Raw genomic sequence first — 72,089 nt, 5'->3', positions numbered from 1 at the left:
GACAACCCTAACCTCGGGTTGACGAAGACCAGGATGAGAATGAGGTGCACCAAGCACCCCTGCCTCGTACTTTGAGAGATTATTTACAACTGGTGGGGGTGAACACGCTCTCATGTATGGTTTTTTCAGAAAATACGGGACACATGAATATAAAGCCAAGGGTGATCCAACTCCTTCCAAACTTTCATGGGCTTGAATCTAAAAATATGTACTTACACTTGAAAGAGTTTGACGAGATTATAGCCACTCTATACTTTTCAAATGTGTCTGATGACACGGTCAAGCTGAAACTCTTTCCTTTTTCTTTGAAAGAGAAAGCTAAGACGTGGTTGCATTCACTACATCTTCGATTTATTAGTAGATGGAATGACATGACAAGGGAGTTCATAAAGAAATTTTTCCCATACCATAAGACGAACCCCCTTAGAAAGTCAATCATAAACTTTGCCCAAAAGGAAGATGAAACATTCTTTCAATGTTGGGAGCGGTTCAAGGATGTTGTCAGTTCATGCCCTCAACACAGTTTTGAAATATAGTGCATCATGAACTTCTTCTATGATGGATTGACATCTCCCATGCGACAATTAGTCAAGACAATGTGTAATGGGGAATTCATGAATAAAAACGTCGATGATGTGTGGGACTACTTTGATAAGCTTGCTGAAAACAGACAATCATAGGACATCTCCCTAAAATCAAGCACCATGTCTATGCCGACTCAATCCAAGGAGAGGGGCAAAATGTATCTCCTGAGAGAGGATGATGATATCAATGCTAAAGTGGCTAATCTCACCAGAAAACTCAAGGCCATGAAATTAAAGAAGGATAAGGCTAAGGAAACTGTTTGTGGTATTTGTGCTTGCAACATGCACACAACCAAAAATTGTCCAACAATACATGCCTTTCAAGAGATACTGAATGAGCAATCCAATGCCATAAATAATTACCAAAGACCTTTCAGTGGGCCCACCTCTAATACATACATTCCCAGCTGGAGAAATCATCTAAACTTTAGTTGGAGAAATGGACAAACTACTACACCTCAGGGATTTCCTAATCAAATTCCACATCAAGAGAAACCTCAGGAGGATCCAGTTTTAAAGCATGTTCAAAATCAAGAGCTTTTCAATCAGGGTATGCTACAAGTCTTTCAAGACCTCACAAAGGCCATACAAGGACTTGAGACTAAAAGTGCGATTGGGAACAAAGGGGGCCTTCCAGTTCAACCTCTTCCCAATCCAAAACCGCAATATGAAGTTAGTGACCCGAGCTCTTCAAATCAAATGGAGCAAGCTAAATCTATCACCACTCTTCGGAGTGGGAAAACCATTGACAAAACTGTTCCGGTTAGGGCTAAAAAGCCTAAGGACCTAAAAGAGGATAACAATGATAGATCTAGCCATGCCCCATAAGAGTTAGAACTGGAACCTTAAGGGAAGCCAATTGCTCCATTTTCCCAACGGTTGGTTGCACCAAAACCTCTCACTAACTCTCAGGATATTCTAGAGGTGCTAAAACAAGTGAAGGTCAATATCCCTCTACTGGATGTGGTTAAACAAATACCTTCATATGCCAAATTTCTGAAAGACTTGTGTACAACTAAAAGACGGCAAAATATTCAAAAGAAAATCTTTTTAACTGAAAAGTGAGTGTCATTCTAAAGCAAGATGTGCCATAGAAATATAAAGATCCCAGTAGCCCAATCATACCTTGTGTAATTGGGAACTACTGAATTAAGCATACACTTCTTGACTTAGGAGCCAGTGTAAATCTGATTCCTTACTTGGTCTACAAATAGCTAGGTTTAGGTGAATTGAAACCCACCCTAACCACATTACAACTTGTTGATCGCTTAGTTCGTGTGCTGAGAGGGGTAATTAAGGATGTGTTGGTCCAGGTTGACAGATTTTACTACCCAATAGATTTTATCATCCTTGATACGCAACCCATTAGTAACATGAGCACTCAAATTCCCGTAATTCTTGGTTGCCCATTCCTTACCACGTCAAATGTAATCATTAATTACAGGAATGGAATCATGAGTATGTCTTTCAGGAATATGACATTGGAGTTGAATATTTTTTTAATACAGGAAAATAGTTAAAGGATGAAGATGATTTCCATGTTATTAACCTGATTGATTCTTTCATGGAAGATAGATCACTTCTGACCTTATCCTCTGACTCTGTAGAGATGTGCTTAGCCCACTCACATGATTTAGATGATAATATGATTAGGGAGATGGCTACCATGCTTGATGATGTGCCGGTACTTGAAGTCAACCGGTGGAGGCCACAATTTCAAAAATTGTCTCAAACTGATGTAGTACCTCTACCGTCTAACCTCAAGACACCGAAGCTTGACCTAAAATCTTTGCCCTCCAATCTAAAATATGTCTATTTAGGTTAAGATGAGACATACCCGGTGGTGATTTTTGCCCACCTTAAGCAAGAACAAGAGAGTATGCTTATATCTACTCTCATTGAGCATAAGGGAGCCCTTGAATGGTCAATTGTAAACCTCAAGGGAATTGACCCTTCTATTTTTACTCACCGCATTTATCTCGAGGATAATGCGAAGACCTCATGACAACCACAACGTAGACTAAATCCAAACATGAAGGAAGTAGTTAAGGCCGAGGTTCTTAAGCTATTAGATGTGGGTATTATATACCCTATATCCGATAACCAATGGGTGAGTCCAACTCAGGTGGTTCCCAAGAAGTCCGGAATTACCATCGTAACCAATGCCAATAATGAACTCATGCCAACTAGAGTTACTACTGGTTGGAGAATGGGCATTGACTACAGGAGGAGTTGAATATCATCATAAAGAAGGACCACTTTCCTTTGCCTTTTATTGATCAAATCTTGGAAAGGCTAGTTGGTCATTCCTATTATTGTTTCCTTGACGAGTATTCGGGCTATAATCAGATTGAGATAGCCCTTAAAGACCAAGAAAAGACCACGTTCATGTATCCCTTTAGCACCTTTGCTTACCAAAGGATGCCATTTAGACTGTGTAATGCCCCCGCCACCTTTCAGCGATGTATGATGAGCATTTTTTCTGACATGGTGGGGTAATATCTAGAGGTCTTCATGGATGACTTCTCAGTTTTTGGTCCATCTTTCAGCAATTGCCTCGAAAATCTTAAAAGTATGCTGAAAAGATGTGAAGAAAAGAATTTGGTACTCAATTGGGAGAAGTGTCATTTCATGGTTCATAAGGAAATTGTTCTTGGACACATCAGCTCATCTAAGGGAATCGAGGTAGATAAAGCGAAAACTGATCTTATCTCTAACTTACCTCCACCCAAGAATATATGAGATGTGTAATCCTTCTTAAGACACACCGATTTTTACAGAAAATTCATAAAGGACTTTAGTCACCTCTCTCGTCCTCTATGTAATCTACTTCAAAAGGATAAACCATATGAGTGGACTAAGCAATGCGACGAAGCTTTTACTAAGCTCAAGGGCATGTTAACCACTTCACGTATCATGCAGCCACCTGACTGGAGCCTTCCTTTTGAACTAATGTGTGACGCGTCTGACTATGCTCTTGGGGCGGTATTAGGCCAGAAAAAAGAAAACAAGCCCTACGTTGTCCATTATGCAAGTAGAACATTAAACCCTGCCCAAGTGAATTACTCTAATACAGAAAAGGAACTCTTAGTCATAGTGTTCGCTTTGGACAAATTAGGTCCTACTTGATCGGATCCATGATCGTCATTTACACAGATCATGTGGCGCTCAAGTATCTTCTTGCTAAGAATGATGCTAAGCCCTGCTTGATTAGATGGATCCTCCTACTCCAAGAATTTGATTTAGAAATAAAAGATAAAAAGGGAATAGAGAACGCAGTGGCTGACTATCTTTCCCACCTTGATCTCTCTGATTCCCTTGAAGCGACACATATAAATGACATGTTCCCTGACGAACAATTGTTCAAAGTCTTCCATTCACCTTAGTTTGCTGATATTGTTAATTATCTTGTCACAGGTTTCACGCCGACACATTAGACTACGCAATATAAGAAAAAATTCTTCACCGACATTCGTAAGTTCTTCTGGGATGATCCATATTTATTTAAATATTGCCCAGACCAAATCTTAAGGAGATGTATGCCAGACAATGAACACCAAAGTGTCATCTCCTTCTGTCACTCTCAAGCCTGTGGTGGTCACTTTTCTATCAAAAAGACCACGGCCAAAATTTTACAGTGTGGCATTTACCAGCCCACTATGTTCAGGGATACTCATGAGTTTTGTAAAGCTTGTGAGCATTGTCAGAAGTTGGGAGCATTATCTCATCGAAATATGATGCCTCTGAACTCCATTCTGATAATTGAAGCATTTGATTGCTAGGACATTGATTTTTTAGGACCATTTCCCCAATCTCATGGAAATTTATACATTTTATTAGCCGTAAACTATGTCACTAGATGGGTCGAGGCAATCCCGTGCCGGAATAATGACCATTAGACGGTCAATAAATTCTTAAAAGGGAACATCCTTTCCCAGTTCGGAATGCCTCAGGCCATCATTAGTGATGGAGATCACATTTTTGCAATAGGCCATTCGCAAACTTAATGAAGAAATATAGCATCTCTCACAAGGTGAGCACTCCATACCACCCACGGACAAGTGGGCAAGTTGAGATTTTCAATAGGGAAATCAAACACATTTTGGAAAAGACGGTTAACCTTGATCGTAAGGATTGGTCAATCCACTTGACCGATGCTTTATGGGCTTACCGTACAGCCTTTAAAACTCTCATTGGAATGTCCCCCTTTAGACTTGTCTATGGGAAAGCTTGTCACTTACCTGTGGAATTGGAACATAGAGCTTATTGGGCTATAAAGAATTTGAACTTTGACTTCGACAACATTGTCTCGCTGTGTAAGCTACAATTGAATGAACTCGAGGAGATCCGAAATGATGCGTATAAAACTCGAGAATTTACAAGGAAAGGATGAAAGTGTTTCATGACCAACATATTCTTCAGAAATCATTCTTGCCTGACCAGAAAGTCATTTTGTATAATTCTTGGTTACATCTTTTTCCGCAAAAGCTCCGATCTCGTTGGACCGGCCCTTTCACTGTTACTAATGTCTATCCTCATGGGGCCGTCGAGATAAAAGATCCAAACAATGACAAAGAATTCAAAGTAAATGGACATCGATTAAAGTTGTTTGTTGAAAAATTCGATTCAGAGGACATATCCATACCTCTGAGTGATCCTGTTTACCAGGATTAATCTCCTAGCCTGATGAAGGTATAGGTAGGCTTATCGCTTTCATAGGACTAGGGTAGTTTGCTTTATACTGTTTTGGGATAGTTTGCATATACTCTGTTGAGTTTTGTTATGTGCTAACCCATTTTTATGCTGAGATCCGTGGAAAAGCTTCACATTTCCTTCCTCCAGGTACTATCTTTCCATCACTCTCCCTCTCTTTTCGTTGCCTCATTTACATTACATGTTTATTTCTTGTACATTGAGGATAATGTAGATTTTTGTGGGGTTATGGATTAGGTAACCTAATCAGTGTTTTTCCTAGTTTTGAGCGAAATTTTTGAAAAATTTTCAATATTTTGAGTTGAACTTTGTTTGGAAGGCAAGAAATTGTATAATTAAGAATGATTGGAGTATGATGAGACGAGAGATTAGATTTTAAATCATTGGAGCTTGATCATTTAAGTAAATTATCACCTAAGGTTCTTGAACAACTAAGAGAATAAGCTTGAATATCATGTTAATCTAAACCACATGACACGTTCAATTTGCTTTCTTGGAGTGTGCTTGAGTTTCTAATAGTTAGTACGTGGATCATTGTTAGATATTGAGAATTTAGTCCGGAGAACTCTGTCTACCTTAAGAGATGAAAAGCCAATTAAAAAATAGGAGATCGACAAAAAAGGTCATAAAGAATTAGAAAAATGGCAGCATCTTTGAGGGGAATGAAAAATGTCTTTGAAAAGGATGTAATGTCTGAAAAGGGGGAATAAATAATGGTGACCATCGATATAAAATCAAAAATTGAAAAAAGAATGAAAAAGGGAATAGGTTTAGAATCAGTGCTAGAGTTTTCAATTAATCTTGAGATTATGAACATGGCAAACTGTCACGCCCCGAAATCCGGCACCTGGGTATATCCGACCCCGATTCTGTACCCGCAGGCATGACTTATGTTTTGTATGTTTACATTTCATATTTCACACATATATTGACAAAATAACCTCATTCATAAAATATAACAATCCAAAAATTGAATAATCAAACATTTATTTAAAGAAAAATGTCCATGTTCCGACTATTCAAGATTATCATCAAACACATGTCATCATAATGTTGTCATACTAAATGTTTATTACACTTATTTAGAAAATGGCAAAGAAATAAAAATAAATAAAAGAAAATCTCTTTAAGCTCCTTCATGTGATCCCGATCCTGAAATTTTAAAATCCCAACAGGATAAGCTGCAAAGCCTAGTGAGTAATCTCAACACAGGTTTCAAAATAATCTCATGTAATATGAATAAAAATGTATAAAAAATACAATACATATTTAAGCAAAACAACAAATGAGGAGATTTAATAAACAAAATGTTTCAATGTATATTTCAAAGAAAAATGGATGAATGAAATTAACATATGTTATACTTTATAATAACATGTGCAGTTTATTCTTTTTAACACCAGGGCCAGTTTACATTGGTTGGCCAACACCCACGCCAATACAACACTTAGCCTGGCAATGGGAACCTCTTGCATGATATGCTCACCCATCCAAAGGGCACTTGGTGAGGGACCCATTAGTACGTTAGCTGGTCAAACTACTACTCTACAGAACCTGGCAGTGGGAACCTTTTGCAATCCTGACATGCTCACCCACTCAAAGGGTACGGTAGAGGTTCCAAAAGGTACCAATTGGGTTTCTAGGACTTTCAACCCAAGGGTCTTGATCGCCCCACCTATTTACGCTTTAGGGATTTTCAACCCAAAGGACTTGATCGCCTCACCTATTTTCTGGTGTTTCATAACTATTTTAATGATGCATGATTTTAATATTACATAAATCAAATATTTCTAAAAACATTTAACGACTCCTATTGATCAATTCATAATACGTGATGTGCACAATTTATTAAATTTAAAACAAAATTGTTAATCAATGTAAATTGCATATACATGATTAAAGTTCTACAAAAATAATAATAATAATAAATAAATAAATAAATAAATAAATAAACATGCAATATAATTTATTTGATTTAAGAATCCAAAATTTATAAACTCAAGATTTTTGCAATAATATCATGTCAATTAAAATAAAGACAACTGAATGACAAAAATTAAAATGACATGTTTAAAACTATAGTAAGCAATTAAAACAAATAATAAAAATTAAACAAACAACAATATATATAAGATGGGCAAGTAAGATCTAATTATTTGAATGAATGAATAATTAAATAATAATAAAAATATATTTTTTTATAAATATCAAGTGAGAGAAAACTCACTTTTCTTTAAAATATATTTTCTTTTCTTCCTCTCTACCTTTTTCTCTCTCCTCCTTTTCTTTCTTCCTTTTTCTCTCTTCTTTCTCTCTCTTTCAAACATAAATAACCAACCAGCAACTCTCTTCTTTTTTTCTCTCTCTCTTCCCTCTCTCTCTTCTCTCTCTCCTCACTCTTCTCACATCACACCACATCCCACTTCTCTTCCTTTGCTCCTTATTTATGAGGATAACATCTCACGTGTGCTATTAATGTCTTTTAAAATTTCAGTTTTCTTTCGTTTTTTTTTAAAAAAAATCTTTGTACATCACATTTTTTTTTCTTTCTTTCTTTTGGTTTACACCACGTGCACAAATCTAAACACTTCACATGCATTTATGCTTCCGTTTTGCAATTCTTTTCATCACATTTTTTTCTTTGCAACGTGGGCTGGTTAAATGCACACATTCACCATGCATCTTATGTGCACCACATGCATGTGCCACATGTATGTGTAAGCTATGATGCATGCATGGCTACTTGTGTGTGCGTGAGAGGTATGTATGTGATGTGTTTGGTGTATGTGTGTAGTTGTGATGTATTCAATGGTGCATAAGTGTATGATGTAGATGGATGGACAGATTAATATATGTATAGATGGATGGATAGATATATACAGATGAGTTATTGTACGATCGATGTCTAGAATCCAAGGTATAGTTGTGGATGGATGGGTAGGATTGTGGGTGGCCATATGACCGATATGATGGATGGTCAGTTCAGATGCAAAGGCAAGTGTTCCAGTGATTTTCAACATATGGACGGTTAGATGGTTGTATCGTTGGGTGGATGGTTAAATATATGGTTGAATTTATTAGTTAATGAATAGTTGGATTAGATATGTCCAAATCAATAGTTGAGATTGAACTAATTGATCTTGTAGATCGACGGTCATATCAGACTAATTGGGTACGTCGATCAATGGTTAAAATTTGACAGTTACGATTTATTTGGGTTATTACACTAACATTGTGGAACAAAAGTAGTCTTCCAACAAGCAACTTGATTGTCACCAAGCACATTAGAAAACTTGATATTTAAATTTCCATTCTGATTTAATTGATAAAGAACCTACTTGATTAATTGCCTAGTTGATTTGGCTCTAAGTTTTCAAGAATCCCACTATCTCACTTAATGTTACTCATTCATACTTGATTGCACAAAAGATTGTTTTTCAAAAAAGGCTTTTTGAACTTGAGAAAGAAGATTATTTTTCGCATATTTTGCTCGAGACTAGCAAAATGCTGGTTGAGGGTTGTGTTGAGGGTCAAATATTGCATATTGGACCCCATTTATTTCCTAGTTTTACATACATAATATGGCTTAATGGTATATTTTACATGTGTTTGTGTTGCAAGGTGAATTTAGGGGCTAGGATTGGAAAGAATGCTAAAAGCTTAGATTTAGTGCTCAAAAGTCACTAAAGCAAAGAAGGGATCCTTGGAGACCAAGATTGAAGATTTCAAGACCCCAAGATCCAAGAAAACTAAGTGGAGAAGGAAGGAAGTCAAAAGAACAAGCGCGAAAATCACAAAGACTGTGTCATCGAGAACTGTTCGATGACATCGAAGCTTCGTTTGATGACATCGAACAATGGTCGATGACATCGAATTTATGGAGAAAAATCGAGTTGGTTGCTAGACATATTGGGTGTTTTTCTCAATTAATCGAAGGAATGTTCGATGACTTGAAGGAAGGTGCTCGATGACATCGAATTTATTGAAGAAATTGAAGCAACTTGCTGGACTGTTTTGGACTCATTTTCGATGACTCAAAGACATGTTCGATGGATCGAAGCTTCTCTCGATGACATCGAAAGATGGCTCGATGACATATAAATTTACGCAGTACAAAAGAAGAAAAGGCGCGACGTCCGGATGCAAACCCCTTCGATGACATCAAAGGGTGTTCGATGTCATCAAAGGCATTATGCACTCTGAGTAAATATGATCTGGTTTTGCGGTTTTTGCGGAACTTTGCCTATAAATAGGGTTTTCTAGGCACTTTTTAGGATATCTAGGGTTTGGAGGAGTAGAACAAAAGGGCGGAGCTGCTTCCCAAGAGTTTTTCTTCTCTCCTCCTTAGTTTTTAATGCTTTCTTCTAGGTTTTTAATTCAATCATGTCTACAGTTGGCTAGATCCCGTAGCTAGGGCTAAGGGGTGAAGCTTGTAACATGATTGGGATGTTTTTCTTGTTTAATTCTTGTTATTATTGAACTCCTTTGATTCTACTTTAATATTTAAGGAATACTTTTAGTGTTTAATAGTTGGTTATGACTGAAATTACAATAGATCTACAATAGCTCGAAGTATTTTCTTTTTCTGTTTGGAGTTTGTGGAAATAGGAAATCTTGTTATTCTCCATTGTCCTTAGGTATGGCTGAGTGATGGAATCTCTTCTATTCTTCACAAATCTCCCATGATAGTTGTTGGATCGATATATCCTGTTGTTACCATTGTCTCCTGGGCATGGTCAGGTGATTGAATCACTTCCAATCTTCACAACGTTCATCCGTTGAGAATTAGGTCAATGGAGATTCAAACCTGATCTTATTGAATATCTTCCAATTTGATAAGATAGGACTCCAATTCCAATTGAGTACCTTGAATCAAATAAGGAAACATCCTAATAGTGCAAGTGGATCCCTAGAATCCTTAGTTTCCCACCTTTGAATTTCATAAGTTTTTCATTAAATTTCTCACAATTACTCTCTATACTTCCAGATTTAGGTTTTCATCTTTTTCTAGTTCTTCTTTTAGTTGCTTTCAGAATACTCACAAGATTAGTCCCTGTGGATTCGACCTTGATCTCACCGAGATTATTACTACATTGCGACCCTACACTTGGGGTTGTGAACATTAACATGTGAAGATTTGTCAATATGGACTTCACTTTCCTTGCCTTCTTCAAATGGGAAGGAGGCATGTTGTATGATTACTAGGGAAGTATATTCTTCCACATCCCCTGGCATTGTGTTTGGTTGAGTGGGTCGTGCATGAAAGCTAGATAGCAATGTGAACACCATGTTACAATGGAACACCACTGGCGACAACAATCCAAACACAATTTCTCCACTCAAACCTTGCCCCTAGTATTTCATATTCAATTTCTTTGATCTACCTAGGGTGTTCTTCAGTCACGGGTTCGACCGAGAAGTCGATAATTGGGGAACTCTTTCGAGCATCTGCAGTCAACAAGAGTTCATTGGCTAGCCATTCCTCTATTGGAAAGCAATCTTCACTAAGGTGGTCCGATAGGTTACCGCAGTTGTCCTCCTCTTTGAAATTTTTTGACTAAGTCGTGTTGTTGAGTGCATCTCAGCTTTTTTGCATCGCGGCTGTATCAAAATTTCGACCACCTGCTCATCAAGCACATGAACTTTCCAAAACGGGCAGGGAAGTCTAGCTTCCGGTTGGGGGATCATATCTTCCCCTCCCATGTCTCTTCTTGCAGCAGCCCTCTGCCTTTGCCACCAGCACTTCTGAGTCTTTATCAAAGTTTCCGGTATTGATGGAAACTTTGGGTGAATAACTCATTTCCATACCCCCTCTTGTGTGGTAGGTGGCTTAACCATCCTTATCAGGGGTGGTCCCCAGCATGAACAGTGATTGGAGGCTAAACGTATCGGCCAGTTGCTACTTCAACAGTCGTTCTAATACTCTTGTTTGTTTTTGGTAAGGTCTCTCGATTGAGACACGATTTTTTGAGCACATCGTCTCAAATTCGATGACCTAAGTGCCTTCCCTTAGTGACAATCGATCGATCACCTTGATGGTGAGGAATCCAAAAATGGCTTTGTGTAGGATAGTTGCGTGTTCTCCGTGGATCGTGTGAGTTGAGATCGACCCTTGGTTTAGCGTGATCCCTCAGATTGGCAGTAACCATATTCACCTCCATATTCGCTGGAAAGGGATCAGTGTCAATCAACATTGCCTCTTTGTCTTTTTCCGGTAACTTCAACAGCCCATGGTCGAGGTGGTCTTGGATAACGTTCTTGAAAACAACACACTTATTAGTGGAGTGGGATCGAGATCCGTGCCATTTGCAATCTTCGATCTTATACAATTCATTGGTCGGAGGTACTTTATGATTAATAGGAACCTTAATGAACATCCCAACTAACATGATATCAAATATTTCTTCGGCTCAAGTGATATCAAAAGTATACACCTTCTGAGCCTTTTGCGTGGTCGGGGCAGTCGATTCCTCTTTGACCAATGCCCAACATACTAATGGCTTCTTAGCCACTACTTCAACAATCGCAATTTCATAGTTAGGGTCATTATAGTACGTCCCTAATAATAATTGGTTCGTCAAGCCCTTTCCAGAAGTAGCTTCTCGTAACAAGAAACTTTTTTAGTCATTGTATAAATCAGTAAATTCCGTCCCTATGAACTTTTTATGGAGATTATATTCCAAACCGTCTTGCACAACTCACACGAATCAGCCTCAGTCATGACTACTTTACAGTGGCTCTTTGCCCGCTTGATTTGCATAAATAACTCTTGCATGTTTCCCCAAGCAATTGTCAGAATCACGCGAGATCGGCCATGGTTATTTTCCTGTTTCTATAGAAGAATTGGGCATAGAAATTTTCTTTCAATTCTTACCAATTATGTTTTGAATCTGGCAGTAAGTTTGAATACCATGTGAAGGCCGCAACAGTCAACGAGTGACTGAATAACTATAACTTATGATAATCATTATTGCTAACTCACCACATTACATACTGAATCGAACAACATGTTCCATAGTCGACTGACCGGACTCGCCAGAAAACAAAGCAAAATCCAATCGATAATTTCTCGACAATAGATGATGTCAATCTACCCACTCTGGGTATGGTTTGTGGTAGATGGGGATAGTGTTGCGGCCTAACACTTGGCCATCAACCTCTTAAACGAGTTACATTATCTGGTCACGATCGATCCATTGAGATTTTACGACTGACAGTTGATCTAGGCCAAATCGATTAAGATTAACTTGAAATCTAGGGCCCTACAGCGGATTGGATCCAAATGGAGGTCCATGATTTCTATTTTCAGGTATGAAATCCCTGTCCTCTCATTCAAGTCGCCTGACTTCATAGGAGGTGGTGCATTCTTGACCTTCAGAGAAGGAATCGGTGGTGGGTTACGTTGTAACGTGGCATAGGTGGCAATAGGACTGCATTACCGACTGAGCTTCCGTTATGTTGTGACGCTGGCAGCATTCGTTCTATTATCACGGCTAATAATCGTTGTATATCTTCAGTCTGGCTGGCCATGTAATGATTGGTGCTTTCGGCCCGAATACAGAATTGCTCCGCTTAGGCCCTTCCATATTCCTTCACCATCCGAATGCCCATTTGAATATCCCGAAGTACAACAGGAACCTCGTCCAGGAGTACGGCTCGAGATGTGGATAGTCTTGCCTGATTTCCGATCAAGTTAAACACCTCTAGGGGCACTGGGACCTATACATCATCACCTGGATGTGGTGCGGTTAGTGTAGAAGGCTTGGCTCCGGAAGCACGTGCACTCCTCTTTTTTGGCAAAAGTGGAACTGGCAATTAATAGACAAGGTCCCATCAGACGTGCTAGGAAATTGTTCAACTATTGTTTTCTCACACAATGTGCAGGCATGCCAGAATTGGATTTATAGCTCCAATTCGAATGGAACAATAATGACCCTGAGCGCCAATATAGACAGACATAGAGTATGACCAAAATCTGGAGAGATCGGTCACCTATTCAGCCACTCACTTAATGTGTAAACAGATCAGGTGATAGTCAGAGGGTGGGGTTCATCCTTTAAAGATAGGTTACTCCTTTGCCTTTTATACGAAAGGACTTTTCAATATAGATTTGAATGAAATGGGAAATAAATCCTTATAGTCGACCGTTGCAAACTGTCGAAGAATGCCTTTCCGATGCAGAACTGAATCCAACGTGTGAGCGTAGATTCAAGATTACAGCTAAAAGTTACCAGCTACTTCGTTAACACTACATATTACACTACAGAATGTAAATAACATGCAAAAATTAAAGGATTACACTAAGGAATGTAATTTACTTAGCATGGAAAGTAAAGATTACATTATGGAATGTAAAGATACTAGAAATTGAAAGTTAATTGAAAAGATAATTGATTTGGTTTAATTGGTTTTGTATGAGATGAATTATTTTGCTACAATCTTCTACTATTTATAGCGTTAATCCAACCATTCTGGATTCTCCCACATTCCAACGGTTATGGTAACCATTCTTCACGACTTGAGTTTTGAATGCTTCCCATGTTCTGTTCATTTTATTCCTCCTTTAGCCACTTGTTAAGCAAACATGCGAACTCGACCGCTTGCTATTTGTCATATGATCATCTGGACTCGGTCGCCTGTTCACTTGACCACTCTAGCAACACATAATGGCAATTGATACATTGCAGCTCCACTTTCCAAGAGATAACCATACATATCTGCAAGAAATCCCCTGACTGCACCATGCGTATCCGTACAGATCACACGTAAATAACCCTGATTGGTCGAAACAGGGCTCGGCCGGAATGAGTACGACCGGTATGTGTTATATCCACACTATCTATCCATTTTTCCTGCTCATTTTAGGTCATGAACTCAAAAAATGAGGCAAATCGAAAGTTCAAGTGGATTACATCACATAAATTAGTGGGTATTGAAAGCTTACCATTGAAAATTGGGCCCTCAAAAGTCTTCACTCAAGCTAATATTTGTGTTTTCTGTTCATCCAAGTCTATTTGACCTTATGAATAGATTTGATAGCAATAAACATCACAATGAACCCTAGGAAGGTTTCAATGGTGGGCATCATTATCCCCTAAAGTTTTTATGGTGTGGTGCACTTGAGCATTGGGTGTGCCTCATTTTTTTGCTCTCCTCGAGTTTTTATGGTATGATGCACTTGAGCTTTGGGTGTGCCTCTTTTTTCTTTTCTTTTTCTCATGTCCTAAAATGATTTGGCAAAATAGATGGACCATGGGATATTACAATAACATTATGATGGGTTAAAGAACTTTGCCATGTTGACGCGGTTTCTACCCTAGCTCGTTGGTTCTTTGAAAGATTGCACAAATAGTTAGAAAAAGGATGAAGTTATCATTCAGAAAAAATAAATAAATAAATAAAAATAAAAATAAAAACCCTTAAAATCACTTAAGTTAAAGGAGGGAAACTTTTTTGTTTTTTAATGAATATTTAAATTAAGTGCCCAAAATTTTTAATTTGTCAAACACGCTGAATCAAAGAAAAACACTGAAAATAGCCAATTTCAATGATAAGTGGTGAAAATAAGTTTTACCAAACAGCCTAGAATCTCCTCTTGTAAAGTCTAGCTCATTTAAATAAGAGCATTTTTTTTAATCTACTTTTCAATGCCAACCGTAAGTGTTCAACCTGCCTTCCTCACCTATTAGTCGTGTAACTGTAGATACTCCACTCAAGGCCAACAAGTTAATTAAAGCACTCAATCAACTCAATTCAACTCATTCAATTTAGTCAACGTGGTCAACCTAGTCAACTCAATCCAACTCAGTCCAACCTGATCAATTCAACCCAAATTTAGGCCCAAGTCCAAGCCTAGTTCAAGCCCACACCAAGGCCCATTAGCACCTAAGACCACAATATTGCAAGATCGAGAGGAACAAAGCCATTCTAGAGGCCCGCCTGCGAAAGATGGGGAAGATCCACGTGACAATCTTTCAACTTATGCAAGAGAGGTTAGGTGGGGTGGTGACATCAACTGAACTCCTTGGCAAACGCACTAGAAAGGGAAAAGACCTCGTTACTCTTCCCTTTAGCTGAAATTACAATCTTTACCATCGATCCAACCATTGGATTGTGTTAACAACCAATCCAAGCCCTTAGAGTTTTTTCACCCCTAGACTTCCCAACAATTATCAACCTAAAAAGTTATAAACCCATCTCATCCCTCCACCAAGGAGAAGTGAGAGTTGAAGGAGAGGAATCCAACCCATGTAAACCTAGCCAAGCCCAGCCTTTAGTCACCTAAGTAACCGGAAACACCAATCCAAGCCACTCGATCCAATCCTTGTGATAAGTCATTCACCCTTTTGCCCTACTTTAATCTGCTTCATTTAATCTCACATTAACATCATGCAACATTCACTTCTTCCTCTACCCCCTTGTTTACTTTGCCCATCATCATCGCATGTTGCATGTATTCCATCTGAGCACCCAGTCAATTCGAGTATATTCTCTGCAACTTACCGAAAGATTGGATCTTACCAATCAAAAACTCGAATTGACTAGTTCGACCACTTCCTGGGATCCTTACTCTTGCTTGGGTGGAAGACTCTCTGGAGTTTCAACACCCGGTGAAGGGTTCGAGTATCCATCGGTGGTGAAAACCCACTACAGCATGAGTGTGTGGGGGTGTGTGTGCGTGGGTTTAAAAAATAATAATAATAATAAAAAGCCACTTCCTCAAGTGGGTGAGTTCGAGTAGATTTATCGGACACGGACCATAGCTTGTTGCAGGCATCGCATTACCACAACGGATCACACACACATCTGCATCATTTAGTGTGCAAGCACTAGTCTGATCCTTAATGGTTTGTTTAGTCTTGTGAAGTAGAAACGATACGGTTGTATGGGCAAAGAGAATGCCTAACACCCTCCTCTTTGTAACCGTAGTCCCTAACTTAGAACTTCCAGTCATAAATCAATGAGTCATTATAGGCAAGGAAATCCAATGATTCATTCTCTTAAGGTTTCTACATGGTTTAACTGACTGTGGAAATCTAACCGGCTAGTGGCGACTCCAATCAAACGTAATACCCCCACACCTCAAACACACCAATGAAAGTCTTTGAAAAAGGCACCCGTGAACATGATCTGCCTGCAATCCAACCTCCATTATAGCCACATGAGACCTCTAAAAGAGTACATGTATAAAGGCACTATTTATTTTATTCATTCTGAAGAAAATTTTTAAGAGTGACCGAGTAGTAATAGAGAAAATAGAACTTATGTTGGAACTCTAATTTATCCAGCAGCATCAGCAACGACGTGAGTGAGAAAGAGTTCGAAAGAGGATTCCTCACTTCTTTTCTCATTTGAAATCATGAAAGAGACTTTCATCACGCACAGCACCTAAGTGATAAAAGAAAGAAGCAATCTTTTTCTTTTTTTATTACAATCCCCATGTATATATATGACCGAATCCATTCAATTTCTAAAAAGGATTACTAACACCAACCAAAGATTTTACCCACCCAGTAGTAAAAGCCTGCAAATAAAGCAATAATCGATCTCATAGAAGGTACATGATGAAAATGTGCAATGGCATAATAAGTATCATGTATAGCAACATCTAGCCTAGAATGAACCAGGACTTCCAGTTAATCCTCTTATGGTGAATAAAAAAGTTAGATCCTGCAGCAAATAACATGGCCGTTTTGTATTGTATCGAACCTCCCCACATGGTAGTGGTCCAACTAAAGGTTTTGATTCCTGTAAAGATAGCAACGAGCATGCAAATACAAGTGATCACTAACTATATATGAACCTGATCATACGTTTATTCCTACAAAGGAGGATTTTCAATGCGAGATATAAAAATCTCTCTATGGTATCTATTCTAACCACTATGGTTCGAGTCTTTGGCAAGTCTATTGGTAGAGATTAATTGTTTATTACCAGATGTGTTCGCATTTCCTCTTCTTCTTTTTTTCATTCTATTTATTGACATGGGAATGGATGACTAAAAAGATTAGAATTACAATTAATTCTTTGTGACCAATACACCAGGTAGATTGAACCTCAGTCAAACTTGGATCAGCATAGAATAATAGAGGTAGAATAAAAATAGAAATGCTCATCTATGTCTAAGATAGGTTGTACGAGATCACACAAGATAGTAAACGAAATACTGATATTAGGAATAATTCGTATTTAGAAATAATTGTATTACTAACAAAAATTCAATGTGTATTCTTCAATAATCTTATTTTTACATTATTCAACCATTTCATTTTACCAAGTTCAATGTTAGCTAGATTCATCAGTGAGAAGATGTTATTTGTAACAAGCAATTTTGTTGGTTGGTTAATTGGTCACATTTTCTTCATGGAATGAGTAAAGACATGTTTTTTTTTTTTTTTTTTTTCCTAGATTTAGTAGAATCATTCTATTTCATCTTTACTATGACGTGTAGCTATGAGAATGTGGGACCCTTGAGTATAGCTCCCGCAAGGGTTGACCATAAAGAGGATACGATGGACCATCAGTGAAAGCTTGAGTCAATAGGATGGTAGAGTAATGATCTATAAGGGCGACGATTCTGTCGGAGGATCCCCCCTGACACACCTTGAAGTGGAGGTGTAGCTGCTGCTAGGACCCTTCTTTTTTTTCTTTTTTACTTTTCTTTTTTCTTTTTTCTTTTTTTTATCTTTTTAAATGGAAGAAATGGTTTTTCACTTGTCAATACCGAATGACGTCTTCACAAGGAAGGATTTAGTAGAATCATTCTATTAGATCTGTACTACGACATGAAGCTATGAGAATGTGGGACCCTTGGGTATGGCTCCCACAAGGGTTGACCATAAAGAGGATACGATGGACCATTAGTGAACGCTTGAGTCAATAGGACAGTAGAGTAATGATCTATAAGGGTGACGATTCTATCGGAGGATCCCCCCTGACACACCTTGAAGTGGAGGTGTAGCTGCTGCTAGGACCCTTCTTTTTTTTCTTTTTTCTTTTTTCTTTTTCTTTTTTTTTTATCTTTTTAAATGGAAGAAATGGTTTTTAGCTTGTCAATACCAAAAGACGTCATCACAAGGATGGATTTAGTAGAATCATTCTATTAGATCTGTACTATGACGTGAAGCTATGAGAATGTGGGACCCTTGGGTATAGCTCCCACAAGGGTTGACCATAAAGAGGATACGATGGACCATCAGTGAACGCTTGAGTCAATAGGACGGTAGAGTAATGATCTATAAGGGTGACGATTCTGTCGGAGGATCCCCCCTGACACACCTTGAAGTGGAGGACCCTTCATCTTTTTTTTATTTATTATCTTTTTTTTTAATCTTTTTAAATGGAAGAAACGGTTTTTAGCTTGTCAATACTGAAAGACGTCTTCACAAGGAACTGGTTTTGAGCTTGTCATAAATACTTGAAATGGCTCAATAGGCAGAGTAGACAATTGGTCACTTAGGCAGTCGAGCTTTTGCCGCTGCATCCATCAAGGAAATTCAGGGCTGTTGGCTCCTCCAATGATGTTTACTCTTCCGCCATCTTCACCTACGATTCCTCTGGTGAGTTCAAGCAACATCATGTTGAGTAGATTGAAGAAAATCATGCATTGGACATAAAGATTGGCTTCTTGGAAATCCTATGACATATTTGAGTCTCTCATCTCACGGATCACTTAATAGCAGTGTAGCCTTTACCCTCCATAACCCTCTACAAGAGGCCATCTATCATTCTATACTCAAACATAGTGCGTAGAAATTCTAGAAAAGGATAAAAATCTTGTGGAGTAGCATAATAGAGTTCTTTCGAATATTCTGAATTGATTTCTCCAAGTTTTGTAATTTACTCCTTAGTGCAATTTTCTAGAGCCCATTCACTCTTGTTTCTCTTGCCTCCTAGAAGATCCTTGGGTGTTTTTAGAACCCAATAGCGCAAGCACATGAAGGCAATGAAGCAACCACAAAAAAAAAAAAAAAAAAAAAAAAAAAAAAAAGGAAGCTGCTTCTCTCAAGCCTGATATTGCATTGCATTCTATTGAATATACAATCAAATGTACACTACGGCAGTATATCGCAGTTACACAGAACATCTAACTAATCATATCCCCATCTCCTACTATACACACAGCTTTCTCCATATATAAATGAAACCCAATGGGTTTGCTTCTCAAAAGTAGATCTCACCTGATTGTGAAGAATTTCCAAACCTCTAAACCCCATCAGGTAAACACTTCCACTTGATCTTCAGCACTCCTTTAGCTGTTTCTCGTCTCAAAGTTCCTGCTTGTCCACACTATAGATGATGATACTTCCCTTCTATCCATCCATCTAGCCGTCCTGCTGCCGGTCATCATCCTTAATGAAAAAGGAGACAAGCTGACCGTTGATACAGATCACCTGCTGCAAACCTGAATGGAACCTGTTTTTGGGTTGGTGATAGTTGGTTCAATGTGGAGAGAAATGAGAGGTCTCTTGTTCCAAAGCTAGGGCTGGGAAGTTCACAGACGATCGATTCAAGTTCTTCCTTGACACAGCATGTTCATGCCAAAAACAGGAATCCACTCGGATACCTCCATACACAACTCTCTTGCAACTCACACAGTCTCTCTTCAAAACACCCATGAACAGCAACTCCAACATCCCACCTCAAAGTTGCAAAGCCAGATCAGGTTGCTGAGAGTCGACCCGGACCCCCGGAGACTGCTGAACTGGAGATCCAGGGGACTGGAAACCAATGTTCAAGTCTGGGGGAAGCATCTCCGTTTTCTGCCTCTGTTGGGAATGTGGAGCAAGGCCCCGCCAAGGAGATTGCACCGGAAACCTCGACGGGTCTGCTGCTGATCTTTGTCGAGGAAAAACTGTCGACCTGCTGTCCTGAAATCGTACTTCCTCACTAACAGCATGCATCGGCTGTTGAAGTGCTTGGGAAGCAAACCTGTTCTTCTCAGAGTGCAACCCCACTGAACCAGGTGCATCCTCACGAGGTTGAGAAACTGCATTAGGAAGTTCCCGAGTTGGGTTGTAAAGAGAAGTAGCTGCAATCTGCAGTTCGGGTACAGTTGTATGGTCGGTTTGTCTAAGCTCCGTGGCCCCAACGGACATCCATGCCCTGGCAGCACTCGCCGCAGCACTGGATTCATCTCTTCTTAATGATGTAAAAGGCAACAAAACCTGCGAACTATCAACCATGGATGGGATTGCAGTTTTTGGCAACTGTCCCGATAACATCCTCATCAGTTTCACAGGATCAGTCAGACCTTGCTCATGATGGCTGCCACGGCCAAAATAGCTTGGAGCTCCTGCCTGATGGTTGGAAACAAAGTTCAAGGGTGCAGTGCCCACCCTATTAACATCAGAAATGCTCGTTACTTTCCCATTAGGCAATGCTCCTCCAGCAGCAAGTCCACCATCCACACTCACAATGGGGATTCCAGACTGAGATGAATGATCATTCACACGTAATGCCATTGCCTCTTGCTGCATAAAGGGTAAAGAGCACATGGTATTCCTGTTCCTTGACACCATCTCCCGCATCCTAGGAGTCATCATGTCTGAACCATGCTCAGACCTTTGTGAGGCTATGTTGATGGGAGTGCTACTCGCTGAGGATGAACAGCTCACTTCGACTGGCTTCGCAGCACTAATGTCGGATTTAGCTCCTAAATCCATGTTTACCGAGTCCCTCTGCAGTGGATGCATGTTATTTGTGACGGGCTTGGTTCCACCAACACCACCAAACCAACCCGGCTTCCCTTCTGAAGTTGCCGCACTGAAGATTCCCTCCTTGGGATAATTCGACGCCTTACTAGAAACTGCCTCCACTGATGAAGTTGAACAAGTTCCGAGACCCAGTTGCACACTCTTTGGACTGATATTTTCTGCAGTCCTCAGCTTCTCTACCGTTTCCCCGTCCCTCCATGACTGAGACCCACGTTGCAGGTTTGTACCATGGGAAAGCTGCCTCTTGATGTGTGTTTTTTCAAGCAAAAGTACAGGCGTCGGAAGTGGTTCATATTCTCCGACCCACCCACGGCCGAATTTGTACCCTGCAGGCAATGCCTGCTCAATTCTCCGGGATGCAACTCTCCAAGCAACGGGCCCAAGTGTGGCAGCAAAACGAGCCAGGCTTCTCGCATAGGAATGATCTGCATGAAGCCCGACCTGATTCAGAAAATTGAAATCAGATGAGCATAAGCCTTAAGAAACAAAGGAAAGAGTCGGTTATCCGTTACATACAGCAACCAGCTGCTTTGTTTCTCTCTCAAACGTTGCAAACACCAACTCCAGTCTGGCCACTGGTTGATCAGGTAAATTGTAAGTTGCACGACGGTTTTCATCCACCACACACTGCTTCCTCCCAAATTTTGATGGGAAACCCTTGGCTGAAACAGGAAACAAACCAGAGCAGCAATCGGTAAGTGATTCAGTGTCACGAAAATTTGAACACAATACCCAGAAATCAAAAACTAAGATCACCTTCTTAATGCAAGGGCATTTTCACACCGGGCTTGCGTAAGGTGGCCTGTGTGAAGCAGGGGCACACTCGGGGTGGGCAGCCTGTGTAAGGAGGGTGGCTCGTGTGAGGTGAGACCCATGTGAAGTGGGGCCCACGAGGGGTTTTCAACTGAGGGTCTGACCTAGGTTATGAGACAAAGGGATTGATTTGCCATGATCTATCAGTTCGAGCTTTTAGAGCAAGTGGTTAGTTGTCTTGCGTCAAAAGTGGTATCAAAGCGGGAGGTCTCATGTTTGAGATTCATCACTGGGGGTGATTAATGCAAGAGCATTTTCACACTTGACTCGAATGGGGTAGCCAGGTAGCCTGTGTGAAGTGGGGGAACACTCAGGGCGGGTGGTTCAGGGTGGGCGGCCCGAGTGAGGTGGGTGGCTCGTGTGAGGCAAGACCCATGTGAAGTGGGGCCCACAAGAGGGGTTCAGCCGAGGGCCTAACTAGGCTATGTCGGTTGAGAGGCATTATGAGAGATGAACGCTAATTAAACGAGACTATTTATAGACTTATGCACAACTGTTGATTGTAGTCAACCTATGTAATAGACTATTAGATAATGCAATAACTTCCATCATGAATTCTATGGTAGGATAGGATTCATATAGCCGTTCCCAATTAGTTGGGATAAGGCTTATATTATGATGATGATTTACACACTTATGCATGAGCTTTCATACGCAGACAGATGTATAAATGATCCAGAGCACTCATCTAGAGCTCACGCATATTGATCATGGCCAAAAAATCAGCATCAGACGATTCAACTGCTCTATTTGAGAAGAAAAAAATACCTCCCATTCTGGCTCTGCTCCAATCGAGCTGTTAGGATGGTCAAAGCCTGATTTTTTAGTCATGGCCCATATATGATGGGGCCAGCCAATTGACTACTATGATCTTTATAAATCTGCGAGAGTCCACATGGGAATTCATGGGCAAAAAACAAGTGCAAGTCATGAGCATTTAGCATTCATCATGACAAGGAAATTAGCCGTAGTATTTAGGGGTTTGCTAATCCCACAAGCATGTACAAATGGACAAGCGAGCCCAACCACAAGATCACCTCCTGTGCCGCAAGCGAGAAGTGTCTACAATCTAGCAATCCATCAAGTGAGTCCCACTGTGTAGATGCCCTTATTGAAATCAAGCTGGTGAACTCATCATGCAGGTGATGTTTTTAGCAAGAAAATGATAGATTGTAAGACAGGACCAAAGTTTTCCTAGCCATCACTTGTTCCATTGACTGTAGAAACCAGGACAATAGAGTGGCAACATCCTTTTGCCAAAGGACCATAGTTCTCCTGTCCATCACCTTTTTCATACTGTAGGCACCAGGACAACAAGGCAGGATTATCTTTTTGGCAAAGGACATCTAGACAGTGAGACCCACCTGTTAGACAGCTAGCTGTTTTCTTTTACACGTGTTCTATGCTGTCACATGAGGTAGCAGGTAGATGAGAACCCAATCACTCCATGCGGTTGCCAACATAAGGGCATCACATGGAATGAAAATGCCCAGTACCAGCTTTGTTTGCATCCATATCATACCAACTATCAGGGCATCATCGTTTGAGAACCTTCTTTTCTCATACCTGAAAATTCCTCTGCCTTGTCATGTTTATTCTCAGCCGAGAAAGAATTGCCATCTACAAAAAGCCCATCAGCATTGCCTGGCTTCTCCAAACCACAAGCTTGTGTTGTCTTCGACCAGGTGGACGTGTCTCCCATGGCAGCAAGAGTGGCACCTGCGGACAAATCAGAGCCAACAGATTCCTGTACAGTCCTGCAAGTGGACTTCTTTACAGTCTTTGGCACAGAGTTGCCACTGGCCTTCTGCTCAGATTTGAGCTCCATCTCAGCACGTGTATGAGCCCGTAGCCTCTCAAATCTCTTTCTTGCTAGCTCTTGGATTGTTCTTGCCTTTTTAAGAGGAAAAAGAAAATGTGATATTCATCATTAAGAGAAGAACAGGAAACTAGGTAAAGAAAATTGATCAGATAAAACTTTTAAGTCTTACCTGTTTAAAGTATATGGTTTCTGGTGCATTGTATCGCATTGCATTTGTGCAAATTAGATAAACATCACTCTGCAATCAAAATGAGTGACTTTAGAAACCAAATACATGATAATACGAACATTCCAAACTGGCATTTGTCATCCTGTTTCTCATTATTAACAAAAAGAATTTTTCCTCTTTCTGGCATTTGATTGTTTATACAGGGAAAAAAAAAAAAAAAAAAAAACAGAGATTACCTTTCAAAAGACATGTAATATAATTATCCTATAGTAGGCTACCTGAATGATACTGATAAGAGGTGGATAAAAACAGTTAACCAGAAAAATATATGTATGTAAGAAAATAAATACATCAGGCCAGCAGAACAGTGCAGATAATGTGCCAACTAAGCTCTTTATAATTTTTACAATCCTAAAAGGTATGCTAACTAAGAAAATGAAATGCCATACAATTAAATTTATATCAGACCACTAGAAATTATAGATAGTAGATAGTACGATGTACTTAATAATTTACAGTAAGACATACAATTATAGATAGCAGATGGTAAGATGTAGATAGAAAATGAAATGCAATACAATTAAATTTATATCAGGCCACTAGAAATAATAGATAGTAGATAGTAAGATGTACTTAATAATTTACAGTAAGCCATAAAATGATGGACAGCAGAGTGAGATGGTCTGGTCACATGCATTGAAGACCAGAGACAGCTCTGCTGAGGAGAACCTTGAAAGTTTGAAACGACATGGATTGAGATGGTGAAAAGGGATAAGGCCTTAGGAACAGTCAGTGCAACATGTTTTTATAAACCCAACCCCAGATAGCTGGGAGAAGGCTATGAAGGTAATTATCTGATTCTCTTTGAGGGAATGTATCCTCAATACTTGGAAGGGCTGTGAAACAGGATTCTTTAAAGCCAATCCCAAAATAGGTGAAGAAGACCTTGCTGATGATTTGATTCTCTTCTCCGATTGTTTGACTGAATATCAGGCCCACCTGACTGAAGATCAGGCCCTTCAAGGGTCCTGATTGAATATTGAGGTCATCTGACCATCCAGATTAAAGATCTGAACCATCAAACCTCCTAGATTGAAGATTTTTGTCACATCAAGATACAGATTGAGCTGATGAATATCAGGAGTCCTATCAATGTTCCTAGTGAATGTTCTGGACAAGATCAATGGTCCAACTGACTTGTGGATCATGCAGAGTCAATTGGAAGGCTTAAAATGCCCATCAGTTGGACTGTGGGCCCCACAAGTCCAAACTGTATCATGGACATACACAAACCGCTATGGTATCTTCTTGAGAAGTATACAAACCATACAGCTTGTATACACCATATGGTTGATGTTATAAGGAATTCTAGTAGGACTTTGACTTCTCCTTAATTTTCCTCACTTGGTTACTTTTTATTACAAGTTTGAGACATTTTAGCATTAGGTTTTACTGGTGGACCAATAGGCTTTTAGCCTTGGCTTCTCTGAAATGAAGTAGAATTTGCAAAAGACCATATAACCGCTCATATGAACTCCTTATATGTACATGATATATCAATTGAATAAGATTATTCTTTTCCTTGTTTCCTGCGCTGGTACATAGAGAGTAATTCTTCTAGAACCCTTTGGTGCCAACTCCTTTGGCTTTTTCCTTGTGGTGTGATTCCACATATTTATCTTTATTTAACTCTTTTCTGCTATTTTAGTATTTTCACAAGGTTTTAGCCTTTTTTAAAAAACAAAATTATCAAGTTCACAGAATTTATAGAGAGGATTGATCCAGTGTTTTAAATATCGACGATATCGGCCGATATATCCCACAATATATCTTGTATCCCATTTGTGCAATATGAAACACACAAGTAGTGCCGATATATCCCACCTATTCGATCCAATGAGCATTTTTAATTTTCGATCCATGTTTTTGTTGTAAATCACATTAAACTAGTGTCAAATGGTTATAAATCTATGATTCTTCATGTTTTCCATGAAAAATTATGGATTTGGTACTTCAATTTTGAGATTTGGGAGAAATGAGTCAAGTTGCGAAAAATTGAGAAAAATAAAATAAAATTTCTCAATTTCTCACAAATCAGTTGCAATCTTTGTATTTTAACACAAAATTAAACATGTGTGTAACCTGATCTAGTGATTCTTCTTTTTCTTTTGAATGTATTGCTTGTGTTTCCATACATGTCTTCTTACGTTTATAAATTATATTAATAGACTTTGAATATACTTCCATCAGTTCAGTTCGAAAGCACATATATTAGAACCCCATATAAAGGAAAGCACATATATTCGATATATTCGACCAATTTCCCAATGTTCCCATGTTTCCCAACAACATCGATACATTACAGGATACAACTGATATATCCCATGAGATAACCAATAGTCAGTGTTGTCATGTGCAATCACACATTCGCATATGCGCACACATGTGCACAAATCGCATATGCAACAGTGGCATATGCGATCACTGCACATATGCAATCGCATATGCCACATGTGCAATGATATGCGATCGCATGTGCGATGTATGCGATCGCATACAGCATACGCGATAGCATATATGCCAACGATCAGAAATCTTACCATTTTCTGACCGTTGGAAATTTTTATTTTATTTTTAAATCTCGATTTTTCTTCTATAAAAAGGGATTCTAAGCACTCCTACATGCACTCAAAGCTCAAACTCTCTCTCTCTCTCTTTATCTCTATTTTGCTCTCTTTACACTCTCTCTTACATAATTCCAAGCCCCAAGCTCCACTCCTCCATCCATATTTCTTTCAAGATTGAAGTTTCAATCAAGGGAAGAGACAAGTAAATCTACAACGATTCAAGAATCAGCATTCAAGAGCAAGACAACCAAGCTCCATCCATTGAACTCTCTTTCTAGTTTCTAATTTTTTCAAGTAATAAAGAATTAAAGATCATAAATTCATAATCATATTCACACAATTCTCTCTCTCTCTCTCTCTCTCTCTCTCTCTCTCTCTCTCTTTCTTGTATCTATCTCTTTCTAGTTTCTCTCTCTTAGACTCTTTTATCTCTCTTTCTAGTTTCTATCTCTCTTTCTAGTTTCTATCTCTCTTTCTAGTTTCTATCTTTCTTTCTATCTCTCTTTCTTATCTCATATTCTCATCATCTCTTAGAGTTTCATAATCATATACATATTCGTATCCAAGTTTTAAGTTGTAAGTTCTAACTTCTAACATTTTTTTTTTAGTTTGTTACTTTGTCTTACAAGTTACGACTTACAAGTTACTTACAAGTTTACAAGTGCAAGTGTACAACAACACAACTTGTTACAACAAGTCTATAATATTCCACTATTCAAGACTCAAGGGTCAAGGGCCAAGGCAAAATTGAAGACAAGATCAAGAAATGAAGAATTTTTTTTTTTTTGTAAATTTGTAATTGTTGTGTTTGTGTGTAAATCTCTCTCCCTTCTCTTTTACTACAAGTGTAACTTGTAGTTGTAAGTGTAACTCACTCTCTCTCTCTCTCTCCTTTTGTTTTCCCTCTTCTCCCTTTCTACTACTAAGTGTGTGTGTGTGTGTGTAACTCTCTCTCTCTCTCTCTTCCCCCCCCCCCCCCTCTTTAGTCTCTCTCACCTCTTTACTCTTTAGTCTCTTGCTTTAGTTTTTAGTTTACTTTTTGTACTAGCAATCAATACACACACACCACCAAGGCACCAACACAATGTTTTCTTCCCAATCCTCCTCTTTGAAACTCAAGTCGAATGACCCGGGTTGTAAGTATGGGCACTATCGTAATGTTTCGGATAAGACTCCCATAGTGGGTGAGTTATGTGGGTATGTGGGTTCCGGTGGCATTGCAAGGCACAAGCAACACCTTTCACATTTACCAGGGTCAAATGCAAAGGCATGCGACAAAATTACTCCAGAAATCCGAAGGGAGATCATGGAGTATATGGAAAAACAGTCAAGAAAGATATGCAATAGTGCCCTACATCAGGAGGAATATTTGGAACAAGATGCATATGAAGATATAAACGTAGTTAATGTAGATGAAGCTAGTCTCACTCCCCCTACTTCAACAAGCCGATCTAGACCACAAGTACAACAAACGACCTCGAAAAGACCTCGAGAGCATGGGCCCATGGATAGATGGTATAGACCACACCCTGAGGATGTGATCGATCAAAGGGGTCGAGGCAAAGGGCCAGCTCAAATAACTTCAGAGAACTGGTATAAACAAAAAGATAGGAAAACCACTATTCAATATATTGCCGAGTGGTTTTACCAAACCCGTTAAATAGAGAAACTTTAAAGTAATAGTTGAGGCTATATGTCAATTTGGACCTGGACTTAAACCTCCTTCATATCATGAAATGAGGAAGACATGTCTAAAAACCGAAGTTGAATATACACAATCTTTTATAACTGAATATAAGGAATCGTGGAAAACATATGGTTGTTCACTAATAGCCGATGAATGAACCAATAAATACGGTCGGTCTCTCATTAACTTTTTGATAAATTGTCCAGTTAGAACAATGTTCTTGAAGTCTGTGGATACATTGGGTCATTCACACATGAGAACATTTGTTTAGCTTACTAGATAATGTAGTTGAAGAAATAGGTGAGGAGTATGTTATACAAGTAATTACCGACAACGCAACCTCGTATGTAATGGTTAGTCGTCTTCTTATGGAGAAGATGCGACGTTTATTTTGGACCCCTTGTGCAGCCCATTGTTTTGATCTTATGTTAGAAGATATAGGTGGGTTATTTATAAATGTGATTGCAAGGGCTAGAAGAATCACGGCCTTTATATACAAACACGCCCTTCTTCTCAGTCGAATGAGAAAACACATTGGGGGTAACTTGTGACGTCCAACAGTCACCCATTTCACTACAGCCTTTTTAACACTGCAAAGATTATATGCAAAAAATCATAACTTAGAAGCTTTGTAGTGTCGGCCGATTTTACAAGTAGGCCTTGGTCAAAGAAGGCTGAAGGGAAACAGGTTCAACAAACAATCCTTTCGCAAAGTTTTTGTAAATACCGTGATTACAAGCCAATTATAGATATTATAGATAGAAGATGGAGCAGCTAAATGTCATCTTCATTATATTCGGCTGCTTACATCATTAACCCAGCCTGTTTATTCACTTATGTTGATCCAGCAGAAGCACTTACTATGCATATGGTTGGATTTATTGATGTGTTGGAAAGAATGATTCCAGATAGAGAAGAACAGGACAAGATCTCAACTTTGTTAGACTTCTATACAAAGAGTGAGGGGATATCGTCATCAGGCATCGGACAATGAAATTACCTAGTAAGTGATAACGTACTATGAATGTCAGTCTTAGTGTCTTACAAATAGTTTTTCTACAAAGTGTATCTAACCTACTTAAACTCCTTTTCTCAACTGACTGGTAGGCTGCCTATGGAGTAGACCCGAACAGGAAATATCCAGCTCTAAAGAAGCTGGCTATGAAGATTCTTGGACTCACGTGTTCTGCCAGTGGTTGCGAGCGCAATTAAAGCACGTTCGAGGCAGTAAGTTTATTTAGTAATTATAAACTTCAATTTTTTAGTATAGGGCATAAGCTAAATCTAATGTCAAATACGCTTTCTTTCATGCAAATTCATACCAAGAAAAGGAATCGCCTGGAGCAAAAAAAGCTCAAGGACTTGGTTTTCGTTCAATACAATCAAAAATTGTGAGAATGATTCCAATCTAGGAACCCTATCTACTTAGATGAGTTGGATGCGGATAACGAGTGACTTGCAGAGACGGAGGACCCGGTATTTGCGGGAGAGGACCTGACATGGGCGCAAGTTGAAGATGCTGCATACGGATCAACACCTGAAGAAGGTACCACTCGAAGGCGAAGGATTGAGGAGAGCCAGAGGGCGAGTAGTAGCCGTCAACCCGTTGAAGAGATTGAGGAGATGGAAGAAGGAGATGGTGATAATGATTAAGCTGAAGATCCACCATTGGATGTTGATGAAGTATTAGTATATACAGATGATGAAGAAACGGAAGAAGAGAAGTGTATGTGGAAGAAGGAAATGACTCGGATGATGATGGTGATGATGGTGGTGGTGGTGATCCGCCACAATGGCATATAAATCAATGTATATAGTATAAGATTGGATGAATAATAAATAAATAACTTCATTTTGTTTACTAAGTGTCTTGATGTTGATTGTTGATTGTTGATTGTTGATGACAAGTAGTAGTGTTGAATGTTGATATTTCATATTTGTTAACAATATTGTAGAATGTAGAATTGTTGATGAATGATGACTCACGTAATATTTAACTCATTATGCAATTGGTTTTATTTTACTTACATTAAATGTATTGCAAAGGCTAAGGGCATATAATAATTTATTCACTTTTTTCTTAATTTCTCCCTATTTTTCTGATTTTTTTTAAATTTTTTGAAAAAATTTATAATTAAAAAAAAATGTGCGACTGCATATGCGATTGTGCGATCGCATATGCGCACAAGCATATGCAATCGCACACGATCGCATATGCGATTTGACAACATTGCCAATAGTCATCCGTGTCCCAAGGATGCGATACATTACGCGATAACAATATTTAAAACATTGGATTGATCTTCAATAGAGGTATGTAGGGTAAGCTCCTCAATTTTATGCCACTTCTTTTAGTAACTCCATCAATTTTGGTATCAAGAGGATTCAAAGAAAATTCTATTATTTGGATTTATTTTCTCTTACTTTACTACTCACCCAAATCCGCCCTCCCATATAATTTTCCCTTACTCCCCCGCAAACCCTAAGACCTAATTGCCCCAATTTCCCTAAAATACCCCATTCATAAACCCTAGCTTTTCAAAATCCCCCAAATTTTATTTATCTTAATTCCCAATTTACCCATATTCCCCAGTTTCTTCAAGGCCCTAAACCCGATAAACTAATCAAAATTTTCCAAATTAGACAACCATACACCTTAAGCCCAAAGTATAGCCTCTAGGTGAACAAAGCATGAAGCAAAGTGCCTATAGATTCACGCACAGTAGCAGGAAAGCATCTGTTTCAAAATGTTTTCAAAGTATAAACAGGTTAAGTAGAGGAAGCAGGAATGAGAGTCTGAAGCACAATTCAAAGCGGCAGCAGCACCTACTTCGAAGGATCAATCAACACTTTCCATCCCTAAATATAATCCGTTGCCTAATACAAATGCTATTTCAATATCCAAACCTTATTCCAGACCCTTCTAACCTAAGACCCAAAATTGGCATCCATTAGCACCCCAAGGTCCCAACCATAGGCTATAAACAGCCTTTAAACCTCATCTCCAGCCCTTAGTTACGCCTTGAATAAACTGAAAATCAGCCCAACGCCACCATGATCCTCTCATTTAACCTTTTGAGCCCTAAACTATCCTCTTTTTTCGCTTTCGTGAACACCTTACAACTTGACTAAATGGTAAATCGATGCTGATCAACTCTTCATTGCTAGAGGAACCTCCTCAAATCCTCTGCGAGCGTCTTGCAATAGCTCTAGGTATTTTAAAGAATGAGAGGTTACCTCGGTAAAAAAGTCAAGATAGCTCTATTTTCCAAGATGCCAACCACTTCTCAAATTTTGCGATGATTGGATCCCAACTTTTTTATGTCCATGGCCTCATCCAAAGGTGTAAGTGATGCATCTGAGCCTTGCATCACAAAAAGGGTCACACATTTATATCAAAGGATCCAAAAGCAGCCCCATTTGATCAAATGCGTGATGAAAATCCTTGGGAATCAATCTGTGTTCTAAAATTGTTATGGCTTGAGTATGTACAGCTGTATGACTGCATATACAGCCATTACAGCCCATATGCACAATAATCTTATTTGGCTAGTAGTATTAGGATTCATTACAACAACCTCCTTCCTACTTTTAAGGAAAAGTCAGATTGTGATTAGGAGAGTTGTTAGTGAGGTGTTAGCACCAATAACAAGCAGTTGAGTGCTGTTTTGTTTCTTATGCATTGAAGCTACAAAAATGGTTTAAGCTGCGGTAAACAGTTGTCCATGATATCCTGAGAAAATAAATTTGTTCTTTTTGTGTTTCCAGCAATAGTAATCATTGCTCTACCGGCATGATGCTTTTGGAAGCCATAGATGCCTTCAGTTTGTCTGGACCAATTCCACATAGTTACCCTCTCCCTATCATCATTATGCTTCAAAAGTCTGGTGCAAAAGGTTTATGTTCATGCAATTAGTTTTGATTCCAATCCTAGTTGCATCAATTTTGGTATCAAAGCAAGTTTTTCACGGGAACTTGAGTTTTCTCCCCCCATCTTTGTTTCCAAATCCAAACCCTAACCCACCTCAACCTCAAATACCATTATCATCCAGTTGTACTATTACATTGTAATACTAAAAACTAAACCTTCATCGAGCCTATATACCTAGACCTCAACCTTCCAGTCCCTTAAATCCAAATACAATCCACCTTACACCTCCTAAACCTTACCTTCTACCATCCATTCACCTCCAAACCCAGCCACAGATCCTCTGCACATAAATCCCCAACCGGAACCCTGATTTCCAACTCTAACCGCTCAAACCTGTTTAACATTAGCTACAACTTCATTAAACCAAAAATATTGGAACCACAGTAACCAAACCCTAGTCTTCAGTCTTCCCAACACCTAAAACCCCAAATGACAGTCCCACTCCCTGTAGAGCATCAACTGCATCCATAAAATATTTTTTGGGATAAATTTATCCTCGGAGGTAATATCTTCATTAGCAGTCTTTTGGGTGTAAAGTCAGGTCCCCGCCTCTACTACATATTTGGGTCTTCCTCTATGTATGGGAAAACCCCCTCTGTTTTTGTGGGATAAGATCTTATAGAAAGAAATTCCTCTCATTGGGTGGCAGGTTGAATTAATTAAGGCCTCCCTTTCTAATCTGCCTATTTATTTTATGTCATTGTTTCATTGTCCCAAGTTGGTCCCACTCAAAATTGATAAACTCCATGGAGAGTTTTTGTGACAAGGAGGTTCTACACCTAGGAAATTTCCACTTCTAAATTGGAAGGAGGTTTGTTCTCCCTTATCTGAGAGTGGAGCGGGAATTAAGATGCTGGATTTGGTCAATGAGGCCATGTCGGGCATATGGGTTTGGAGGTTTGGTCATGAGGAAGACAACCTCTAGAGCTAGGTTATTTCTGCTACATATGGGATGTCTCCTCAAGGGTGGTTTACTAAATCCTTCTCTCTACCGAGCCTCCTTTCCATGGAAAGGAATCACTAATGTAGCCCCAGAAGTTTTCGAAAGAATATCCTTTTCCTTGGGGAATGACTTGAGGATTAGATTTTGATCTGATCTGTGGTGCAACACTCCCCTCTCGGCAAGCTTTCCTTGCCCTTGCTGCTATGTGCCCCTATCTGAATATTTCTGTGGCAGATTGTTTTTCTAGAGAGGCAGAAGGGAAAGTTTGGCTCCCACCATTTAGAAGAAATCTTTTAGATCTTGAAATTTTGGACCTTTTGGTGCTTCTTTCTTGTTTACAGGGTCTTTCACCTTGAACTCGGAATATTTGTTAATCTGGTCTATTGCAAACTTGGGATCCTTCTTGGTGCGATCGTTCTATGGTTCTCTCGCCCGCCCGCCCTCATCCGACAGATGCTGTCATTCAGGAGCAGTTTGGTTTCACAGAGTGCCTCATAAGGTTCCTCCTTTTGTGTGGTTGGTGGGCAAGAATCAGTGCTTTCGGTCAACCTGAGGAAAAGAGGCATGATCCCACCTAATGTATGCTCGCTATGTCTTGAAGACGCGGAGCATGTGGATCACCTCTTCCTTCACTGTTCTTTCTCTTTGGAAGTTTGGTGGAGAGCTCTCAGCTTGGTTAGGGTTTTGTGGACAATGCCTGAATCCATCAACAACCTCCTTTGTTCCTGGTATGCTAATCCAAGGGGAGTTATTGGAAGAAAGTGGTCGTCTCTTCTTATGGCTGTCCTGTGGGCTATGTGGGCAGAGAGAAATAATTGTTGTTTTAGAAATCTGAAGGTCTCTTCTACTGGCGTGTTCAGTAGGGTGCTTATTGTTTTTCAGAGACTGAGCGCCTTAGCTCTTTTCTAGGGTCTTTTGGGGTTTTTTCTAGTCTTGGGGTTGGTTTGTTGTATTTTAGTTTTCCTTTGTAGTTTCTGCTATTTAGTTTTCAGTTTTTCTTTTTACGGATCTACCTAATAAAACATTTCATCTTTCAAAACAAAAACCTATTCATGCATAACGACTAGCCCTCCTTTCGGCTTACAAACCTACCCAAAGCCTTAATTCCCACCAAAAACTTTTCAATTCAACCTAAAACTGCACAGTCTGTTCAAATCCATACCCAAAACCCAGAATTCAGTCCTTTATCACCTCCAAAAACCCAAACGATGTCCCAAGATTAACACCCAGGAGCTTACCCTGTTTGTTTACTAACAGAATTGCGTCCTCCACGGGCTACTCTGGAAACACATGGACTGAACACGCCTGTCTTGAGACATCCATCTTGGACAAGATTCTGCAGTCCTGTATGTTGTTAGTCAAACACCCTGGAATGCTGAATGATCATAGGGCACATGTGGTGCATGTGCACATTGACAACTTGGTGCATGGAGCATACAAGGCGGTTAACGATTGATGATTGGAGTTTGGACATGAGGCAGATGTAGGAAGCTTGATGTATGGTGGCACATGAGGCCATTTACCACGCGGGGTGCTTCAAGGTGTAGAATGGCACATGTGGTGCATGTACACACGCACAAATTGGAACATCTGGCACAAGCAGTTGCATGAAAATGGAGAGTGGCACTTGTAGCGGTGGCACATATGAACCACAACTGAGCAGTCCAGCTACTGGATGTGAAACACCTTTTATTGAAGACATCACCATCCTCACAACAGTTAAAGGAGAAGAAACTACTGTTACTATTTTTCTTGGCATCCATGCCAGTCTTGCCATAAATAAACCAAGGCCCAAAACTTGTAACCATAGCACATATGAATTCGAAATTCCACACCTGCAGCCTTGGACCCAACTACCCCCATAGAAAACCCCAATTTTCATACACTCAATCCATGAATTTTTTACACCCTGCCAACAACCCTCATCTTACCCTAGCCTGAGCCCTCTCCTAGACAACTTGAACTCCACATGCTTGGTAGAGATGACAGTAATATTGGATATAAGCACAAAACTCAGCTGCCGTAATACCTTCAGCAAGGACCAACAGTACCTATGGCCCATCAAAGATTACCCAAATTATTCTAAGGCAAGACAGCCTCCAAGCATAGAGGGTCCAACAAAAAACGTGACAGTTGAAATTGTAAATGGCGCCAGAATACTTTAAATGATTGGTTGCAACGGATTATAAAGCCGTCACATGCAGACCTAGCTTGGCAATAAGAGAATATGACTATCTAGGAGTACAAGCAAAACATATTATAATCTGATGGTTCATTGCAAGTTGCTTAAGAGGCCATGCGACTAGTTGAGGATGAAAATTGAGAGAGAGAGAGAGAGAGAGAGAGAGAGAGAGAGAGAGAGATGGTGGCAGTCAGGCCAAATGACATAGATGAAGCCTACAAGCGTAGGAGAATCATAGGAGGAAGGCAGCTAGACACAGCACTTTTCAAAGCAGGGGAATATTCAGCATCTCGTACAATTTAAGCAGCACCATCCTCCATGCAGCAGTATCCCACATTGAGAAGTACAACATTCCCCTATGATCACAAAGCAAAAATGCCACACAGACTAATGGTCCTAAAGCAACCTGATAAACAAGAGAAGCATCATAGACGACCACAATGTCTCTTGGTATCAATGTGAGCTAAATGTCATTTTGCAGCTGTATGCCAACTTAAAATCTCAACTGCCGTGAAGAAGAGATTGTTGAGGATAAACTGTGAAGAGCTGGCAGGAGAACAAAGTGACCCAGGAGAGGATGGCCTAAAGGGCACAGGAAACTGTCTACCGCTCATGGTGCAACAGATATAAATCACCCCTAACGAGGTGAATTAGTATTGGTAGCTTGTTAGTGTTTTCCACATAAAGGCCTTCGCAAAGGCCGAGAAATCAAGGTGACTACTGACTATGGCAGTAGTTTGAATATCACATCATACAGAACAGTAGACCAGTTGGAGCTGCAAATGGAAATGCACCTACAGCCCTCTAGAGCAAGGTATTCAAAATCGGTTACGTAACGGTATCGGTCATAACCATTACACGTTACGGGGTTGAAACAGCCGTAACGGCCGTTACAGAAAAAACAGGCCATAATGGCCCATAATGGCCCTGTAACGGGACCCACAACAGTCTTGTAACGGTCCTGTAACAGTTTTTTCAAAAAACAAAAAAGGGGCCGTAACGGCTGTTACAGCCCATATCATAACAGTAACAGTGGTGGCCGTTACAACCACTGTTACCGTTATGGAACACCTTGCTCTATAGTTGCTTGTAGGGTTATCAATGGGCAAGGCCCAGGCCATGGAATCTGAAATTTTTGAATAAGGCGGTGCGACAGGCCTGACCTGAATGGTTCAAAATCCAGGCCAAAGCCAAACCCAGGCCTGGCCCATTGACAGCCTTAATTGCTTGGGTTAATAGTGAAACTCTACGAGTTATCCACCTTTGTTTGGTGAGCTATACACTGGAACTGCATTATGTAGAATCAGTATGGTGTGATCTTCCCAATGAGTTGGTTTCCATGTCATATTGGATTATCCATGCCTATATAATCATCATGCAGAGTACTGTGGTAATGCTAACACCTACAGTTTCACACACAGAGTAGGTAATGCTCAAGCCAATGATAGAAGATCCACTACATAAAGAAGAGAAGACCACAACTATCGCTAAAAAAGATGAAAAAGTTCAGGTTAGTGATATGATTATATAGGCCACAAAGAAGTGACCCACGGCAGTTACGCGCCTGAGAGCATGGTACAGTCTTCATTGTACCCAGCCAAATAGAGGGGTTCATCACCAACTGCTGAGGATCAGTTACAAATTTCCAACCTAGAGGGCAAGTTCTCCAAAGCTGGGGAGATTTGATGCATATGAGCCTAGAATCATGAAAGGTGCCACGTGTTTGTATCAAAGCACCCAAAAGTGGTCCCCACTTGATCACATGTGCGACATAAAGCCTTGGAAATCAGTTTGCGGTCTAAAATTACAATGTTTGAGTATACACAGCTGTGCATACAACAACAGTACAATTATGGATACAGCCATGACCCATGCACATGAAGTTTAGAGGTCTAATAGTGTTTGGATTCTTTACAACAGCTGTTTTCCTACTTTTAGGAAAGGTCAAATTATAATGTCTTTGGATGTGATTAGGAGAGTCGTTAGTGAGTAGTGACTTAGCACTAGGCACCAATTAGCATTGTTCAGTGCTATTTTTATGTATTTGTTCGGAGAAAGATCCATTCTCGACCATACGTACAACAATATCGAAATCAAAAGAAAGCAAAAAAAGATGCAAGCCACAACACAGATTTAAGTAGTTCCTTCCTCTTATGTCCACGGATTCACACAATCCACTATGCTCAAAGGCAAAAAACAAAGAAGCAGCTCTCAATACAATGACGGCTCTCTCACTTCAAAATATATATTACCCCAAACGAACTAGAGTTTACATAAAATTCTATGTCAAATTATGAAATTGCCCTCTAAACGAAAGTGTTGGCTAGATGAACAGTACACTTCTGATGATCAAGCTCCATAGATCCTAACAGTATTCATGTCCACAGATCTGGCTTTAAGCCAGGCACATGAATGTAGTACATGATATTTTGATAAAATAATTTCTTTCACACTTCCTACAATAGGGATCATTATTCTGTTGGTCTAACCCTGATGCCTTTAGAAGGATGAGCCTTTGTTTTGTGTGGGAGCTATTCCCCTTAGTTATCTTCTCATTATCATCTTTATGCTTCCAGAATCTGGTACATATTGTTTACGTTTATGCAATTAGCTTTCAATTTCAACCCTTGTTACATCAATGAAACCAAGGGCCTGTTTGGTTTTCCTAGATACAAGTAATCGGCCTGCATTGAAGTAAAGATTGCTATTTTACATATATTTGTAATGATTGGTGATATTTCAGTTGACTATAGTCGGTCATTTGTTTTCTACAATCTTTTGAGTGTACTGTTGACCAAATCACCAGCCTTGTGTTTGGTGTGAAGGTGTATTACAAGCATCACACCGGCTAGGTTGTTATGTTGTCCGCCACCTCAGCCCGGTTCACACAGCCTTGTGTTTGGTGCCCCGCCTTCTGTGCATGTATCATCCATGCGATCATGGTCAATTGTTGTTTTTGGAAACGGATTGGGCTACTCCCCCTGCCACCAGCCAATGGCTAGTGGTCGGTGCTCTGTGGGCCCCCATTATCGGGTGCATTCCACAACCATCACACCGGACACCGCGATGGAATATTCGAGGAACACTGTCGTACTGGACATGGCTCCAATGGATTCCTGGCGGGATAGTGCCAACCCCAATGACCACCAGCATCTGCTCCACCCATTGGGATATTGACAGGAGAACCATTATCCGTGTTACTAGCCATTTGTGAAGTAGAGAACCATACATTAGTGCCCAAAACATCATCGAAGCCATTAACTTGTGGAACGGGTGGAATGGGTGGCGTTAGCAAGTCCGAATCTTCAAAACGACGTGGATTGAAATCCATTAAAGGATCAACAGGGTCCACAGTCGGATGAGATTTTCCAGGTTGACAGCCTCCGCCTTCCATCAGGAATTCCGAGTCAACAATGGCCCCCACCATTTTAGCACCATCACCAACAAAAGAGGCAGTTGGATGAGCAGAAGTCCCAATGGCCCCCACCATGTTAGCACCATCACTAAGAGAAGAGGCGGTTGGATGAGCGGAAGTCCCAATGGCCTCCGCCACGTTAGGACCATCCAAAATGATCCGTAAAAATGGATGAACGGAATAGATGAAAGAAATACATCATTCTGGGGCCCACAGAGCACCGATCACTAGCCACGGGGTTGGTGTCAGGTGGAGTAGCCAATCTGTCTCCGTTGTTTTAATCCACGGCGTTCAACCATGGGCCCCACTTCCCATACGTGTTAGGTTCCATGCCGTGCAACCACTTTATGTGGATGCAAAAAATATCATCATTGAATCTAACATAGCATATAGGAACCTAATTAGTCGAACATTACCTATTTCAACAAAACAATCATAGGGGTCGAAAAAGATACACTAAAATCGTAGTCTAGAAACTTAAAAATTCATTGTCAACCAAGAAAATCGAAGTAGTAACCACTGTCCATCAAGAAAGGCAAACACAAAGTTGTCCAAAACAACCCCAATTAAAGTCCATACAAACACAACTGCTGCTCACTACTTCAGCTTTGATATAAGCTGAATGAGAAGAACTAATACCAAGATTCCAAAGATGAATCTTACCAGTGCCCCACTATCTCCCTCGTATGTGGGGTCTCACTGGGTATGGAGAGGGACGAGCGTTTCTGTACAATGAAATATATACAGTAGGGAGAGGTGTAATATGAGCAGCTACGGTGGACGGTGTCCCCCGGACCACAATAGCATTTTCAGATTGACTTGAGGGCATTAGAGATTTACCCTCAAGTACCTACACTCGGTCAGGATACGCCGTCTGCTTCTACCGCCTTTTCAGTCCAAGTACAGCGCCCTTTTTAAATTCGTTTAAATACCATTAAAAACAAACAGTGGTGAAAAGTCATTATTACCCTTTGCAGGCCGATTACTTGTATCTGGGAAAACCAAACAGGCCCTTAATTCCTTGAATGCAAAGTGGATAGTCCATGTTTTATTTGGGGCCCATTTGGTTTTCCTAGATACAAGTAATCGGCCTGCAAAGGGTAATAATGACTTTTCACCACTGTTTGTTTTTAATGGTATTTAAACAAATTTAAAAAGGGTGTTGCAGTTGAACTGAAAAGGCAGTAGAAGCAGACAGCGTATCCTGACCGAGTGCAGGTACTTGAGGGTAAATCTCTGACGCCCTCAAGTCAATCTGAAAATGCTATTGTGGTCTGGGGGACACCGTCCACCATAGCTGCTCATATTACACCTCTCCCTATTGTATATATTTCATCGTACAGAAACGCTCGTCCCTCTCCATACCCAGTGAGACCCCACAGACGAGGGAGACAGTGGGGCACTGGTAAGATTCATCTTTGGAATCTTAGTATTGGTTCTTCTCATTCAGCTTATATCAAAGCTGAAGTAGTGAGCAGCAGTTGTGTTTGTATGGACCTTAATTGGGGTGGTTTTGGACAACTTCGTGTTTACCTTTCTTGATGGACAGTGGTTACTATTTTGATTTTCTTGGTTAACAATGAATTTTTAAGTATCTTTTTCGACCCCTATGACTGTTTTGTTGAAATAGGTAATGTTCGACTAATCAGGTACCTATATGCTATGTTAGATTCAATGGTGATATTTTTTGCATCCATATAAAGTGGTTGCACGGCATGGAACCTAACACGTATGGGAAGTGGGGCCCACAGTTGAACGCCATGGATAAAAACAACAGAGACGGATTGGCTACTCCACCTGACACCAGCCCCGTGGCTGGTGATCGGTGCTCTGTGGGCCCCAGAATGATGTATTTCTTTCATCTATTCCGTTCATCCATTTTTACGGATCATTTTGGATGGTCCTAACATGGCGGAGGCCATTGGGACTTCCGCTCATCCAACCGTCTCTTCTATTAGTGATGGTGCTAACATGGTGGGGGCCATTGGGACTTCTGCTCATCCAATCGCCTCTTCTATTGGTGATGGTGCTAAAATGGTGGGGGCCATTGTTGACTCGGAATTCCTGATGGAAGGAGGAGGCTGTCAACTAGGAAAATCTCATCCGGCTGTGGACCCTGTTAATCCTTTCATGGATTTCAATCCACGTCGTTCTAAAGATTCGGACTTGCTAACGCCACCCATTCCACCTGTTCCACAAATCAATAGCTTCGATGATGTGTCACGCCCCAAACTCGGTAACCGGACTCACAAGGAACCTGATGGCCGGTTCTGGCCACAACAGCCTCCGTAGTACCCCATTCTCGGCTCCTGAGGCAGGTTCCGATCCTAGAATCCTACAAGGAGGATTTTCATAACAGTATAATCATTTCTGATGCGAGCATACCCAAGATTTCAGCAAGTACATCTGAGAATAACAAAGGCACGCATCGCAAAATCCACTATAAATTTGAACTTTTACAATCATCCATAAGGTCCAAAATGACATACATGAGATAAAAAGGAAAAGAGAGAAAGGTCGGCAACACTGGAGTCCTCAAATGCTCAGCTCTACTCCACGCTCTACTGCTACGACGCCTGCCTAGAATCTCCTGCACGCATCAATCGTGCATAAGCTTATAGAAGCTTAGAGGGTGGTGTAGGTGTGTGATAATGGTGCACAGAAAAGTAGTAGGAAATACACGGAGAGAAGCATGATCAATGAGAATATCACTAGCCTTATCCAGGCTTACCATGAATATGATGCAATGAGTACTGGATGCCATACCAAGGCAATGCATGAAGGGGCTTGCACAGCCAATGCTAATGCGATGCAAGTAATGCCAGTGCTCATATCCAAACCACAAGTCAAGTACATTTCCAATCATAAGGAAATCACCAGGGTCCAAGTCAAGTACATTTCCAATCATAAGGAAATCATCAGGGTCCATTACACTGCTGAATGACTGCCGCTCTACAGACCCCGCACAGTCAAACGAGCGTAAGAGACCTCACTACCTGCCTGTGGACAGCCAATCACTAGCAAGGCCTGACGGTAGCGGACCCATTTACGAGCTGGTCAGACTTAGCCTAGCAATGCCTCCTCACTCCAGGCAGGTAAGGCCACACCCCTATCCAACCGACTACACGACAGTGGGAGTCGCGGCCTAACGGTATAAGACCCTCGTGCGCTCATGTAGTCCACCTGGTCACGGCGTTGGAGCAGATCCTTGGTACCATGGAAGTTTTGAGAATTTCACCCATGAGCATCTTATGCACTCGGTATGCTCAACTAATATTTCCGGTGTCCACACATACGATCATCCACGAATATCCCTATGGAGGCAAGGCCCTGATGAAGCAAGGGCAGATATCCACATGCTATGCAAATGCTGGTTGCATGAATCACACAATCACCCATGCATTAATCCCAAGCATCCATCGTGCTCCAGAGGGGAAAACTCCTCCCCTCGGGGAGATACCAACATGTCCTACACAATGGCACAACCATGGCCAATCATACCTCAACCAAGCATGCATATGATGCGTATGAGAGTAGGCCATGAAGATGATTAGGGGTGTCAATGAGGTGAAAAGGAACTCTCTACCTAACTATGAAGGGTCTAGGTACTTAACCAATTCCTCATAAGGAATAAAACCTCTAGTGGGGGCCCATTTACCTGCGGTAGCCCACAAGACTAAGGAGAACAATGGTATGGGCCTAAATAGATGAAACGGGCCTAGCAAGGGTCTATGGTAGGCCTTTAACCACTCATAGAAGCCCATGGACCTACCTTAGGGCCACTAATATGGACATCCAACCACAATTGGTCCTCAAGAGGTAGCTCATCTCTAATTGGTCACGGATCAAGGCCCAAGGCCCACGCAACATTAGAAATAAGAAATGGGCAACCATAATCATACCACATACACTCATGTTTGGGCTTCAGAAAGGCGGCCCAAGGCCTACCCAAAATATGGGTTCAAGGGAAATACACATAACCCAACCCATATATACCACTATGGGCCCATAGGGGAAAGGTTAGGGCCCAACATAAAGGCCACTAATCTCTTATATTGTGGTAGCCTAGTGGGCAGCCCATTGCTCAAACCACATAGGCAAATGTCATGCTCTTAGTCAAGTAATATTGGGCCTACAACCTGGCCCAAGTATAAAGTTGATTTGGTGGGCAACCAAGGGCCCATCTACATGTGTAATCTGGCCCACTAGCCCAACACAATAGTATGGTAAAAATGGCCCAAGAGTTCAATGGGCCTATCCAGAAAGTTTCAGCCCAATTGAGCCTAAAAAGTTCAACAACTAGCCACATTCATGGACCCAATTGAATCCAATTGTGGTGGGCCTCAAAAGTGCATTTATTAAGCCCAACATTTAAGGGACTAAAGGTGTAAATTATTCCCTCTAAGATCCTCACAATGTGGTGGGATATACAACACATCTAGGTGGGCTCACAAGGCAGGCTGGAGGGCAAGCCAAGCCTGTACGCCCCAGCCTGGGAATCCCTGCCTAGTGGGCCACTCCCGGCTACACCACAGCCAGCTTAAATGTCCATTGGGTCTGAAATTGTGGGGTGACACTTCCATGTGTGGGCCACACCACCACAAAATTTCAAGATTTTTGGATTTTCCTAAGTATTTTAATTAATTTAAACAAAACAGTCTGTCCAGAAAAATCGGACACACCTTTAGTCCCTTAAATGTTGGGCTTAATAAATGCACTTTTGAAGCCCACCACAATTGGTTTCAATTGGGTCCATGAATGTATCTAGTTGTTGAACTTTTTAGGCCCAATTGGGCTGGAACTTTCTGGATAGGCCCATTAAACTCTTGGGCCATTTTTACCATACTATTGTGTTGGGCTAGTGGGCCAGATTACACATGTAGATGGGCCCTTGGTTGGCCACCAAACTAACTTTATACTTGGGCCAGGTTGTAGGCCCAATATTACTTGACTAAGAGCATGACATTTGCCTATGTGGTTTGAGCAATGGGCTGCCCACTAGGCCACCACAATATAAGGGATTAGTGGCCTTTATGTTGGGCCTTAACCTTTCCCCTGTGGGCCCATAGTAGTATATATGGGTTGGGTTATGTGTATTTCCCTTGGACCCATATTTTGGGTAGGCCTTGGGCCGCCTTTCTGAAGCCCAAACATGAGTGTATGTGGTATGATTATGGCTGCCCATTTCTTATTTCTAATGTTGCGTGGGCCTTGGGCCTTGATCCGTGACCAATTAGAGATGAGCTACCTCTTGAGGACCAATTGTGGTTGGATGTCCACATTGGTGGCCCTAAGGTAGGTCCATGGGCTTCTATGAGTGGTTAAAGGCCCACCATAGACCCTTGCTAGGCCCGTTTCATCTATTTAGGCCCATACCATTGTTCTCCTTAGTCTCGTGGGCTACCCCAGGTAAATGGGCCCCCATTAAAGGTTATTTTCCTTATGAGGAATTCGTTAAGTACCTAGACCCTTCATAGTTAGGTAAAGAGTTCATGTTCACCTCATTGGCACCCCTAATCATCTTCATGACCTACTCTCATACGCATCATATGCATGCTTGGTTGAGGTATGATTGGCCATGGTTGTGCCATTGTGTAGGACATGTTGGTATCTCCCCAAGGGGTGGAGTTTTCCCCTCTGGAGCACGATGGATGCTTAGGATTAATGCATGGGTGATTATGTGATTCATGCCTCCAGCATTTGCATAGCATGTGGATATCCGCCCTTGCTTCATCAGGGCCTTGCCTCCACAGGGATATTCGTGAATGGCTGTATGTGTGGACACCGAAAATATTAGTTGAGCATACCGGGTGCATAGGATGCCCATGGGTGAAATTCTCAAAACTTCCATGGTACCAAGGAACTGCTCTAACACCATAACCAGGTGAAATACATGAGCGCACAAGGGACTTATACCGTTAGGCCGTGACTCCCACTGTCGTGTAGTCGGTTGGATAGGGGTGTGGCCTTACTTGCTTGGAGTGAGGAAGCATTGTTAGGCTGAGTCTGACCAGCTCGTAAATGGGTCCGCTACCGTCAGGTCTTGCTGGTGATTGTCTGTCCACAGGCGGGTAGTGAGGTCTCTTACGCTCGTTTGACTGTGCGGGGTCTGTAGAGCAGCAGTCATTCAGCAGTGTAATGGACCCCGGTGATTTCCTTATGATTGGAAATGTACTTGACTTGTGGTTTGGATATGAGCGTGGTTTGGATATAAGCACTGGCATTACTTGCATCGCATTAGCATTGGCTGTACAAGCCCCTTCATGCATTGCCTTGGTATGGTGTCCTGTACTCATTGCATCATATTCATGGTAAGCCTGGGTAAGGCTAGTGATATTCTCATTGATCATGCTTATCTCCTTGTATCTCCTACTACTCTTCTGTGCACCATTATCACACACATACACCACCCTCTAAGCTTCTATAAGCTTATGTATGATTGATGCGTGCAGGAGATTCTAAGTAGGCATTGTAGCAGTAGAGCGTGGGGTAGAGCTGAGCATTTAAGGACTCCAGTGTTGCCGACCTCTTTCTTTTCCTTTTTATCTCATGTATGCCCTTTTGGACTTTATGGATGATTGTAAAAGTTCAAATTTATAGTGGATTTTGCGATGTGTGACTTTGTTATTCTCAGATGTACTTGCTGAAATCTTGGGTATGCTCGCATCAGAAATGATTATACTGTTATGAAAATCATCCTTGTAGGATCCCAGGATTGGAACCTGCCTCAGGAGCCGAGAATGGGGTACTATGGAGGCTGTTGCGGCCAGAATCGGCCATCGGGTTCCTTGTGAGTCCGATTACCGAGTCTGGGGCATAACATGATGTTTTAGGCACTAACGTATGGTTCTCTACTTCACAAATGGCTAGTAACATGGATAATGGTTCTCCTGTCAATTCCCCAATGGGTGGAGCAGATGCTGGTGGTCGTTGGGGTTGGCACTATCCCGCCAGGAATCCATTGGAGCCATGTCTAGTATGACGGTGTTCCTCGAATATTCCATCATGGTGTCCGGTGTGATGGTTGTGGAATGCACCCGATAATGGGGGCCCACAGAACACCGACCACCAGCCATTGGCTGGTGGCGGGGGGAGTAGCCAATCCGTTTTCAAAAACAATGATTGACCATGACCGCATGGATGATACATGCACAAAAGGCGAGGCACCAAACACAAGGCTGTGTGAACCGAGCTGAGTGGTAGACACCATAACAACCCAGCCAGTGTGATGCTTGTAATACACCTTCACACCAAACACAAGGCTGATGATTTGGTCAACAGTACACTTAAAAGATTGTAGAAAACAAATGACTGACTGTAGTCAACCGAAATATCACCAGTCATTACAAATACATGTAAAACAGCAATCATTACTCCAATGCAAGCCGATTACTTGTATCTGGGAAAAACCAAATAGGCCCTAAGTAGCAGTTTTAAGTGACACTCGCCTGGGGACTCATCAAACCTTCCTTGCAGCCCTTAACTCTATTTCAATTCCCAAAAGAGTTCATGTTGCTCTTGTCAATCCATCAGGGACATCAACCATGGAGGAAGAAATGGCTGCTCTGGGTAGCGGGACATACCTAGGAAATGACAACTTTACTGGAAGAAAAACATCCAGTCAAATGCAAATGGGTTTCACTCTCAAATATAATAATGATGGCAATATCACTCATTATATGGCTCAGCTTGTGGCCAAAGGATACACTTGGAAGCATGAGATTTACTACTCGGAGACATTTGCTCCAGTCGCTAAGCTTAATTTGATTTGGGTTCTAATCTTCCTCGCTGCAAATATGCATTGACCACTCCACCAGTTAGAAGTTAACAACACATTCTTGCATAGTGATCTTCTTGAAGCAATCTACATGACTCCTCCCGGCTTTAACTCAACAGCGGGAGAAACACTTGGTCTCTTGACTAAAGCAGGTTGTATGTGGACTCAAGCAATCCTTGCAAGCCTAGTTTGATCGATTTAACGCAACTCTTCTCAAGTTTGCATTCACTTGGTGCAGTGCTGATCATTCTATGTTGGTCAAACATTGTGGAGATGAAAAAAAAAAAACTTAGATTTTCTATGTAGATGATATTATTCTCTCTGGCAACAATGAAATCACCATCGAGGAATTCAAGACTTACCTGCAGAGATGTTTTGACATCTAAGATTAGGGTCCCTTAAAATACTTTTTAAGCATAGAAATCTCCCTATCCAAGTAAGGGATTGTCCTTTCTCAAAGGAAATATGCCCTCGATCTTCTTCATGATATTAGCAATTGGGGTCATAAACCCATTGATACACATCTTAATGCTAATTGCAAGATTTGTCTAGAGGATGGGGAACTACTTCCTGATCCATGAATCTACTAGAAAATTTTGGAAGCCAGTCAATCTCACAATTATTCATCCAACATCATCCATGTGGTAAGTGTTATCAATCAATTTAAGCATGCTCCTCACAGTATTCATCTTGAGGCTGTTGAACAGATATTATGCTATCTCAAAGGATTCTCAGGGTGTCTCCTCTACTCTCATCATAGACGTCTTTGTGTCACACCTTCTCATTGTACACCAGGCTAGCAGCCCTAATAATCGATGTTCCACTTTTGCCCACTGCATATTTGTTTGTAGGAATTTGGTTACTTGGAAGAGCAAAAAACAATGTATGGTTGCTCGATCCAGTCCCGCAGTAGAATACCAGGCTACGGCTCACATGGCATGTGAAGTATTGTGGTTGAAGAAACTTCTGACTTGTGTTTACCTATTACCAAGCCAATGGAAATGTGTTGTGATAATCAAGCAGCTACTCATATCACTATGAACCATGGTGTGCCGTAAAGGCCGTTATGCAAAAGTAACGGTGGTAGCTATAACACGTCACAAGGTAGTAACGGTCATAACAACTGCTATGAAAAAATGACTAGTAATTGTCGTTAACGGCCCGTTACGCTCCCTATTAAGGCCATAATAGCCCCATAATTAGCTGTAGGCATTTTGGACCCGATCCGGTGGATCCAACCTGACTCGGTACCGTTCCGAACAGAACCGAAGGCCTAGATCAGGCCTGATCGAGTCTAGATGGACAGATCTGATCGTCTTTCAGGTCAAGTTCGGATAGTAGTGTATCTGAATAGATCCGAGCCGAAAACCCAAACCAAAATGACCCAGACCGACCAGACCCGACCCGGATCTCCCAACCAACGCCAATGGAATAAGCTTATTAAACAACAAGCTCTCAGTGGCAACATGGAACAAGCAATTTCCATGTATGTGAAGACACTAGAAGCAGGAATCAACGGTGATAATTTCACGTTCCCAATCGTGCTCAAGGCGGTCGCTTGTCTGTCATCCACACATACCGCGGCCAGCCTCCATGACATTGGTCATACCATAAAAACCGGCTTCTCATTTCATGCTTTTGTGCAGACTGCTCTCATCAACATGTGTTCGGCACTTGGGTACGTCGAAAATGCTCGTCTGGTGTTTGAGAAGATGTCACAGAAAGATCTGATTTCTTGGAATTCCATGCTTGATGTGTATGCTTCTCATGGGCAGATGGATGATGCCGTCAAGCTGTTTGATACAATGGCCGTTAGAGATAAGGTTTCTTTCAATATCATGGTCTTTGGGCTTTCGAATATTGGACGAGAAGATTTAGCAGGGCAGATGGTCGATAAAATTCTTGTTAAAGATGTTGTCTCATGGAATTAGATGATTTCTGCCTATGCCAAGGTGGGAAAGATTGATGCAACTCGCAGTTTATTCGAACAGATGCCAGAAAGGAATGTAGTCTCTTGGAATGCAATCATCGCTGGTCATGTACAAAGTCATCGCTACATTGACACCATTGATTTGTTCTATGATATGAAGGCCCACGGAGTAGAGCCTAACCATCTGACTCTGGTGAGTGTCTTATCCGCATGTGCCCACATGGGTTCACTCGAATTTGGAAGACATACACATCCATGCAATGGAAACTAGACTTGCATCAGATCACCATGTAGCGACGACACTAATAGATATCACAAATCATAGCTTGTCGCAACCAGAGGACCAATCCGAACCTTGCCCAATCCGATCCGACTCGGTTTTCCAGACTGAGTCGGACTCGGATCAGTTCAGCCCAGCAGGGGTTCTGGTCGGTCTGAGTCATATGACCCAGACTCGGTCCGAGTACAGGTTGGGCCATGTAGAATCCGGACCGAGTCGAGTTGAACCCAATCCGATCTGACTCGGTCCAATGCCCAGCTCTATCCGTAATGGTCAGTTATGGAGCACATACAATTTTCGGATTATTATCTTTCAATGTTACGAGGCAGATATGGGTATTTCAAGTTTTCTTTTTTTCAATTTTTTTATTTATAAAAAAAAAAAAAAAAAAAGAGTCACAGTAGCGACCATTATGACCCATATCATAAAGTTAACGGCCACCGTTACGAAATACCTTGCTATGAGCCATGCTTTCCATATATGCACTAAACACATTGAGGTTGATTGCCACTTCGTCCTTGAGAAGATAGCAAAGAAAGATATCCTCACTCCTTACATTTGTTTAGCTGAACAATTAGCTGATGTGTTTACGTAAGGGAAAATCTGCTAAACAACCCTATTATTAGGGTTATTTTACTTAAATACCTTATATTTGCATTATTATGCCCTTTTTTCCTAACATTCATTGGGTTTTTATGCAACTGACATTTGACAAGAAGTCAAATGGGAAACATCAAAGGTATCCCTCATTATTGCAGGTATTCAAATAACTTTCACAGGAGACAGGCTTCAATAGGATCCCTGGCATGCAAGCCCAACCCCACAATCCTGCACGTTGTACATGTGACCATATAGAACATGTGTGAGATCTGAGCTTTCCATCAAATGGGATGAACCGTTCACTAAAAATTACACGCCCACAAGTGAGCCACACCAACAAGGAAACAGCATTACTAGAGATTATTGTGGTATTGTTGCCTGTAGGTTCTCCGTTCTCTCACCATGCATGCCTTATAAAGGTACAGTTTGAATTCCAGCCATAGAGAAGTTATATGATTCCCAAGCTACATGCGATGCTTGATACATGGGCACTTAGAAATTGTATACGCTGCATACATTAGCTCAAGCTAAACCCGCTACATTGTGGAACACACTATTGCTAAGTCAGATTCCTAAGATCAGATTGGTTGGATAATCCCAACCTTTGATTCGTGTACACTTGTTTGTGGAAATAGGACCACTGGAAATTTTTCATTTTTAACCATCCAATAGATACCCACCAATCTGACAGTAAGATTATAAAATAAATTTAGTTTAGGGACCATGGTATATCTAAACTGGGACCCATGATTTTGACAGTTTAATTTGAAATTATTTCTCCCATGTATGCAATTTCTAAGTACCTTCCTATCATCCATCACACTCAGCCAGAGTATCACAAGTTCTCCCTGCCATAAATCAGACGATAAATGAAGACTAAGAAGAAACTGAGCCCCATGAGCTTTGTGCCCACCTTTGTGTCTGTGTGACATCAAATCCATCTATCAGTTGCACAAGTTCATGGTAAGGCGTGAACCCAAAAACCTGCTAGATTCAAAATTCAGTGGGTCACACCATAGGAAACAACAGGAATAAAGATGCCCACTACTGAAACCTTTTTTAGGCCAACGGAATCACTGGATTTTTCATAAGATGGTCACCAATCAGCCTGAGGCCAAAAATATATATATATTTGTGGTCGGACAATGGTGGTGAATACATTCAAAACTATTTGCTTGATAATGGCATTGAATCTCAATTCTCAAACCACCTGTCCTTATACTCTACAACAAAGTAGTTGAGGAAAAGAATAGGCATCTTGTCAAAGTGGCACATGCCCTTCTCAAAATGAATATTCCTAAGAAATTATAGGCTGATGTTGTTTTAAGGGTTACCTCCTTGAGCAATCGCATGTCCACACATATCCTCGGCGACAAGACATTCAAGTTTTGCAACCAGAAACCCCTTTTCCCACCCCTCTAGCATTCGAATGCATCTTTTGTTCATTTTCTCGATATCCACACAGAATTTGTGAGACTATTGTTGTTTTTTTCAAAAATTTATTGTCCTCCGAAAATTGAGGGAGGCCGAGATTGGAACCTTGACTTTACCAAAATTCCCACCGAAGAAGCTCCTTTGTTAGAAAAGCCAACATCGGGAGATGAAGTGATATCGGCTAAGTTCGATGTCAAAGCTCCAGGCCATCCCTTTCTTTTAGAAGTTCTGGAATGTCATTAAGAAGGACATTATGGATTTTGTATCCGAATTTTTAGGGCAGAGTTGCCTCTCCTCAGAATTAGGTGCTTCTTTCATCACTCTTATCCCAAAAGTTGAGGGGGCTGAACATCTAACAGACTTTAGACCTATCAGCCTAACTGGGGGGCCATATAAGATTATGGCTAAGGTACTAGCTTCCAAGTTCTGGGAGGTACTATCTAAAGTCATTTTGGAAAACCAAACCGCCTTCGTTGCATGTCGTTAGATCCTGGACAGTGCTTTAGTGGCATATGAATGCATAGACTCTAGATGCGGGGAGAAGAATAGTGGGCTAATGTGTAAGTTGGACTTCAAGAAGGTAAATGACCATGATGATTGGGACTTCCTGGACTACATGCTCAACAGGTTAGGGTGTGATTTGAAGTGGAGGGGGTGGATCAAATCTTGTGTATAATCTCCATCCTTTTTTATTATGGTAAATGGGTCTACTTAAGGATTCTTCAAAGCTTCCCAGAGGATTAGGCAAGGGGAGCCTTTATCACTTTGTTTGTTCGTGGTTATTGATGAGGCCCTTAGCAGGATGCTTTGTAAAGGAGTGAAGGCAGATTGTTTAATGGGTTTAAGGTGTTAGGGGACATGAGTTAGATTTGTCATCTTAAGTATGTTGATGATACAATTCTATTCAGTGAGGCTAGTGATTTGGCGAAGGATAATCTTCGGAAGCTAATAATGTCCTTTGAAGTAATATCTGAGCTAAAGATTAACATCGCCAAGTCGAAAATGCTTGGAATCAACATGGGGGAAGAGGGGCTTCAAATTTCTGCTAGCATCTTTGGTTGCAAGCCTAGTGCCTTTCCTTCTACATACCTAGGTCTTCCACTCTGCATTGGGAAGCCAACTAAACAACTTTGGTATACATATTAAGAGGGTTGACAAGAAAATAAAATAAAATTAGACTATATATATATCCACTCCGCATTGGGAAGCCAACTAAACAACTTTGGTATAGTTATCAAGAGGTTGACAAAAAATATTTTTTTTTAGACTTTGATATGTGTGTGTGTGGGGGGGGGGGGGGGGGGGTGTGATACTATGAGGTTGACCTCATGGGAAATTCCCATGAGGTCGAGCTATCTGAGCCCCACCATGATGTGTGTCAAATATCTACCCCATCAGCCAGATGCACCATTTCATGGTGGGCCATGGGCTTAAAAATCAAGTCAATCCATGACTTGGGTGGGCCACACCACATACAACAGTTGAGAGGGGTTACCCTCCCATCAAAACATTCATAATCATTCGTTCGGCCCACTGAGATTTGGTTCACAAATCCGGCCCATCCATTGTGTGTGTCCCACTTGGATTAGCGGTTGGACCAAGTTTCAGCCGCATCCAAAACTCAGGCGGGCCCCACCAAGTGCTTGTATATGTTTTAGGCATGTATTCACATGGTTTTAGATGATATGGTCCACTTGAGTTCCGTATACGGCTGATTTTTGGGATATCCCAAAACCTAAAGGGCACCCATCAAACGCATGGTGTTGATGTTTGACACACATCACGGTGGGGCCCACATAGCTCGACCTCATGGGAAGTTTTATATGTGTGTGTAACTAAAAAGGCCAAACCCTTTAAAAAAAAAGGGGGGGAAATTTTAGCCCTTTGCACATCGAAAACTGGTGGATGAAATTGATGGATGACCTTTGCAGCAGTCGCCCATTCCATGACCCAAGATTTAGCCCTACTAAAAACTCCTAACACATACCCTTTTTGTTGTTGAAACAATAGTTATTTCTTTCTAATGGATTGAGAGAAAGTTAGCCTCTTAGAAGTGTCGATATCTTCTTTGGGGGGTCGTCTAATGCTAATTAAAGCGGCTTTCTCCAATATACCCATGTATTTTATGTCTCTTTTCAAATGTCCCAAGGCGATGGTAGGCAAGGACAAAAAGTTGAGGCAGGATTTTCTTTGAAGAGGATTAGTGAAGGGAAGAAGTTCCAACTTCTCAGTTGGGAAGATGTCTGCAAGCCCTTTTAGGAGGGGGGTGTCAGCATAAAACCTTTGGGAGATATGAATATTGCTTTACTTGGTAAATGGATTTGGAGATTTGGGGTTAAGAGGGGTAAGCTTTGGAGGGAAGTATGGATCCCATGATGACGGGTGGTTTGTCAAATGATCTTCTCTCTGCAGAGCCTCCGCCATTTGGAAAACGGTGGCGTCCGTTGAATCTATTTCCGTCAAGGTGTCGCATTTTCGATGGCTAATGGACATCGTATCCGATCTTGGGTGGATGTTTGGTGTGGAAACCAAGCAGTTAAAGACCAATTTCCTAGCATCGCTCATTTAGCTCTTAACACTTTTATTGTGTATCACTCCATTTCCCCATTGTATAGTGCATTCCTTTCTTTTTTAATACTGCCTCTGTCTCAATCCCTCAGAGTGCTTGTCAGGCTCTCATGCTTCCTAAATCATGAGTGCTCTAAAATAAAATAATAATAAATAATAAAAAAACATGGAATCTTATTCCATTGCCTCCTAATAAGAAGCGGTTGGATGTAAATTGGTTTTCACCATCAAGCATAAACCCAATGGCGAAGTCGAGCACTATAATGCTCATCTTGTAGAGAAAGGTTAGACTCTTAAGTATCTACTTTTATGAGACATTGGCTTATGTCACTAAGTTGACTTCCATACATGTCGTACTTCCCTTGCTCGCAAATTTATCGTGGCCTCTCCACCAACTAGATATCAAAAATCCCTTTTTTCCATTGGGATTTGCATGAAGTGTACATGTCTCCTCCAAGGTAATCCAAAATGGTCACATAATAGCCATAATGCATTAGGAGGTCATAACGGCTCTTACGGAAAACAAATGGCATGTAATGGCCCCATTTTACTGCCCTTATCATAATGATAATGATAATGGCAGTTACATCCATCGTGACCATTATGGAATACCTTAGTCTCCTCCCCCTCCTAGCTGTGAATGCAAAATTGTGTACAAACTCCGAAGGAAATATATGGTCTTAAGCAATCACCACCAAGGTGTTCTGTATCCATTATGATACGCACGTAAAGGCCGATATGTATAGGTAACAACCATGACCATTACGCGATATAGGGGTGAGACAAGGCAATTGGTTTTTTAGGACCGTATCAACAGTTACGGTGGCTGTAAAGGCCGTGACGAGGCATAAAATTGCAACTTTTTTCCTATTTAAGTTAATTTCTCCCCATTTTTTTGTTTTTACTTTTCTCATTCCAAAAACTCTCCTAGGTCATTTTACAATAGATTTCAACCACTCTTATTATAGTTTTTAATATTAAAACCGTATATAGAAGTGATTTGAGTGAATAGAAGCTCAGAGGGCCATTTTTTAAAAAAAAATTAAAAAGTAGTATTTATCCATTTTTCTGATTTATAGTTCTAGTGCTTGATTGTGATGTATAAACATTAGAGACATATAATCATGTTCACAAATTCACTAGACGGCCCGATACAACACTCTCACCAAAGAGTGAAGCGTTACACTACTATAAACATGTTCAAAACAAAAAATGAATATATATTTGGAATACTTACATTATTCTAAATTTTCTAGATATTTTTTCAAAACATTTCAGGCAAAAGGAAATTTTCAGCCGTTACGAGGGTCGTAACAGTCATTATACTCCCGTATCGTCCGTTACGGTCGATACCCAAATCGGTAATGGTGGTGGTCATTACAGCCACCGTTACCGATATAGAATACCTTGATCACCACAGTTATACTTCAAATGCTTTTGTCATATGCAAGTAGAGTTGGGCATCGGACCGAGTCGGATCGGATTGGGTCCAACTAAAATCGGTCTGAAATCTACGTGGCCTAACCCGAACTCGATCCTATCCGGGACCGAGTTCAGGTCATTTGACTCGAACCAATCCGAATCATTGCTGGCCTGATCCGATCCGAGTTCGACTAGGTCAGGAAAACCGAGTCGGATCAGATTGGGCACGGTTCGAAGATCGGTCCAAATGTAAAATCCAGATCGCGAAAACATACACTTAGCAGTCTTCTCATGAGTCCATCAGTGTCCTGTATTTTGCATTCTTGTATTCTGGAGAAGATCCCTCAATCAAATCCAATCGAAGTGTCTCCCTCGCTGTTCCATTCGACTCCATGAATTGCCATTCTTGAACGAGGAACGGCGACAAGAAGAACTCCACTAAGCAATTATAATCCTAGCCCGTGAATTAAAAACAGAGAACTAAAATAAGAATAACTACAAACACCATTCCGGACTTCGGTTCTCTTTACTGGAATTGGAATTCTCTACTATGGAAGTCAGGTTGTTGGCGAAGAAGTAAGAGTAGATTGAAGAGAATTGGGATTTGTAAGAAGTCGAATTTGAAGTTGAATTTGTGAAAATGCGACTGACCTAAGGCGGCAAAGAACCATCGTTGGGATTGAAGATGAGGAAGATGCTGCAGGCGATGAATGCGAACATGAAGCCGTATGCGAATACCATTGTTCTTCGTCCTCAGAGAATGGAAAGAAGGCTCTTCAGCTCTGTTAGGTACTTAGCTGTATCAGCCATTGTAGTAGAATTGTTGATAGAGAGAGAGAATGGCAAAGAGAAAGAAAGAGAGAGAGAGAGAGTGGCCCTACTCGGATCAGGTCGAGTCGGATCGGATCGAATCCATTCAGATCGGGTTTCAAATCGGATCGGTTCGGATTGACCCCGATCCGAACTCGTTCCAATAAACTGTCAGATCTGAATGGCCCTACTCGATCCGAACCGATCCAGGCCGTCGGTTCGGTTAGGATCGGGTCGGATTGGGTCGGATCCACCGGATCGGGTCAAACATACCCAGCTCTATATGCAAGTAAAATTTGGCCATTCTCAAAGTAGTGTTGATCTAATGCTATTCTTCAAGGGTTTTGTGTCTTTCTATTGTCATTGTCTATGGAAATGATATTATCGTCGTGGGAGATGATGTTGAAGCTATACAATCGTTAAAGTCTCTTATTGCACAAAGTTTAACATTTAAGACCATTGGCCCTCTTCGTTGCTTTTTGGAAATTGCAGTTGCCCGGCAATGGAGTAAGATCGTGATCTCCCAACAAAAGTAATATTGACCTTCTTCAAGACAGGGGTCTTCTTGGTGAGATGGGCTTGTGGATACTCTTGTTCAAGGTATTTCATTACGGCCATCACTATTACCATTACAATATGAGCCATAACGGTCATTACAGACCCCATAATGGTTGTTATGGCACTTAATAAAACTATCTTGGACCCATATCAGCCCCATTATGGGTCATTCTTTTCCGTAACAACCATTACGACCTCATAATGCATAAAAGTTACCACCATTACCATTACATAACAACCATTATGGCACACCTTGCTCCTGTTGAGCCATGGTTCTTAATGCCAATAACGGTCGTCGTATCGGCCCTACATAAAAATGATACGATATAGTGTCGTGTATTGGAATCGGGGCTATATCGGCCCGTATTGGTCAAAAAAATTTTGAAGGAAAAAAAATATGAAAAAATATCAGAAAAATAAGAAAAAAAAGAGATGTTCACAAATCTATCATTTTTTATTTTTTATTTTTTTGTATTTTGACCATGTATTCAATGGTGTATCAAACCATTCTTTAGTAAGAATGTTGTCCTGGCGAGTTGACCTACTTTAAGTTCTGGTGTTGATTTTTTGTAATATAAAATGTTGATATATGTCATAAATTGATATCATATATTGCTAATAGTCTAATATGATTATACATGAATTACATTTCAACTTTCAACATATTTTTAAAAAAGAAACAATTAAAAAAAAAAGAGAGAGAGAAAAATCCTGAAATTTTCGACGAATTTAATAAATAAAAAAAATAAAAAATAAAACTTTTTTCCGATTAGATCTATTGTAGATCTAATCGGAAATGGTTCCCCTCCAGATTTGATATCAGATTTTAAAAAACGATTTTCGAAATTTGCAAAAAAATCGGACAGAAATGCTTTTAAAAAAACCCAAAATTGATCAAAATGATCTTCAAATCTGGTAGTTTTTAGATCTAAGCAAATATAATAAACATTAATATGGATTTCAACAAGGATCAACAGAAAAAAATAATAATAATAATAAAAAGGTAGATTTAGGTATTTTTTACTTTTTTTTCGATTTTTTCAAAACCAGCCCCAAACTGTTTCGATCATTCAAATTGGCTGAAATCCAATGTTTTGATCCTCCGAGTAGCTGTTAATGGCGCAGAAAATCCTTATAGGTTGATGTATTTGAGGGATTTGAAAGCTTGAAGAAGAAATGAGGGGGAGAGAGATTGAAAACAGAAAAAATGGGTGTTTTTGCACTTTTTATGCCCGTACTGGTCTGACCAATATGGGTACAGCATATCGGCAGCGATACGAACTGTATCAGTCGATACGGCCAATAAGGCCCATATCGCATCGAGCCGATATGGATACGATATACCTGTATTAACTGATACAATACCGATATTTGGATCTGTGTTGAACAAAATCACATTTTCCAAATGGATAGTGGTGAGCCTCTTCTAGATGTAGGCATGTTATTCAGCAAACTCGTCAACTAGACCATTACCAATCTTGACATTGTTTACATCATTAACGCGTGAGTTAATTCATGCATTCCCCCTCGCACTTGTCATGTAGATGTCTTTTTATCACGCCTTGAAATTTCTCATAGAATCTCCAAGGCATGGTATTCTCCACTCTAAGCATGATCATCTTACATTGAGGCACACCGATGTGAATCAGTAGGGTCTCCATCTGAGACCAAATCTAACTCTAGTTACTGCAACCCAGTTGCAAAAGGAACCCGTGACATGGAAAATTAAGAAGCAAGTTGCGGTGACACTCTAATGTTGAAACTAAATATCAGGAACTGGCCCATTGTGTCCGTGAATTACTCTGGTTGAAGACCGTGTTCGCCAAGTGGGTCTTCTGATTTCTTCTCCCATGACTCTTCTTTGTGATATCTTGTTGTTACCCACTTTACCATGAGCGCACCAAGTACATTGAGGTTGATTACCATTTTATACAAGAAAAAGTGACCTACTAAGATATTTGCATGTCCTATTTAAAGTCAAATGATCAACTTGCAGATTTGTTTACCAGAGGGATCAGTCATCATCACTTGACTCATGTCTTCTAAGTTAGGCATAATCGACATCTATGCTCCAAATTGAGGGGGAGTGTAGAGGAATATGCATTTTTGTCTCTTGTGAGTTTGCGCACCTTTTTCTTTGGTGTGTACAATATGCCTTGTTAATATTCAAGAGAAAGTGTTAGCATATTGGGACTAACAAATGAAGCATTGCCCTAATCATTCTTTCGTTATTCCCTTCCCCTCTTTTCCTCCGTCTCCCTTCTCTCTCTCCCTATCTGACCCCTTACTAGTTCCCCTCTTTTCTCGAGTTGAACCCAGGTGCTCGCTTAGGAGATTTGGACATAGAAAATAGGCACTTGGGCACAATCCTAGCCTTGTCCTAATGTCTAGGGCCTATGCAAGGCACATATGGCCTCAAAAACTAAGGTATGCACCTAGCTCTTCATTAACTACATTGGATTGAGAGCATAGATAAGTCACGAACTATTAATTAGCTTAATTTGTGTTGATGTAGTTTTGGAATAAATATCATTCATTCACAGACATTTGCAAGTCATTCTCATCAATAGCACACACACTTGAAAGACTTTTACTATATTTTAGGTTCAAATACATTCTAGGCTGTGATATACCACAAGCCCTTATTTACATCTCAGGGATAACCCCTGATTTTAAGGTAAGATATAAATAAATGAATAAATGGAAGGAAAAAAAAAACTTGCCTTGAGCAAGGAATGTAAATAATCCACAGGTACAACAAGTCAATGAAACTATATCAGGTGGAGTCCTCGAGATGCAATCAAGAGGACTCGACTGATATGGGTTGCAAGACTTATAAAAGGGAATAAAACCATAACAAAAGAGATTTATGTGTTTTAGCGATTTCCCAATTTGAGAATCTTCCCACTCCACAGAGAAAGCTAGGCCTTTTATTATAATAGAGGCATTAAGATATAAAAATGTTTCTGGGCTCTGTGGCCTCATGGAATGATTGTATTGCAGTCATTGATCTAGGCTCTGTGGCCTTCTCATATCATGAAGTGTAAAAGTATTCTCATATCATGAAGTGTAAAAGTATGCTAATGCATTTGAAATGCATGTGATGCATATGGGCCATGAAACAAATAGACGATGGGCCATGAAACAGACTATGAGCTGTATGAATAGGCCGTGAACTACTGAGATGGGCCGCAGCAATATGAGTGAGACATGGGGCCATGTACCATGTGAATGGGCCTTAGGTCACGAGTCGTGGGCTATAAAATGGGTTGTAGGGCATTGAAATGGACCATGGTTCAATGAAGTGGGCCACGTAAATAGGTCTAGATCATGTAAATGGACCACATGGGGAAATCGCTTAACCACATAAATATCTTTTTTGTTATGGTTTAATTCTCTTTTATAAGGCTTGCAGCTCATATCAGTCAAGTCCTCTCGATTGCATCTCGAGGACTCCACCTAATATAGTCTCATTGACTTCTTGTGCATGTGGATTATTTATATTCCTTGCTCATGGTAAATTTATTTCATTTATTCCTTTATTTATGCTTTATTTCATCTATCCCTAAGATGTAAGGGCTTGAGATATGTCACGGCCTAGAATGTATTTGAACCCAAAATATAGTGAAAGTCTTTCAAGTGTATGCAGTTATGCACTCTTGTTTCTCATGTAGATATTGCAATGTGATGAGAATGACTTGCAAATGCCTGTAAATGAATAATATCAATGCGGTACTGAAGCATATCTATGTTTATCCTAAAACTACAAGAATTTGAGGGCCAATTTTTTATAACAAAATACATAAAATAAAGAGGTCTCCACTTCTTTTTCAAGCGTGAGTTCTACAATTTATAAGTAACTATTTTGTACATACTGAGTCTAAAAGTAACATGTGAAAGATATTTTTTTCCATTTGTAATTGTGTGAGACTCAATTAAAAGTTCAATTATATATTAATATACACAATTTGGTCAGGAGGGGAATTTCCTTCGCTCTCAATAATGAGCATGGATTCGCTTCTAGGTAGATGTTCGATATGGTGATAGAGCGCTACACAAGATCTTCCCAAGTTTGGCCACGCTAGCTCCCAATCCCTTTGTTCTAGTGGAAAATTGCTTCTCGATCAATGGGGGATCTTGGTTTTCTATGTGTTAGAGGAATATGGCAGAGGATGAGATCCTCGAGTTTGTGAGACTACTTCAAGTGCTTGAGAAGGTTAGTCCAACTGCTCAGGATAGTGATTCGATAATGCAGTCGAGACACCGATCCTACAGGTTTCCCGTCAAATTGTTCTTCAACTCAATTGCAAAACTGCTTAGCCCAGCCGGGTCGACACATCCGTTCCATTATTGGTTCTATGGAGCTATCTCCCTACATAGCGGCGTTTGTTTGGCTTGTGGGTTGAAAGAGAATTCTTACGGTCAATAATCTCTAGAGAAGGTCCTTAATCCTCCCCGACATTTGTTTAATGTGTATGGCAAATGGGGAATCGATTGAGCACCTTTTCATTCATTCCCCTTTCGCTACTCAAATGTGAGATCATATCATAGCCTTCCTTCAAACTAATTGGGTGGTGCCGAAGAAAGTGGAGGATATTCTTTAGCTTGGCATGGGCAGTGTTTTAAATAGAAAATAGCATGTAGTGTAGCGTTCATCCCTCTAAAGCGCGAGGTGTAAGCTACACACTACTTCTAGATTATTATTTTGTTATCAAAGTTGCGCTTGGTTGCACTAATTCATGATATTCTGCATCAAACTAGACTGATTAATAATAAAATTCAAAGAAATTTCTCGATATTTGGTGCAACCAGACACAACTTAAAGTAATAGGAAAGGGCAATGACTAAATATAAAAGTAAAGAAAGAGCAACAAAACTGATTTAATATTGTTACTTATATTATTTTACTAAATCATTGAAAATACTAACTAATTTTTATTAAAAATAGAAAAATAAAACCAATCATTGAAAACTAATTGATTTTAATGTTATAGCGAAAAAATAACTTGTAATGTGAGTTACGTAGCATGTGGCGTAGTGTTTATAACATGTAGCTTATGCAAATTATCATGTAGCGTAGGGTACACATGACTTGGCTATTTCATGAGCTACGTAGCGTTAAGGCTAAACTACACTATGAGCTACATAGCGTCAAGGCTAAGCTACACTACATAGGGTAGCTATTTAAAACTCTGGGCATGGGGGAGGAGTGGGGAAGAGTGGAAAAGCTTATTGGAGGTTAATTATGGGTCATTTGGGGATTAGGAATGGGCGATGTTTTACGAATGAATGTGTGAGTCCTTGAGGCTATTAGTAAAGTTAAAGGTCTCATGAAGAATAGGGTGGTTTATGTTAAGGCCGCTTTGGCTGGCAACCTTTTCTAAGGTGCCTTTGGGTTGTGTTTCTTGTTTTTCTTTTTGGTCGTATTCTTTTCTCGCTTTGCGAGTTTCTCAATAAAATGTTATTGCCTCTCAACACACACACACACACACACACACACACACACACACAAAATTTGTAATCAATTTTGTTTAAGTATTTTGACATTAGATATGATAAAGTCTTCAAGGCCTAAGTATTCCTCAATGAAATATGAGTTCTCATATTATCAATTTTTCTTCGCTTCTCTGATTGATGAGTATTTCTAATGACTCAAAAACTTTGGTACAATGAACACAATGGGTTCTATTCTCCAGCAAGGAGGGTTGAGGGGGTATGCACTCCTAAATATGATTGTCCAACCACACATGTAACCATTCATATAAAGATGGGCAATAGAAACTGACCAAGAAAGATCCATCATACTCAAGATCCAGCCAATGTAGAAATTGATTGAGCAAGGGCAGGATGTCCAGGAAGTCAAATCATAAAACCAAATGAACAACAAGACCATATCAAATAATGTATAAGTGTGATAAGATGTGATATACATCTTAAGCCACGGCAAAGAACTCCAAGCCCAAAAAACCCCAAAAATAAAATAAAAAATAAAAAATAATAATAAAAGGAAATTACATTTAAGACTGACCTGAAATTGCTCCAACGTAGAGTAATCACCTCTTGCCAGCTTCTTCTTTACGGTGCCAAAATCCATCGGATGCTTAATTATATCATGATAGTCTGGGAGCTGCAATGCAGAATATCAAACTCTAGCAGAATCAAGGGGGCATTATGATGGCTGCCCAAATCCTGACTGTACCAGATCCAACATCTTTTCTAAGTTCAGATTTGCTAAGACGAAGAAGAAGCTATTTGGGCACCACTCATTTTCCAAACTCAAAAACAACAAAGGCTCTTCACCCCTAAAATTGTGATCCTCAAAGAAATACCAGTAGACACTTCATGCCCAAATCATGATACATGAAGCAGGGGAAGTCTCCCTAAAGTAGTGATCGGGGAAGAAGAATTTTTATTTTAAAAAAAAAAAAAAGCATCCACCTACTCGGAAGTCCCCAAATCTCATTTTCCTCAAAATAATAGTTAATTCCCAAATTACCTCTTTTGGATCCACAGGCTCTGCATATACACCGTATGTGTCCTTCCTGCAATGTCCAATAAAAAATATTTTTAAAAAAATCAAAGGAAAAGAAAAACATAGGAAATATTCAGCTAACAAAATGCAGCAGGACAAACGAAGATCCAAAATATCACATTTTAAAGGGAACATATATCGGTATAGCTCAATGGGATATTTGACAAAACATTCCTTTATTGTGATACACCCATGTATTGGAAAGTGACATATCCATGGTTGATACATTCTGATACAAACGCATAGTATCAGAAATATAATTTTAACATAATGAACACCAAGATTGATAATATAGCAAATAATACTACACATCTGGAATGTATTTTCACGAATCCAGATGACAATTCAGTACATTCGAAACAATATTTCAAACAAAAGACAGGAATCAGTGGATTGCATTACGCACTTCTGAAGCTTATGTAGAATGAAGACCAATGTCTTCTTGTCAGGTAAAGGAGTTGCTGCCAAAGGGTAATCCACCGACGACCCTGAAATAAGAAAGAGGAAGAAAACCATATCAATAATGGATTGCATGCATAACAAAAATACACAGTATCATCAGGAGGAATCAGATGAAGATTAAGAAGAAGAGAACCAAAACCTGGAACAGAATCCACGGACTTCGGAACTTCATTTTCCTTCCCTTCCTAAAAGGGGGAGAAAAAAGGAAAAATAAAAAATAAAAAATCCAACATCCCAAAAACAGTCATATGCTACATATAAGGTCCACATGGAGAGAGAGTAGAAAAATCAAAGTCATGTGCATAGGTTGACAGTTGACCGCACGAGAGAGAGTAAAAGAAGAGTATATATACATTTTGATCATCAGATCTACTCGACCGTACATCACCATCATCATCAAAGATATTATCATGATCACCATCATCATCATCTTCATCGTCGTCATCATCCTCGTCGCCAGCAGCAGCAACGTCACCATCATGATCATCATCATCGTCTACATCAAGGTCATCATCACGACCGTTGATTCTCCTCTTCTTGAAAGGCTTGCCTTCGTCTTCTGCCTCGCCTCCTTCATCCAAAGAAGAGGCAGCAGCAGCAGCAGACAGACCAGAAGAGGAATCTGAATGGGGGTTGTGGGTGTGGGCCCCACCGGTAAGGAAGGCCGGCTTGTTATTATCAATGGGAGGGAATTTCAAGACTAGTTTAAGCTTCTTCTCTCTCCTCTTATTGGATTCTGCTGCTTCTCCTTCAGATTCCGATTCCAAGTCGTCGTACTCTTCTTCTATCCGACGCCGACGGATGGGCCGAAGGCTGCGGCGTGGACCGCCCGACTCCAAGCAGCGACGCGCGAGATCTGCCTTAGAAGGACGACCTTTCTTCTTCGTCGCCGTCGGAGACGGATAGCTGTTCTTCTTCTTCCCCTTCTTCGCCGCCGAGTCCGTCGCGAGCCTGACCATGCCTGCTTTCCGAGCCTCCCTTTCCGTCTCTCTCACTCTTTCTTTACCGCGTGTCGGGTTTTGGTCTTTTGCTCTTTTACACTCGATTTCTCGGGGGCTTTTACTGCCGAACCTAAGTCTGAGGCCGGAGCTTCGGGTGTTTGATAGGTCGAAGCTAGGGTTCGGAGAGAGGTATGATTGTTGGCTGTTCGTCAGAGCCTGTGACGGCATCGGTGGGGAGTTTTGGTTCGGGATGGATGGAAAAGTCAAAAAATAGAGGCCGGAAAGACTCAGAAGGGTGATTCGCGCGATTGTAAACAGAAAACAGTATTCGCAGGACACGTCCCAAGATCCTTCATGCGTCTCATATCCGGGCCATTACGCATGCAATGACCATGTGAAAAAGTTGTGTCCAAACATCAGTGTTTTACTGATGAGGTGGGAAATGCAGAGAAGAGATTGACAGATCGCTCTAGCAAACTAAAGCTAGTTGGAGTAGTGGCTGATTTTTTTAATAAAGGGATACTTCAACGGCAGCCTCAATCAAATGAATTGTCTGGATCGAAAGACGGGTTAACCTTTGAAACGTGTTCTACGATTTACTTGTTTAATCTATTTGCTCACGTGAATGCCGCAGCAGCATTAAGGAGAAGAGAAGCCAAATAGATCAACTCTTTTTTAATTTTCTAGTAGATCACCACCATCTTCAAAATGGCAGTGCCTTTCCCACAACAAACACGTGGCATGCCAGTTAGTCAATCAACACCATCTAAATCATGGGCAACATGGCATAAGCGTTAAGAGTAAAATTGATTGGACCATCGAGTCCGGCATGGAACTACACAGCCTACGGCTTTTGCGTTCCATTCCTACGGCTTTGCTTTTTAAATTTAGTGATTCTCTTGATCGGTAGGTTATTTTTGAGATGGGTGAACAACACACGGTAATCCATCTTTTTTTTTTTCTTTTTTTTTTTAATAGCGAGTGGTCGGTTGCCGGTCGGCCGATCCTGCCCGTGAATAGGTTGATGGCAAACCTGCATTCGTGGGAGTAGGGTACCAATCATTCCTACGGCTGCACATCTAAACCGTTCTTCCGGCATTACCCCTCATTTTCGAGCAGATTGACCCATAAACAATGAATAATAAATTGGCGAAGTTTCAGTGTCAGAAGTGTTCGGTAAAAAAACATCGGACGGTTTGTTACAATGCACTTAGCATGTTTCTTGTTTTGGACGGTGACTATAGCCATTAGATTCCGGGGCACCTTTCAATGATCCAACAAGTACATACGATTGGATTACCATTGTGTTGAGATTGTTAATTTCAAATTAAAGATTTATAGTCACATTAAAATAAAAGAAAATTGGAAACAAAAAAAATAAAATATTAAGAACATGCCGAAATACATGTGATCACGCTGGTTTTAAACATTATTTGCCCATTCTCAAAGTAATTGATACTACTGATAGATTGTAGTTGTTGATGTAGTTTTCTGGTTAACCCTTCTTAGACCCTTGAGTATTTGCATAAAGAACAAAACAAGGAAGACCCTGGCAAGAGCAGGAAACCCTCCAATGCCAAAGTCAGGAATCTGGGTCTGGTAGAAGTGGTTTAGGGGTAGTGACAGTATGTGTGTGTGTACCTTTCACTATTGAAAATCTCCCTTATTTATTGTTAAGGAGAAATAGTGACATAGAGGAATCTTCCCGATTTTGTAAATGCGTGTTGTAGATGAATTAAGACTCATAATACTTAGGATTCTCCCAAGATCCTCAACGGATATTTCGAGATCCCGAGTAACCGTGGATTACACTTCATAATCCTTGGAGAGAATCTCCGACCGTTCCTCAGGATAAGATCGGAATGCGAACGCAAATAGAGTCGGGCGTCAGTCAAGAGTCGAGGCGGATAGGTCGGCCTTTGAATAAGGTCGGATGAGCTCATCCCCGACTACCGACCTGTCCTTAGAAAGAACATCTTTATAGGACGTTTATGTGATGTCTAATTTCTGTCGCCTTTAACTTCTTCATGAGTTCTGATAGTCTCTTCAGGTTATTCCTTCAAGAGTCCATTTTGGGTCGTGCCTACCTCTAGACCGACTTTAGTCGTGTCGACCTTAATCATCAGTCGAACGGTTGGCTTTTTCGTTGTCATTAGCCCATTAGGTCGTGTCATGTCTCGGTCGGATGAGCTCATCCCCGGTTACTGACCGTTCCGTAGGCTTCTACGGTCCTCCAGGTCGAATTTCGGTGACCCGTGATCTGTAACCGACGTTTGTGTATGATCTTGAGTCGTATCACGTATTCCAGAGTCTGCTCGACCCGAAACTTGTACCCTAACGACCGCGTCGTCGCCTCGATTCTGATGTCGTGTCCCGCTCACCAAGGCGAGACCCGAGCCAGGAGATGTGGGCCAGCGTTCAGTTCGAGGAAAACGCGCATTTGCAAACCCAAGAGAGCATGTCCTATCAATCAATCACATCATATCTCATCATGTTAAGTACAAGAGCAACCCTAGAGTCAACTCTCTCTCTTACAACCCATACCTAGTCAAGTACACCCATCCATCACTCATCGTTCCTCTCTCCCATCACCTCTCTCTCTCTCTCATTCTCTCTCTCCATTTTTCAAGTAACCCCAAGGAGAGGAGAAAACTCCAACGTCTAAGGAAGAGAAGCTAGGTGTGGCCCACTCCCTACCACTCAATCCCACCATCCAAAGTCCATCTCAACCATTAAAATTCACCCCTTAAAGCTCTAGATCGCATCGGTGGAAGGAGGAGTCCGAGAAGATCAAAAGTGGGTGATTTTTTTGTTTGGATTTGATGATTAGAGGGCCCACATATGGTGGGACCCATTTTGATGTATGTGATTGTAAGCTAGAGGGGCCCATAGTGGCGGGGTCCCTCTTATTTCCACTGATCTCTCTCTCTCTCTCTCTCTCTCTCTCTCTCTCTCTCTCTCTCTCTCTCTCCTATTGCGGCCCACCTGATGAATGTGTGGATCCACGCCATCCACATGTTTTGGGACCCACCGTACTTGTGTCGTGTGCACAACGTCCAACAGTGCTAGACGCGATCATGGACCCACCTTACTGTGTGTGTTGGATGCACCATGGTGTGTGTGTCCCACATCCTCCACACCCGTCCATTTTGGCCAGTTTCACGAGCCCACCTTGATGGCAGTCATCTAGATCGTCCAGCCTCAGGACGTCCAGCAGCAGCAGCTGCTGGACCGTGTGAAGTGGAAAAATAAATATCAGCTTGATACAAGCTGGTGGGCCACACGTGTGGACCCACCAGATGTATGCATTCCATCCATCCATCCACCGTCCAGCTATGGACGGTGGAGCCCACCTTGTTATGTGATGATCCACACCGTCCAATACAGGACGCGGGATGGAAGCGGATTGGTTAGTGCACTTCACGCAGCTATGTGCTGCTGTTTTAGATGTCAGCCAGTCCTGCGGGTCCCACCATCAGGTATATGTTATATTATAAACCATTCACCACCTGGCAGCAGGTGGGGCCCTCCTTGATGAATGTATTCTACATCTAAGCCATCCATCTAGCACACATGGACGCTGGATCATTTATATATATATATATATATATATATATATATATATATATATATATAAATGAATTAAAAAAATAAATGAAAATATTAAAATAAAATATAAATAATAATATTATATTATATTATGGTGGGCCCCACATGGGACCCACCTGCTGTAAGCTAAATGGCTAGAGTGCCCCACATAGCTGCTGTAGAGACGTAACAAGCTTTGTGGGCATTGTGATGTATGTGTTTCTCAACTCGTCCATCTGTTTGGATGTGGGTCCACCCCCCACATGTGCGGGTAGGTGGGACCCACCTTGATGTATTTGTTCTATCCCCACTATTCATATGATGGGGCCTGCCTTGATTTTTGTGTTAAAATATGCACCGTCCAATGGTGGAAACCACCTTGATGCATATGTTTTGTCCACACCGTCCAGACCTTGGACATGGGACCTACCACGATGTACCTGTTTCATCCACGCCGGTCATCCATTGTTAGACTGTAGAGCCCATCTGCTGTGTAATCGCAAGGCCCACCATATTGTACGTGTTTCTTCTATGCCGTCCACTTATGCGGCCCACTTTGATGTGTGTATAGCAGGTACACTGTCCATTTGATGAGGCCCATTTAAAATGTGCAGGGCCCACCTCGATGTGTTGTATGTGAGGCCCATTATGATGTATTTGAGGCCCGGATATGAGGCCCATTGTGATGTGTTGGAGGCCCATGGGTTGTGGCCCATTGTGATGTATATTAGGCCATGTGATATGGCCCACTTTGATATATTTGAGACCCATGAGATATGGCCCAATGTGATGTACATGAGGCCCATTATGATGTATTTGTGGCCCATTTGACGAGGCCTATTATGATGCATGAGGCCTATTATGATGTGTTTGTGGCCCATTTGGTGAGGCCCATTATGATGCATGAGACCCATTATGATGTATTTTGTGGCCCATTTGGCGAGGCCCATTATGATGCATGAGGCCCAATTGTATGTGTAAGGCCCAGCTGTGATGCATGCGGCCCACCTTGGTATATATGAGGCCCGTTGTTGCGGCCCACCTCGATATATATGAGACCCGTTATTATGGCCCATCTTGATGTATGCGAGGCCCAGTTGATGAGGCCCGTTGTGATGTATTTAAGACCCATGTCTGAGATCCATTGTGATGTATATTGGACCCGTGTGAGCGGCCCATTGTGATATATGTTAAACCCTTGTGTATGGCCATAGGCCCACGTTATGTTTAGCTTTATGTGGGTCACTCCTTGGGAGCAATGTTGGTTAAATGTCCACATTGATGGGCAATGATAGTTAAATGTCCTCATTGTGACCTTCCTTTAGGCCCTTGTTAAGCCGATTGTCGAGGCCGATTATCAAGGTCGATTGTCGATGTTGATTATCGATGTTGGTTACCGATACCGATTATGAGTATGTGATATTGAGGCCGATTATCGATATTGATTATGAGTATGTGACAGCATAGCATCATGATACATGCCCATACGCATCATCTACATGTTTGTTATGAGATGTGGTTGGCCATTGCATATGCCATAGGGCAAGTTGTTTATGGGACTCCCTGATAGGCGAAATTGCCCTACATGAGTGCGCAGTATGCGCAGGATTGATGCATGGATGTACTGTGTGACTCATACATCTCGTATTTTGGGATATGACTACTGTACGACCTAGCGTCATTAGGGTCGTAGCCTCCACAGGTATATCGTGGATGGCCAGATGGGATATTAGAAATCTGTTCTAGCATCGGGCCGCCATAGATGGCCCTAGGTGAAAATCCCTAAACCTCCGTGGCCAGGAGACGCTCCAACGTCTAGACCGAGTAGATTACATGAGCGCCCAAGTGCCGAATACCAGTAGGTTGCATCTTCCACTGTGTCGTGGTTGGTTAGAAGGGGGTGTAGTCTTATCCGTCCGATTCGTAGTGGGCAAAACTAGGCTGAGTTTGACCAGCTCATAAATGAGTCTGTTATCGACGTGCCGGGTAGATATTGGCTGATTACTGGTCAGGTAAATAGTGAGGTCTCTTCCACTTAGCTAGTTGCGGTGATGAGGCGGCAATCTGGTTTGGAGTGTACTAGACCCCGGTGATAATTCCAGAGAGATGTACAGTACTGATATGTGGACTTATTGAGCAAGAGTTGCATACTCATTCATTCATTCATTCACTATCCACTCGGGTTGGTGGTGCGCAACTAATTGTTGTGTACCTTCGCAATGCATAATAGATGCGTGCAGGTGACGTTAGGTCGTAGCGGCGTTGAGCTTAGAGCGTGCAGCTGTCTTCTAGAGCTTTGCTTTTATTTGACATATGTATTTCCTTTTCAGCATTGTATTCAAAGTTTATATTAGTGGATATGTGATGATGATGTTGCTTTTGTGATTTGGGTAAACTTGTGGTTATGCTTCTTGCAAGATAAATATACGTTGAAAAATTCTCCTTGTAGGATCCCAGGATCGGAATCTAGCATATGCGCGCTGGGAGCCGAGAATAGGGTACTACAGAAGCTATCGACACCGGATTCGGTGATCGAGAATTTGGGAGCTCGGTTTTCGAGTTTGGGGCATGACATGGTCTGACCTGCTTCTATGGGTCGGCCCACTTTTCCCCATAACAATAAGCCCCCTACTTTTAAGTTAGTGAAGCAAACTTAAAAAGTGGGTCGGATATAGTTCGGTCGGATCGTCCTGCTAATAATGCTGAATAAGGCTGCTGGCATGAGAATCGTGGCGTATCAGTAATCATGATTCGACGCTTGTCGAGGTGGCGTGTTGTGGCTTGAGGCCGCCTGATCTGTCAAACTGCTTTTTCAGTGCAAGACCAATGAGAAGATGACGCATGGCCTTTCCTTGGTTGTGGAGTCGAGCAACGAGTGGGGATGCACCACATGTCGAAACGGGGTGGTCAAGGAGGCGTTGTACAGTTGTGCGTTAATGAGGGCATTAAATGCTTGTACACATGGCCTCCCTATAAAAGGGAAACCCTAACCCCGAGCCGACTCATTAGCTTCCTTTCCTTTACCCCTTTCCTGCTTTCAGCACACTATGACTTTAGCAGAGGTGATTTTCGGTAACTGTCTTGCTCCAGACTGCCGGCGGCATTACTCCTCCGGTGAGCTCCGCTTCTTATCTCACCCCCTCTCCTTTCTTCTTCTATCTTGTTCGACGGTTCCCAGCATTTTTGGGCTATCTACCATGCCGGAAACATTGAGTTCTCAGGAGGGAGCCTCCGGCACTGATAACGGGGCGAGTGATATCCACCCCATGTCGAACACGTTGTCTCCATTGATAATGATGAGTGACATTGAATTCTGGGTTTCACAGGAATTGCAAGTGCTAGAGAGGTCCCTAGTAGAACGGCCAGCTGGGACAGAGGAAAACTTGCTCGAAGGAGGGTCGGTCGGATCCTCTGACGAGGAGGACAAGGATGTGGAGAAGGGACCTGTGGAATCCATCATCAAGGAGGCCGACCTAGTGAGGATCAGGTTGGGATACCACATATCCAACTTTGTGGTACTCCGAGCTCCCTCATTAGGTGAGCTTCCCAACAATCATCCTGAGGGAGTACTGGCCATCTTCCAAGTTGCCCTCCAGTGTGGCCTGAGGCTCCCTCTGCAAAAAATAGCAAGGCAGGTGCTCGCGCATCTGAGGTTGGCTCTAGGGCAGCTATTTCCCAATGCATGGATGGCATTGGTTGGCTATTACGTCTTTTGGTTCGAGCTCGGCCAGCCACCTAACCTTACCATGAGCGAGTTCTTCCATTTATACCAAGTGAAGTCCAGCCCTCTCTATGAGGGCTGGTGTAACACCCTGAATTTCGAGGGTCGAGCAAAGCTTGACTCGTGAGATTTCGGATATCACTTATGCTTTGCGGAAGCCGATTTCCTGATTACTTTTACATTGGGCATTTGAGCATGCATAGAATTATACTAAAACAGTATATCATACTCCAGATTTAATGTGATTGAAGTAAACGTGTAAGTCCAAAACATATATCGCGAGATTTCTTCCAGAGTATGAGTCGACAGCTAGGTTCAATGTGTGTGTGTGTATGTGTGTATAAACACACACACACACACACAATTCCAAAAGAAATATGATAAAATATAGGGACGCAATGTCCAGCTAATCTTGTATGCCCAGCACTCCCTGTCTAAAAGTGCGCGGCCTACATCGGCCCATCCGAGAGCTGGAAGTAAGAGAACTCCATCTCCTCATCCATGAATGCCTGCTCCAACGCATTGGAATCGACGGTCCCTGCATCTAAATTAGCATTTAGTTGGTGTTTTAAAACACCGTCCCAGAGTGGGAGTGAGCAATCAACTTAGTGGTTCCATAAAGCATGGGTTACACATGTTATCAAGTCTATCAATATAGGAATGATAAAGTAACATAAAACAAACATTTCCTAATTACTCTTCTTAATGTGAATAATGAATTTTATACAATGTTGCATGCCCTTACAATACAACACTCCCTCAACACGAGACTTCGACCACCTGATTCACAAATGACAACATTTCCTCAATACGCGACTCTAACGCCTGTTTCGCCATATTCTAAGCTAATGCAATGTGGTGAAT

At 41.1% G+C, this 72,089-nt stretch overlaps 1 protein-coding gene and 1 non-coding gene across 2 annotated transcripts; both read right to left on the bottom strand.

Moving 5' to 3' along the window:
- Positions 1–419: 419 nt before the first annotated feature.
- On the bottom strand, positions 420–526 carry LOC131222063 (small nucleolar RNA R71). Its single transcript, XR_009159771.1, has one exon. It is a non-coding gene; the product is annotated as a small nucleolar RNA R71 (small nucleolar RNA).
- Positions 527–19,296: 18,770 nt separating this feature from the next.
- LOC131221238 (uncharacterized) lies at positions 19,297–64,159 on the bottom strand. Its single transcript, XM_058216434.1, has 9 exons — positions 63,329–64,159; positions 63,115–63,160; positions 62,920–63,001; positions 62,478–62,523; positions 62,010–62,108; positions 23,818–23,886; positions 23,393–23,720; positions 21,530–21,675; positions 19,297–21,454 (listed from the first exon to the last, which is right to left on the bottom strand). The coding sequence occupies exons 1-9, from the start codon at positions 64,142–64,144 to the stop codon at positions 19,940–19,942; spliced, it is 3,147 nt and encodes a 1,048-aa protein (XP_058072417.1). The 5' UTR covers positions 64,145–64,159; the 3' UTR covers positions 19,297–19,939.
- Between the last annotated feature and the right edge of the window lie 7,930 nt (positions 64,160–72,089).

Source organism: Magnolia sinica, chromosome 12 (assembly GCF_029962835.1).
Source record: "Magnolia sinica isolate HGM2019 chromosome 12, MsV1, whole genome shotgun sequence".
Lineage (NCBI taxonomy): Eukaryota > Viridiplantae > Streptophyta > Magnoliopsida > Magnoliales > Magnoliaceae > Magnolia > Magnolia sinica.
The sequence above is the reverse complement of the archived record's forward strand: the minus strand, read 5'-3'. Positions and strand labels throughout refer to the sequence as shown.

Excerpts from the sequence above, each read along its gene's own strand:
- LOC131221238 (XM_058216434.1), bottom strand. The coding sequence starts at position 64,144 with ATGCCGTCACAGGCTCTGACGAACAGCCAACAATCATACCTCTCTCCG. Across the intron at positions 62,109-62,477 it reads AGCCTGTGGATCCAAAAGAG|CTCCCAGACTATCATGATAT; the intron begins GTAATTTGGGAA and ends TCTGCATTGCAG. Across the intron at positions 21,676-23,392 it reads CAAGGCAGAGGAATTTTCAG|CCAAGGGTTTCCCATCAAAA; the intron begins GTATGAGAAAAG and ends TTCCTGTTTCAG.